Raw genomic sequence first — 72,089 nt, forward strand, 5'->3', positions numbered from 1 at the left:
TATACATACTTCTGTAGTAAACTAAATCTGAAAATGGTATATGACTCACGCTTTTTATAATCATTTCCTGTAATGCTATTAGGTTTTAAGAAAGGATGTGCGCTAATCTGAAACAGAAGCAACATGCTGGGTGGCTAAGAGAGACTGGAATATTAGAAGTTTAGGAACTGCACTAGGGACTGGAAAAGGACCATTAGGAAGCAAGCAAAGACGTAGTAAGAGGAGAGACAAAACAGGTGAATGCAAAAAAGGCCATAAAAACTGAGTGACAAAAAAAGAGCTGCAGGGCAGCAATGAAGTCAAAAGAAAATCGATAAAGGCCAAAAAATTCCTAACTCTAACTTAGGTCTGGCAAAACAACAACAAACATCCAGCAAGAACACCCAAAAAGATCAGTGATCACAGTAGAAAACATTAGTTTTCACAGCACCAATGATAACAAGCAATAAGAAGTACAACATACAGTAAATTCCAAAACTATGTCAAATAAATGGTGTTTTGAATGCTTCACTAATGGCAAGCAAACTTTTTTAATTGATTGTATTTGAAGCAAATAACATTCCATACAATCAAGTCAAACTTAAAAAAAACCAAAATTCAATCTCCAATGAAGAGAAAGAGAGGGGAGCCAACAACCAGAGCGAATCTTTAAAAGCAGCAAAGAAGGAAGAGTATCCTTTTTCCCAATATAAATACTTATTCTAGAATGTTATTGATTAGATCCTGTCATCTTTTTAAAAAAGTTTTGAACAGATCCTCTAAGTGAGAATTTGATTTTTCCAGTTTCTAATGGTATAGAACATCAGTTACCCACTGACTTCAAACAGGTGGGGTAGTATTCTGTCAGTTGAGGAAGATAAGACTATGTGCTAGTAGTGAACTAAAGGTAATTACAGTTTGTCTTTCTCCACAAGCACATTCTGTTGTTAAACAGGAGCAAATGCACTTTAAAACAATACTTACTGAGGACTTATTGCAGCATAATACATAAGATATGGTTCATTAGCTTTTGTGATCAGAAATGCTATTTGGGGAGTATGGCTAACAAGCCTTTCCAGTCTTGCATGGAATCAATGCTTAAAATATATATTTACAAAGAATGTTCGAAAGATTGCGTATCCAGCAAGGGGCACATTCAGCTCTTTAAAATGTACAGGGTGGTCCAGATATAATTATGCAATTATTGCATTGCATTGCATTACATTAAAAGTTGCATAGTTAGATCTGGACCACCCTATAGTGATAAAGTTACACTGAAATCTCCCCATTCAGAAATGAATGGAAAATACAATACAATTAAAATGTGGTTTTTGTTTGATTTAATACTAATGGTCAATACTGTACAACGGAGGGGACCCCATGAAGAAACTCTTCTCACTTGAGAGCTTTCTTTATTTTTTGATGTGTTGGCTTTTTCTGTAATTATTCTCTTCTAATTCTTCTTTGGTATTTCTTCATTTTACTGACTGTAGAGTCTTTCATCCCATAATTAACCTGTCAGGTAAAGACACATTCTTAAGGATACCCAGTTTCTCCTCTCCATATTACTAGAGATTTCTAACATTTCTTAGATTTGCTTCATTGTCTAAAGTATTGTAAACAATGCAAAGCTTTCAAATAGAAAACTTGTTTATTTTTATAATACATTTACTACTAAAAATAAATAAATTAACAAAATTATGCTTGCAGATCATAGCGACTTAAATTATTAACTGTGGGTTTCAAACTGTTTAATCAATAAAACACCTTTCCTGCAAAGTTCAGTGTCAGGTACTGTATGGTTCTAAAGTGCTAAATTAAATCTCAATAATGGATGCAGAGGTAAATGTGTGTGTGTGTGTTTTTTTTACCCCAACTGAGATAAGTTTCGCTAACAAACCTGGCTCGGTTGTAGCTCCTTCCAAACTGTCCTTCCATTATGGCCTCCTGTCGAGGTAAGAAATCACCCTCCATCTCAGTCGGGATGAAAGTAAATTCACCTTGGCACCTGAATAATATATAATTATAAAAAACATGCTCAGAGAGGCAAGGGTAAAGTCGGTCAGTCATTATCCAGCCTGCTCTGTCCTAAATATCCAGCATAGGGTGCAATTCAGAAACAAACCCTGAACATGGCGCCAGTTGATCACAAGGTGTTTACACACACCTCAAACACACACTAGGGCCAGTTTAGCATCACCAATCCACCTAACGTGCATGTCTTTGGACTATGGGAGGAAACTGGAGCACCTGGAGGAAACCCACACAGACATGAGGAGAACATGCAAACTCCATGCAAAGAGGACCCGACACAGAAACCCAGGTCTCCATATTACAAGGCAGCACCCCCATGGGTAAAGTTACACAAAATATATTATCTGTCTTCCTGAAAGATATGCATGACATATTCTGCATGCTGAGAAGAAACAGGAGATTTTATACTGTGTATAAGGGCAATGAGAGAACCGAACCAAAGATATGAGATAATTGAGACCAAATCTGGTATATTCTGTGCTTTTCTGGTCACCATGATACAAAAAAGACAGAAGCGATTAAGGCTGTGCAGTGGAGAACACCTATGTGCATCCAATGACTTAACAGCATGTTCTACTCTGACAAATTTAGAGAATTAAGCCTCTTTAATCTCAAATAGTTAATCCTGTGCAGAAACCTAATCCAGGTCTTCAAAATTCACAAATGCATTGACAAAAATAGGTCTTTAAACAAAATGGTGAATCATATATTCGAGGACTCCAGTGGAAATTAGGGGGATAGTGCATTTAAGGCTGAAGCCAATACACACCTCTTTCTGGAACAAAATATCAAGTCATGTGGCTAAAGCAAAAACCTTGACAAACCTTTAAGAGATGTCTGGATGTGATATTGGAGCATCATGGTTATTAGCTAAACAAGCAAGTTTACTGGACTGTAGAGTCTCCTCTATTCTGTCAAACTTCTTATTAGAACATTAGACACATTTTGGTGAGAAGGGGCCAGTTCATCCAAACAAAGCTTGCCAATTCTGTCTACCTTACTTCTCCTAAATAACATCTGAGTAACATGAAGTTGAGTTTAGAAGGCTCCTAAAGTCCAACGCTCCACTCCACTACTTTGTAATTTATTTCACGTGTCGATGTTTGCAAAGAAAAACTTTGTGCAAAATTTACCATTAGCAAGTTTTCAACGGTGTCTCCTTATTTTTATTGAATTTGTTTTAAAGTAACAGCCTGGATCCAGTGTACTAATTCATTTAATACTTTTAAAACTCTCAATCTTGTCGCCATGTTATGTTTTTAGGATTATAATAGATGTTGTACAGAAAAGCTGGGGGCTGAATGAGAGAGAGCTCGGCTGACATCACCAGGTAGGGCTCTGCTTGCAGTGCTCAGAAGCAGCCCCTGTGGGTGCAGTATACAGTAGGAGTTCTCCTTTAGTGCACATTGTAAGGAGCTGTTTCTGAGGGCCAGATGTTGCTGTTCACTGCTGGCCACTAGCAGATACCACAGTTCAAATGTGTGAACTGAGATGCTCAGGGTGTGATTCTATGGCAAAATAGATGCTCAAAGTGAGTGCCAAGTAAATGCAGTATAATACATTCACACATTCTTTTCTTCTTTGATTTTATCATTGGGCTTAGTTGTTTTGATTTATGACTATTTTGGCTTTAGAACTACTAACTGCTCATATTTATGTTTAACTCTCATCTTCTGGTCTTTTCTTTAATCAGTCCATTTTTACATTATTTGGAAACATGAGTAATTCATAAAGTATTCAGTCCCCTTAAAATTCATCATAATATTCTGCATGACAAAAGATTTGTACAGATTTTTAACTGAAGAAGAAGAAGAGCTCAAAAGTTTGTGTTTGCATAAGTATTTAAATCTCTGTGCTTTGGAAGCTCTAGGTTTACACAAATGACAAATGATTCACAAACGACACAAAGGTGACAGTCATTTGACCATAATTAAACAAAATTAGTTACTATTTGAGGGTCCTTTATAAGTCTCTGGATATAAAAAAGCCCTTTGTAAGGGCCATAGTCTTTGTTGGGCAATCACTGAAAAAATGAAGACAAAGGAGCATTCATCTGATGTGAGAAAGTCATTGAAACGCACCAAGCAGGAAATGGCTACACAAAATACTGAAGAGATTGAATGTCCTGTTAAGCACTGTTGGTTTCATCATCAGAAAGTGTAAGGTTCATCACAGCACCCAGACTCTTACTAGAACAGGCCGTCAAACTAGACATCAGAGCAAGATGTCATCTAGTGAGAGAGGTTACCAAAAATCCAACCATCACTCTCAGAAGTCTAGAATGTTCTTTGGCTGAAACTGGAGTGAAGATGCATGGATCCACAATTTCAAGAGCCCTCCATAAAACAAAAAAAGCCATTCCTTAAGAAGTATAGAGGGATATTTTTATCTTATTGTTGATTAATATGTATTCAAAACGAATCATGAGCATGTAAAAGAAATAAGTATTATATTTTATTAAGCATGAGCACTGTAAGAATTAAACAGGAAAGGCTCTGGCCTGTTATTTTTTATGTATCTGAATAAGCTATAGACCACCAATATATTATAGACTGAAGGTCAAGTGTGCATTGAAGGATGGGGAGAGTGAATTCCACTACTCCAGATAAGAGATATGAACTTAAGATTGTAAATGACAGTATTTGCTGACAATATTTTATCATCATTTAACTCGGTTGGAATCAGCATTAATTTTACTGAATCAGCCCGCAATCTCGGAGTTACATTTAACTCTAAAATGTCATTTAAAGCGCATATTACAAAGTTGTAAAAAATCATGTTTCTTCCATCTTAAAAATGTTGGGAAATTAAGGCACTTTCTAAATAAACAGGATTCTGAGAAATTAATTCATGCATTTATTACTAGTAGGATTGACTACTGCAATGCGGTGTTCACTGGATGTTCAAACTGTTCTTTATACAGCCTCCAGTTAATCCAAAATGCTGCTGCAAGAATTATTACAAGAACAAGAAAATACGAACACATAACTCCAGTTCTTAAATCCTTACACTGGCTCCCGGTTAAGTTTAGGGCATTTTTCAAAATCTTCCTTTTAACATATAAAGCATTAAATGGTGAAGGTCCGGCTTACTTGTCTGAACTTATCATGACTTACAAACCTGAGCACACATTAAGATCTAAAGTTGCCAGTCTGCTTATAATTAAAAGAATTAGTGAAATAACAGTGGGAGGTCAAGCTTTTAGTTACAGGGCCCCTAAACTGTGGAATGGTCTGCCTGCTACTATAAGAGATGCCCCTTCGGTCTCAGCTTTTAAATCCCGGCTGAAGACTCACTACTTCAGTTTAGCATATCCTGACTAGAGCTGCTGATTAACTGTACAGACTGCATCTCTGTTGTTAGTCATTAGCACTAAAACATAAGTAACGTGATACTTATAATTTGTTACTAACCCTCACCTATTCTGTTTCTCTTCTCGGTACTCAAATGTGGCACTTGGTGCCACTGCCCACCTGCCAAGTTGTTTTGCCTGCCTAAGGTAAAGTCATCCCTGATGGAGGATCGCATGAATTGTGGGGTAGTGGGGTCCTTTCATCAGATTGGCTGGCCCAGCACTGTTTCAGCTGTGGAATGGCCAAATGGGGGAGGCAGCTTGATGGCTGAGGTCTCCAGGACTCTAAACAAATCCAAATCATATTATGTGATATCATCTACTGTTAAATTCTGCTCTGAATTTGTAAAATTTTTATTTTTATACTGTATTAAGGATTTGTTCTGTTCTGTGTATTTTATTGTATTGACCCCCTTCTTTTTGACACCCACTGCACATCCAACCTACGTGGAAAGGGGTCTCTTTTTGAACTGTCTTTCCCAAGGTTTCTTCCATTTTTTCCCTACAAGGGTTTTTTTGGGAGTTTTTCCTTGTCTTCTTAGAGAGTCAAGCCTGGGGGGCTGTCAAGAGGCAGGGTCTGTTAAAGTCCATTGCAACACTTCTTGTGTGATTTTGGGCTATACAAAAAAAAAAAAAAAAATTAAATAAAAAAAAAAAGTTGGTGGTAGCAACTGGACCAGTACTAGGTGGGATTAGGCCTTGTCAAGCATATGTGATGTATGGGAACAATGCTGCACCCAGTGAATGCCATGACAGAAGGTCCATATAAAAGCATATATGGTATTTGCTACAAAGCATGAGAAAGACCCAGTTAAGATGTGGGAGAAGGTTTTACAGTCAGATGAGACTAGAATAGAACTTTTTGGCCAGACATCAAAGAGCTATGTGTGGCCTAACACTAACAGAGCCCATACTTCAAGAAACATCACACCTATGGTGAAATATGCTGGTGACAGTATCATGCTTTGGGGATGCTTGTCATGTAGTGGGATTGGGAACCTTGTCAGAGTTGAAGGAATAATTGATGAACACGATTACAGCACAATATTGCAGGAGAACTTGTTCCAGTGTGTTATGAACCTATGGCTCGTGAGAGGTTTCATCTTTCAACATGACAGTGGCCTTAAGCATAAGGCGAACGCGACACTAGAATGGCTCAAAAACAGAAAAATGAATGTTTTGGAATGGCCAAATAAAAGCTCTGGTCTTAAACCCATTGACAAACTGTGGCACTATCTGAAAGCGTCTGTCTGGAGGCACCATCCCACCAACCTATATATACTGTAGAGAGAGTCATATAGAGGATCTCTATAAATTCTGCCAAGATGAATGAGGAGGCATCACTCCTGATCAATGTGCAGAATTGGTACATCATTACCCAAAAAGAATGAAGTCTCTTATTGCAGCAAAATGGTTCTCGACAAAGTTTGAATGTGTAGGGCCTGAATACTTAGGCAAACACTAACTTTTGAGTTTTTCTTCTTTAATTAAACATCTGCAGAAAAATGTTTATTTGGACTTTGGAAATATGTTGTTACAGCATAAGATTTCACATTACAAATGCTGAATGGATAAATATGTGTACAAACCTTTTGTCATACAGAAAAGTATGATGACTTTGAAAGTTATTGAATACGTTTTTACGCCACTGTATTCTCTGCTTCCCAAATTAATGTTTTAGACTTTAGGCTTAAGGGAGAACCCTATGTTACTGAAATTTTGAGCATTTTAAAAATTGCTTTAGCTTTAAACTGGCAATGCAGTTTTGTTTTACTATTCTTGTTTTAATGTTGTGATAAAATTTTAGTTGTGAAAGAAGCTCTGCTATTGTTAATATTCAGTTGTGAGAAATGATGCTCAGCTTCCATGATGACAGTCGGAAAACAGGGCAGGGTTAACTCCTACAGGAAACCTACCAGGCCATTGAAAACAGAGAAAGAAAGGGACACAACCCAGTAGGAAAGGTTTTCCACATTCCAGTGTAGAAAGGTAGGTTATGCTCTGTGTGTGTATGATGTGTGTCTTGTAAGCACAATCAACAGGGACAGTAGCATGAGTGTAAGAGAGAGGTGGAAGATCACCCAGCAGTGGCCAGTTATACCTGACCTTGTCTCTGTAATGAGAAGGTTGACACTTAGGAATAAACAGAGGTGTCAGCATATCCTAGCTATTTAAGGTCACACAGTCCTATGAAAAGAGTGTGTGTGTGACTGTGCCGCCCTTCTAACACAGGAGACAGCTGTTAAGAATAAGATTACCAGAACAGTCACATAAAGGATCAACAGGAAATAAAGTACAGAAGGCTGAGGTAGTATCAAGGCCTGATAACAAGCTAGGGTCACAAGGCCAAAAGAAAAAAAAACTATAAAGTTTGTCAAATGGAAAACACAAAATTAAAGCCATAGTCATCAAAAAGAAATTAAAGCCAGAAAATGCTACCTCTGACTTGGGTTCCTTTCTCCCTATCTAATATTACAAAAAGACTTTGGGAAGATTTTGTTTCTAGATAGATAGATAGATAGATAGATAGATAGATAGATAGATAGATAGATAGATAGATAGATAGATAGATAGATAGATAGATAGATAGATACTTTATTAATCCCAAGGGGAAATTCACATACTCTAGCAGCAGCATACTGATACAAAAAATAATATTAAATTAAAGAGTAATAAAAATGCAGGTAAAAACAGACAATAACTTTGAACAATGTTAACGTTTACCCCCCCGGGTGGAATTGAAGTGTTGCATAGTCTGGGGGAGGAACGATCTCCTCAGTCTGTCAGTGGAGCAGGACAGTGACAGCAGTCTGTCGCTGAAGCTGCTCTTCTGTCTAGAGATGACACAGTTTAGTGGATGCAGTGGATTCTCCATAATTGATAGGAGCCTGCTCAGCGCCCGTTGCTCTGCCATGGATGTCAAACTGTCCAGCTCCATGCCTACAATAGAGCCTGCTTTTATCACCAGTTTGTTCAAGCGTGAGGCGTCCTTCTTCTTAATGCTGCCTCCCCAGCACACCACTGCGTAGAAGAGGGTGCTCACCACAACCGTCTGATAGAACATCTGCAGCATCTTATTGCTTAATACAATACCCAGATACCAAAAGCTGAGTGCAGCCATTTTATATTGCTACCACTCTCCACCTGTATGTTACATTAGAGTAACATCTGTACACAATCTGGCCATGACCACGCAGGAAAAGTCACAAAATGGTGATGACCATCAAAAAACAGAACTTAAGATGGTCTCAACAGTCAGAAACACATACTTCATGCATGATCTGTAATTCAGATTATGGTTCTTTAAGGCCAACAGAAGGTTTGGAACTGCTAAGTGTTTTGTCTTGGTGTGGGTTGCACATACCACAAATCATTCTAGACCAAATATTTATGTCTGTGCAAACTGCCAGTGGTCAGCCACAAACCCATAACATTTTGGCTACAAAGGCCCTCAGAAATTGCTCCTTTTACACTGTGAGCAATTGAAGAACTCCTACAGTGCTGTGTACAGCAACTACCTGTAAACACTGAAAGCGGATTAATTCCTCCTGACATCAGCTAAGCTCTCCCTTTCACTCAGCTGCCACCTGCATAACACTGATGGACCAATCCAGAAACCAGGTACTGTCAGACGAGGTTATACCCATGAAGGCCACCAATTGCCCAACAAGTGGGTCTTGGCTAGAAGGTACCCTAGAATTGCATTTAAAGCCATCTTGCCAGTGCAGGCTGTTGTGATCATATGAGAAGTGTCAGGTGTTCATGACAATTATTTTAAGTGGAGGAATAAAGGAAGATGGAAAATGTGAGGGAAATGACAGAAATACAGTATTCTGATTAAGTGCATACCAAATAGCAAAAATTATTATTGGCATTCAAAAGACCCACAAACCAGGCCAGCCTAAAAATAGGTCTCACCTATGGGTAGCCTAACTCCAAATGTCACAGTTAGGGTTCAGCCTGCACTGGCCCAAAATGGGAAGCTTGCTTTAAAAGTTCAACAAATATCTTAAATGTCCCAAAATACACCAAAAATGTCTCTCTAGGGAAAGCATCCAAGCAAATAACCTTTATAAATACAGGAATCTATTTAAATAACAAATAGAAGCACAAAAATAGCAAAAAAGTTAAAAAAGAGGGAAGGTAATCCATAGCAAGAAAGGTAATCCATAGCAAGAAAGTGATAATCTAAAATCCAAGAATCGAAAACCAAAAATAGAAAAAAAAAATCCAGAAACCAGAAAATCAGTACTCACAATAATATACATTTTTCATCTATACTAATAAAAGGCAAAGCCCTCACTGACTCACTCATCACTAATTCTTCAACTTCCCGTGTAGGTAGAAGGTTGAAATTTGGCAGGCTCATTCCTTACAGCTTACTTACAAAAGTTAAGCAGGTTTCATTTCGAAATTCTACGCGTAACAGTCATAACAGTCGACAACATCCGCCATGTTAAACTTTCTTATTTATGGCCCCATCTTCATGAAATTTGGTAGGCGGCTTCCCTGCGCTAACCAAAACTGATATACATACTTATTTCGGTGGTATGATGCCACTGTCGGCCGCCATATTGAACTTTCCAACGGTGTTTGTTAGTTATGGGCCCATCTTCAAGAAATTTGGTACGCGGGTTCCCAACGCTAACTGAATCCTACTTACGTACATATATACCCCATCCCCACGCCTCCCACATAGTTGGCTGCCTGCCTATATAAGGCCGTCCGTCGCTCCGGTCTCTTCATTCCCTTCCTTGCTTCGCCACGGTATTCACGTGTCCCTGCTGATAACTGCAGCCTTTTTATTTAATCCACGGCTTCTCCGCTGTTTTATTGTTCGTTTATTATGATTATAGTTATTGTGTAGGTATTTTAGACTTGGTTTACATTCTTCAGGTACCCATTTCCTTTATCGTTCCAACCGTACCCCCATTAACATGTCTATCGAGGTGATCACCATCGATCAAAGAACTGTCACTTACCGAGTGATTTCCATGTCCGGAGATGGCGACTGCCTTTTCCATTCTCTGTGTTACATATTGCACGGCCATATCAGGCTCACTCTTGACATCTGGAGGAACATTGTGTCTTATGTATTGAATGACTGGGACAGGTTCAGGGTGTGGACTGATGACAGTACAGGAGATAATTATACTACACAGGAGCACTATAAGAGTGAAATGCTTAAGCCCTTCACCTATGGTTCTGCATGTGAGTTGATGGCTGCCGCTGAATTGTTCGGTTGTCGCTTTCAAGTGTACCGAAATGGCCAAATATTTTACACATTTGGACAACCGCCAATGCCTCTTGAACATCTTAGATTCACAGGTGACGAATTGAGTAGTGGACACTTTGATGATTATGAATGTTTCAACTCTCAAAAGCTGGATGCGAAGTTATCGATGAAACCCATTTCAATTCAAATGCCTCCATTTTCCAGTAAGGCTCTGCTTCGCAATGACAATTAATAAGTCTCAGGGACAACCCTACAAAAGGTAAGCATTGATTTGAGGCTAGATTGCTTTTCACATGGCCAACTATACGTTGCATGCTCAAGAGTCAGCTCAGCGCACAGCTTGGTCATATTACAAGTGGAGGGCCGAACTGACAACGTGGTATACAAAGAGATCCTTAACAAATAATTATTGGTATATTTTACCTCAGTTTAAAAAGGTTTACTTTTCTTCTTAATAAAAATTTTAAAACAGTACCTTGCCGCTGCGAAGCGCGGATATTTTGCTAGTAGACAATAAAACACTGAAGGTCCTACTCCCAGTCTGAAATACAAAGGCTGAGGGCGGTCCTTTAGCGATTATGACAGGGTGGCCCTGCCTCTTTAGGTTCCAATCACATAACACAAGGAAAGTATTAAAATACAAAAACAGTAGAAACAATAAAAAATACAGTAAATATAACAGTGTTAACAGAAATAACATACATTAAAAACAAACATATAAAAAACTGTTCAAGAACAATTAAAATAATAGGTAAAAAGAAAATGTGCTTAAAACCTGGCTGAAGCATAACACATTGTCAAAAACATGGCCTAAGTCTGAAAACCAAGTAATCTTCAAACGTGTCAACTGTGGAAAACGCAGCAGTGTTTATCAAAAAATGGGTCTAGCTCAAAACAAATAGTATTAATGCAAACTGCCTGTAACATATTTTGCACAATGCAATAATACTTGTGACTGAAAAACTAGAAATTAATGTTAAAATTGAGCAAAAAGAAACAACACAGTTAAAGAATTTGTGGAAGCTGATCATTTCAATCTGTTATAGCATGTTGTGGCTAGTTGCTTTTCTCCTTTTTGCCATCTGTTGACAAAATACTTAAGTGCTAGGAAGTCCTAAAAACTTGTTTCCAAAGTCTAGATGAGGAGGAGTGTTCCAAGGTATGGGAAGGAAATGCCTGTGAATTATCAGAGATCTATTTATGTATTTCTCCACACTCTTAAATTGCTCTCAGGCACTATTGATGCAATAGAAACCAAGGAATTCAGCATAATTTCAGTACTTAATCTAATGACTGAAGTATAAAAACAAACCTGAGGGAAGAGCAAAGGAATGTTTTTTGGCTTTGCAGTAAACACCAACTTAGTCTGCTTACTCCAGACGTGTCTACAAAAATCTGAAGCAGGCTTCATTATTTTCTGTGAAACAGCAATAAAGTACATAAGCCACAGGTATGACTTCTTTGAAAACAGCTTTCATAACAAAGTGTTAAAACTGAGTTACTGTGATGCAATCAATGCTTGTAACCTTCCAAATACTGATATGGATGTATTATATGAAGACTATGGGATTGTGGAGTCAATTATCAATACTTCTGAGATGGTAGATAGCCCTAGTGAGGAGCATTATCTGAAGCTGTCCAGTAAATGCAAGGTTCCTTTGACAGATCTGAAGAAAGTGAGTCCCTATATCTTTATTCCATGCAGCAATGCTCACACAGAATGTATTTTGTTTCCTGTGATGTTTTCATTACGGGTTAAATGTAGGTTGACAGATCTGCATTTTCCCAAATTCCCTAAAGATTGTAGTAGTTAAACTGATGCTCAAGAAAAATAATCTAGACTTCTGTTTAAATTACAGCCTAAAGCATTCCTGACTCTATAGCACTGCATATATTAAACTCTCTAATGCAGTGAACATGTCCCTAATGTTGTCGTGCATGCTCACTTGGGAAAGTCATGAATAGCGATTTTCCATGTGCAAAACCCTTTAGGAATGTGCTGACTGTAAAAGGTGCTATATAATTACGACTCATTTGTGCTTCCTGCATGCATTTACAAGTAATTCGAAGCAGTCAAATTAATATGCCTCATGGTAAAACTCAAGAACATTGGTATTAGGCAATATGTAAGATTGTAGCTAGACCCTGATTTTGGTGAAGGCTCAATGACAAAGTAGCACATTATTCTGACATAGTTTGGATTTGCCTACTCTGTTGGAAAATGCCGTGATGCCATTAGATAAAGTTAGATTACTTTCCCAATGTTATGCCTATTCGGTTGCATTTTACACAGATCATTCTGGAAGTTATCTAAACATGTAACTTCACCCATTTAGCCATACAACTTGTTATATTTGTGGTTTTGTTTTTCATTCCTGTGGTAATGTGCCTCACTGGCATTACCAGTAATTAAATAAAATTAGTTTAGTGTCCTCTGCAGTGTTAAGAGAGAGGAATTTGTTTGGGGAAAAAAAGGACAAAAAAGTATGAAGAAAGGAAACTTGCATTTTTCTTTTCTTTTAGATAGTGCAGAGAGACGTATTTGCTGACAATATGAGCGCCTTTTGGGGAGTGTCGCGACGGGTCTCGTGTAGAGTGGAAAGGCAGCCCTGCCACTGACCAGCCAGGATGGCATTGTCTGTGTTCCACTCGTGCGCATGTCTCGCCGTGCATAGAATTCACACTAAAACATGGCATAAGGACAAAAGTGGAAATGTGTGTATGCACAAAAAAATCCAGATGCATAAATCTGTGCGTTCACCAACTTCCACATTCTTCCACTCCACAAATCCCGGTCAGCATGAAAAGTAATGCACGTACACGCGCCTGCCGTCACTCCCCAAACTCCACCCAGAAAAAAAAAATAGGCACACAGTGGAAAAAAAACACGAAATGTCAACTTTAATCTCGAAATTTCCACTTTATCCATCCATCCATCTTCCAACCCGCTGAATCCGAACACAGGGTCACGGGGGTCTGCTGGAGCCAATCCCAGCCAACACAGGGCACAAGGCAGGAACCAATCCCAGGCAGGGTGCCAACCCACCGCAGAATTTCCACTTTAATCACGTAGTTTATTTTGTCAATAAAGTAGAACATCATAAACTTCATCTTAAAATTGCTTAATTTACTAGTTTCTCAAATCCCATCGTAACTAAAGTAGCATGTTAAATGCTTTGTTTTATATTTGATATTCTGTGTGCTCTATGAGTGTGAATCACTACGTGCTTCTTAAACAGGCTTTCTCTTCCTCCGACAGGACACAGAATCGATTACATTTGTGATATTACAGATCTCTGAATAATTAAAATACTGAGATGTATACTTGATATCATTTTCATGATGATAGGAGTTAAAGCATGTTATTAAACATGGGAACACGGTGGCGTAGTGATTGTTCATGCCTCATGCAAGATTCCTGCTGCGCCGTGCGTGTCCTTCGATGAAATAATTTATTACAGCAGTACTGTCTCTTTCAAACGTACTAACCCTTCAAACGTACTAACCCCCAGTTCCTGTCCTTACTTTTCTTTCTCCAAATACCCAATCGCCACACAATCAGCTCTGTAATAAACGTTAAACCATCTGTAAGCTTAGAACGCCGATTCTTCAAAACTTTTAAGGAACATTGAAATATCTTCATAGTACATGTTTAATTATTCTACCCATCTATCTTTCCAGTGTTGCGCCAGCCCCAGCAAGAATACAGCGCGAGGCAGGATCAATCTGTGAACGGAGCGCCAGCTCCTTGCTAGCGCTGCGACACTGTGTCCTCACTTGTTTAATTATTAACAATATAGATTATTTAAATGAAGTTAAAGTTTTATCTGTATAACATAGTACTAGGGTGTTGTACCGTGTTAGCCATTATGAATGTAGGGAAAAGCCAAGCAAAATGACACCTTTTATTGGCTAACTAAAAAGATTATAATATGCAAGCTTTCGAGGCACCTCAGGCCCCTTCTTCAGGCAAGATGTAATTGTCTCACCGTGTCTCCCTGTCTTACACCATCATCCTGGTCACGCTCAGTCTACTAGGACCTAGAGTGTAGGCTGGAGACCCCAATTCCCACTACACAGGGTGTCACAATTCCATCTAAGCTGTTAATCAGAGGACAAGCTATGGTCTTATTTATACAGTAGGTCCTTTGGATTCTTGCTGTGTAAAGATATAATTCCAGTCTATCAATGGTGTATTTCATTTAACTGCTACGTATCTTATATTGTACAGTTCAACTGTTACATTTGTACAGTATTGTTGTGTCCATGTGGGTTTCTCTGGGTGCTCCAGTTTCTTTCCACAGTCCAAAGACAGGCAGGTTGGGTGGACTGGCATTGCTAAGTAGGCTGCTGATGTGTGTGTGTGTGTGTGTGTGTTCACCTTGAGACGGACTGAAGCCCTCTCCAGGGATTGATCCTGCCTTTTGCCCACTGAATGCTGGGATAGGCTCCAGCTTCCCCATGACTCTGTTCTGGATAAGTTGGTTTAAGAAAATAGATGAATGAATGGATGAAAACTAGTTAACCCTGAAAAGTGCCTTGTGATGGTACATGTTCTATAAAACAAAGGCAAATTGATTAATATTTTTAAGTCAGACTAAAAATACCAACCAGTCATAAAGGTTCAGATATTCAATGCAGAGATTTGGATTGTGATTTTTAAAAAAAAAAGAAATAGTGATTCTTTTTTATGTCCTTCATCATTGTGAGTGCAATGAAAACAGGCTAAAAGACGCTAGGCCATTTTTATACACTATGCTCTTTAGCAGTTAGTGGCCCCGCTCTGCACATTGACTTACACCTCGTGGCTATGCTGCTTTTGTTGCTCAGTGCTTCCTTTTTATAATAATAGAGCTTACAGTCGACTGGGACATATCTAGCAGACCAGAAATTTTATATTCTGACCTGCGCCATTGGTGGCATCCTATGACAGTGCCACATTGAAGGTATGACCCGCTCTACTGCCAGTGCTTGTCAATGAAGATTTAATGGCAATGTGCTTCATTTGATGTATCTGTTAACAATGGTAGTGGCTGAAATACTTGAACTCGATAATTTGGGGGCAGGGGGGTTGGGAGGGGTCGCGTCCATATACTTTTGGCAATAGGCTATGCTTTCTTGACTTGATGTTATTTTAGAGAATCTAGAGGTTATTATTTAAACGTGTGAAACAACCATTCTTGCTAGAACTGTAGACTCTTGTTTTCATTCCAAGCAATCTGTAAACCAGAAGGCAAATTACGCCTAATACAGCCATCTCTTTGTGCACTTATTTTTAAAAAGAATTAGAATTATCCATTGTGTTTTCTAAATTATTCATGTTTGTGATTTCCTCTTTTAATGTTCCACTTTATTTGAATGCCTAATTACAAATGATATATGTAAGATGGTGTTTTTCACACTTCAGTGTTACAGTTCCTCATTTTATAATTCTCCAAGCTTATTTTATAAAACTGGGCAGACTTGGAAAGAAAGTTTGAAGCACATTTTGGCTGGACTGAAACCACCCTTTAGGTGTTGGTCCCTTTAAAAAAATCCGGCAGTCGGGGTTTCCCAGTTGAACTTCCAAAGGAACTCTTTTATCTTTCCTTGTGCTGCACAGACTTTACAGTACGGTTATGAGTTAATGTGGGACAATCTGTGGGCGGAAATCCCCTCGTTAGGGTGGAGCTGAAAAGTGCTGCCTTTCAGGGCAGAGGGAGTCTGCGAAGGGCTCAGTGTCGTCTGCGCTTCTTGCTGCAATCACGATCTAGCCATGGACGTGCGCGTATTATTCACGCTGCTCCTTATGCTATTCTCTGCGGTCCCGCAGGTGAGTATTTCACAGATGACACTTTTCAAAGCGTATGATTGATCGTGAGAATTACGGTGGGTATATAAACGGTTTTTAAGTACATCACAGAAGACGTGCAGCGCTGATGACTAAAAGTGAAGGTGCGCGTAGCGATTGATTAGTCAGGGTTCGTGCATGAATGGTGTAAAAATAGGCTGCGGCTCCTTGCGACATTATATGCAGTAGGAGGCATCTTACGCAGGAAATGTAGCAGGTGAATTGGACGTGGGCAGTTTACGTATTTTACAAATTGGAAAAGCGTAAGCACTTCAACAGAGCAATGGACCGACGCCTGTCGATTGAACATCTATCTATCTATCTATCTATCTATCTATCTATCTATCTATCTATCTATCTATCTATCTATACGCATTTCTGTTTTTTTTCTGCAGTAAACATGGTATGTTTCTATTGGACTTAGTCACGTTAGTTTCGGTTTCGCTTTTAACGCCTTTTTTTCAAGAGTAATTCCGTCCTGCTCCAGCAATAATAAATGATTGCCTCACTACCAGCCTGGAGTTGAGCCCATTCAATCGGCTTCGCTCCCGATGCCACATATTCGTCTTCATTGTTCGACGTAGCCATTGAAATTGAAATCTTTCTGTAACTCTGCCTGGAGAAGACGGCCGGTGCCTGTCGACGCTCTTGTGAAAGTGGCAGGTGATGAGCTGTCTCGGCAGCAGCTGCTTGGAGAAGCGGAGTTTTCCAGCCATCGGCTATCGACAGGTCTATGATCAAATGGTCATTGGGCAGAAAACGGCCCTAATTCTTGCCACTTTAAGACGCGGTTAGTAGTTTTCGCATTGTTTTTAGGTTAAGGTCAAGTTAAGGCTCTAATTCCCTCCTGCCGTTTTAAATAAAATATTACTCAAACACCGGCCTGCCTAATAACCGCACATTAGGGCCGCCATTGCGACCTTCCAGCCTCTCCTGGGGCACTATTTGTTTAAAATAATAATAATTATCACCATTTCCTGTAAAACCCCAAGCACCAGCACACCCATTTAAAAGATGATCTCATTCCTATTATGTCTTTAGCACTGGGACTTTCCCCTGATGTTTATTGTCAGTATAGTTCACCAAATGTTTACCTTTCCTCACATTTCTGCCATTCTAGACACTGGCATTCCCATCCCCCCAACATAACACATAATTGAGATTTTTTGGCTTTGTCCCCTACACCCTGTCCAGTAGAATATATCCTTGGGTGCCATTGATGCTGACCTGGCATTTCCCTCTACCTAGAAAGTTACCAGTGCCCTAACATTTACAGTTTGGTTCTTGAGCTCTCCACCTTAAGGATCAGTCTGTCATCCGGCAATATTATAAATAAGTGAATGCACACCGTGAGCTGGTGAAGACTACTGAATGGGAATGTCTAACTTGCTGGCCTGCAATCTTGACACAGAAAACCAGAGACACATAGGATAAATTACCAAATACTGTTGGTAGAGAGTAGGAATTTAGGAACCTTCAAATCTCAACTTGATGTTATTTTGGAGAAATTTATTGGATAGGATTGTTGAGTTTTATTAGGCTGAATGGCTGGTCTTCTAATGTTCTAATATACAAACCAACTGGCATGGTCATGGACTCCTGCTGTTCTGTTTCCAGCTCTCTCCTATAATAATATTTGCAATTAGGGATGGAGTAGAAGGGGGGTCCTTCTTTCCTTTTTGTTTTCATATATAATATTCAAACTTAATAGCTAGTGTATTTCTACTCTGTTCTACATTTATTTTACTCAATACAAATTTGGCTGTAATAAAAGGTTTAGTTTATTGTGACAGTATAATTCTCAACTAAATGTGTGAGCAGCATGTAACACGTCATCACTCCCTTGTGCTCTGATTAGCGAGTATTACTATTTAAACATCGACATCACCTCCAAACTAGGGAATTGCTACTTTTCCAAATGAAATTAAAAGTCAAAAATTAACATGGCTCCACTGCAAAACTTATTCTCTGTTAATAAGATTATTCCCAGGATCATTTCTTGGAATAAGCAAGCTTCGTGACTGCTTTATGCGCATGGTAAGCAGTGGCCACAACGCACACAGACGCAAAGGAGAGCTGCCCCAAAAGGGTGAGAAATGGCCCTTTTTGCTTGATTTGACAAAATATTGTTATTTTTTTTTATTTGACTTTTGATTTGATATACGGTATTAATCCCCAGGGGAAATTGTCTGTTCACCTGACCTTTGGGGGTCAGTGCACAGGGTCTGCCATTGTACAGCACCCCTGGAACAATTTTCAGGTTAAGGGCCTTGCTCATGGGCCCAATGGAGTAGCATCTCTTCTGGTGGTAACCTTCCACAATACTTTTAACAACAGATAGGATGGTCACCAAGATCTCCAATATGTACTTGCATATCAAGTCTTATTTACTTCACATATACATATCAAGATGTACCTTTTACATGCAAAAGAAATCTTTACTTTTCCATTATAACCTTTATCTTTGTTACGTTGTCAGCTCCCAGTTTAAAAGCTGTAATTACTGTTAATGTGTCAGTATTGAATTCTGCATATATACACTGCACGTGTGCAATTTGCAAGAAATCTAGAAGTTATTTTATGTGCATTTTGCATCACAAAAGCATAAAGAAACACATATTTTAAAGCCATTGGACATGCTTGTAAAACTCCATTACATTCCAGTGAAGAATGCTTTACAAAATGGACTGAAATGAATTGAATTTCTTTGTAGGTTGGTACTTCGATAGGCAGAGTCTCCCAGGCTTCTGGCTGTCTCCTCACACCGCATAGAACTTAGACTATGTTCTGATCCATTTTTGTTTATTTAGAATCTATGCATTCTCCTTGTATCCAGGTATTTCTGCTCCCAAGTGGACATTATTTGAGATGATGTCAATTAATTGTCATCTATAAACTGATGTCACATTACATGACTTCTGGTCGGTGAGGATGTCAAACTTGGTGACCGATGTTGCTGATATCGTCACTTGAGTATGCCAATTTATACGACTAGAAATTGTGGGGCATGTCAAATTGCAGATAATGACTTTTAGCATGGTTTCACACCATCCAAGTGTGTGTTTGCCCCTTTTTATGACAGCTAATAATGTACTGTCTGATGGAGCAAGTGGCCATCAAAGGGTTAACAGATATGGTGAGGTCAGCTTCCTTTTTATTTTATTTTTTTAAATTTTTTTGTTCCATTCTGTCATGGCAGGTAAAACACAAGACATCAAGCAGACAAGCCTTCCTTCTGTTTTCAGGGTGCCATCCTTATTTCTTGTCACTCTAATACATGCATTGTACTTCTGTGTGGGCATTCATTGGTTGTCAGCTCTCGTAGACACCGTGGCCACCCATATGACTTAAGACAAAACCAAACCAGTTGGATTTTGTTGGGGCATGTTGTGGACTGGTCACGCTGGGTATGTGGCACAATTATATATCCAGCGATCACAGGAGTGCACCACGCCTGATCTCGATACACTAAGATTTTTTAAATTGCTTGGAAAGTCTTGTGATGCGACATGGCTTTAAGTTGTTCTGGCGTGGGAGAGCTGGTGACCCGTACATGTTTGGTTCCAGCCTTTTGCTTAATGCTATCACAGTTAGTTCCAGCTCTCCCAGAACCCTGTAATATTCTAAATAGCTGCAGAAAATGGATGGACAGATATTCACACCTGATCTTGCAACCTTAAATGGAAAACTGCCCATTTTAAAAGAAGTGAATTAAAGAATCATTTAATTTCTCAGAATTGCTTTCATAAGACCATTAATATTTTTGAAATGTTGCAATATATCTTCCTCCAAACCTTACATCATTGCTACTGCTTAAGTGAGATACAAGTGCCCATCCATGTGTTCTGTAATCCAGTTAATTTAATCAGCAGTATTAAGTGAAAAGCAGGAATCATTCTATCAACAGGTCACACGCATTCTGTAAATTGTTTAGAGGTCTGAAAAATACTCATGTAGTGGAGAAGAAAAATGAATATAAACACAGTAAGAAGATGCAGATTTCATACCAGCGGAGATCAAGCTGGGAGTTGAATCCATTCTTTGGGAGGCCTGAGGCAGTAGTGCTAACCAAGAGAGAATATTAACTACTATAAATGTAAGGGAGCTTAGTCCAACATAGGCAGTCCTGAAGCTGAGCATGAGTACAATGCCATTTAGTTATACACTTATTATGTTTACATTTACATAATAATTTATTTGACAAATTAAAATTGTCAATTAAACTGATACTTTTGGCTTTGGGATGTTCTAGGAAAAGCAGAGATCACTGGGAAATTGCGCAGACCACATAAACAGTGACTGGGCTGGGAGTTAAATTAATCAACTGAGCCACCCTTTTACGATTCGGGCCACTTTGTAAATTAGTTTTTACTTCAATCTAATTATTTTCTGTTGCTCCGTTGTAGTTTTTGGAAGCTTTACATATCAGGGAATATTAATACATTGGTGTTTTTTATTACTAATTTAACTACAAGTTAATAGAATTTTTTTTGAGTTTTAAGCCTCCTCATTTTGTAAACTTCGATTCATAATACCTGTGTTTTCAAGACATTCTTGCCTTGTTAGTAGTGGCGTTACTAACAATGACCTTGATGCGCCATTACTGATGCTACTCTTTATAAATTCACACCTCATTCAGTGGAGCGTCTGAGATTAAGGGTCCAGACCTTCAGCATGTGCTCTCAGTGGGGAACATCTTTAGAGTGTCAGTTTATAGCAGTTCCCCTTTCCACCCTGTTAACAATTTTGTTTTTGGTGAGAGCTTGTCTTTTGATTAATGACTCTTGGCAGATCACCTTTCAATATTATTGTTGGTTTTGTTGATTATGTGTCCTTTAGTAATGAAGTTCAGGCTATTCTCATTTTGACTTTGTCTATGGTTTAGCACTTCTGCTTTGACAATAGTGTCTCTGACTTTTGGTACTAACCCTTGCACAAGGTGGGAAAATGCACTGAATAGAGTGCCAGTCCATTACCGGACCCACACTTTGCCTTGCTCACACTGGGGCCAGAAGAGTTTACATGGGAAGTAGTTTTATGTCATCAAGGCTTATTCTTCAGGGTAATAATCCGACAGACAGACAGACAGATGTGAAAGGCACTATATCAGATAGATAGATAGATAGATAGATAGATAGATTTGATGAGAACAGGCCATTGGGTCAACAATCTTACCAATTAACATAATATTTTCAAAATAACAGATAATATATTTTCAAAAATAAAATAATTCCAAGTCAAGCTTTGAAGTCTCTAAAGCCTCACTTTCTACCATACTGCTTGGTCACTTACTGTATTCCATTTGTGTGTGGTTCCTCTAACCGTCCTGGGCAGTTGATAGAGAGGACTGCTCCTCTTACTCAATCTGACATATGGACTTTTGGCCTGTAAGTGCTCATCTTAACAGACTCACTTCATTTGAGTCCTCATGTCCCTTGCTTTAACTCTTTTAGGGCGGATGTTGACTTTTGTCAAAAGTAAGGGTTGACAGTAGTAATCAACTCTAAATGGTGACAAAACCCACTGTTATGTTTTAGTTGGTCTCTCTTTGCTGGAAGGAATGTTAGCTTCATTGGTTTGACTAAGATTCCCTTCACACTCATGAGTAGCAAGGAGCAAAAAACGGCAAAAATGGCATCAACATCAGGCGAGAGGTTGGAACAAGTGCGTAAGGCAAAATACTCTGTGGATGATGTTCTACCTAATATTGCTGAATTGGACTACAATTTTGAAACAAGTGGTTGAAAACGAATGTGCGGTACTAGCATCAGCTGATCATGGTGCTGAACAGGTTTGTGTAGCTGGTGCGCCTATGGCAACGTTCACCTAGGAGGACAGCCATTTACAGTGACAAGAAGTACAAACCAGATTGTGATGCACTGCGACTGCAACCACCGCTAACACCTGGCAGATGTTTTACGTTTATTTCTGTGTGAAACCATAGCTTTGTATGCTTTTCAGAAAACTTGGTTTTTTTGGAAAAATGTTCAGCCCTCAAAGAGTTAAACCAAAATGGCAGCACAGGTCACACAGTCTTGCGAATCAGGGTTTGGTTTATACAGATTACGCTTTTGTTTCCTCTCCTTGGACACAAACTTAGGGTTTGTCCTTTATGTGGGGGTGAAAATTAACAATCTTAGTCAGCAGAGGCAAAAGAACACCTGTTGACTATTCCGGCTTGTTTTCTGTAAGTGATAGGCTCACTTCCCTTAAATTGTGTTAAATGTGCTAACATTGAAATGATTGACTTAAGAAAAACCTTTAAAATTCAGGAAATGGCAGACTAAACAGAAATATATTTAAAAACCATTACGTTTCAGTACATTGTTTCACTAGAACTAAAACATGTACAAATTTCCTAAAATTCATAGAGAAGTAAAACCTGCGTTTTGACGTGTTAAAGAGAAGAAGGTTAGCAGCAATTCGGATGAAATATGAAAATGAACCAGTGACAAAGGAGTTAGTGCAGAAATCCCAAACCCAGGACAGCTTCTGCTTTAGTGATTAGTACTAAAGCTGCTTGTCTAGATTGCTGAATGTATAGGAGGACTCTGAAGTCCACTTCTGCATGTCTGTTATGGTGTGATTTCATGTGGCTGCTGGGTAGCTAAGTGTTGCAATGGATTCCATAAGGACATTAAAGCAAACAATCTTTGTAGAGAGCATTTCATTGTGAGTTAGCACCATTGTTAAATACCCAATTAGTTTAACTGAACACAGTGCATAATTATACCTTTTGACTGTTTGGCAGAGTGAGTGAACATGCAAACTCTGACCTAGTAATCTTTTGGCTTCCAGCCCAACTTAGTCGGTATTGACATGGATTTTTATAACGTATATAGGCATCAATGAATTATCTAGTATACAAGTCTAAAATCAACTGTACTATGATAGGCTTCATGAAACGTAAATGCATAGAATCATTCATCCGTCTGTTATGCCTTACAGGACTGGGACAAGCATGTATAGAATCAGATACCCACAAAAATTCATATTGCAAGCATTGCTTGCATCTTTAATTCTTTTTTTATTAACATTTACGTGTACTTGCTTAGCGGATGCTTTTATACAAAGTGGCGCATATGATTAACAATGGTTTATACAGTATTACTTGTGATGGAAGCCATTCCATTGCTTGGGTAGAAGGGCTTTCTGGTATTTATTATGAGTTGCCCTTTTCTACAGAGACTGAGCTTACAGAAGCATTGTATGAATCCTTAATAAAAGTAAACACACATGTCACAGCTTTGGAATAGAAAATGTTTATCAGATCCTGTACATAAATCAGAAAAGTTTTAGAGATATTGAACCTACCAATCCATTTTGTACTCCAGTTTTGTGATGTAAAAAGCTGGTGCCTACCTCAACAAGAGCAATCCTAATGAGGTCATTAATCCATCACAAGGTGTACTTAGAAGGATGTAATCAAACATGTCTGTGGGAGAACTGAAGTACCTTCAAAAATATCTAACCAGGACTGACAGTAAGCTAGCACCTGATTAAAATAAACTGTCTACAGCCAAAAAGTCTCCTAGAAAGAGCCCTTTTAAACATTGAAATGTGTGTAACGTGCAGAAAGTACCTTGCACGTGTTAAAAATAAACAGAACTCGTTGCAAGGGAAAAACCTTTCTGTAATATCAATTTACACATTGGCATTCAGAGGCACTAGTGGTAAAAGCGAACAATACGTAGCTGCAGGTGCTATGTGTGCTCTCTGTTGTTCAGTTCCGATAGTGTAGAAATCGATGTAAGCTTGAAAGAACTGGCAGCTATATTCATGAAAATATAAATTGGAAAATATGCATGTGAAGTGAATGATTGTGGTAACTCCCCATCAAAGGAAGATGTAAAGGACTGCTGCTAAGAGAGTTGATAGTGAAGAGCCACAGCAGATGGAAATTTTAGTTCTCAACACTCCTGATACAACAAATCTGTCTAACGACACCAGTAGAAGCATTCACCTTTTGACTGCATGTTTAAACAAATAACTAAACATGCAGAATATAACTGCAGCATTTTAACTCTGAATATGTCTGTAGACCATAATGCTTATCTAAACTTTATTTGCTGTTTTTATGTCATACAATGATGAAATACTCAAAATGAGAGAAATATATCATACAGGCACAAGCTGTTCTGAAAAGCGTGGAGCCAAGCAGCTCTAGTGGTGTGTGTGCGGGTGTGTGTGTGTGTGTGTGTGTGTGTGTGTGTGTGTGTACCTCTAGGTCTCTTCAGTTAATCATTAAGTTTCAGTTACCTTGTGCAGCAGTTTTAGGTTTTTATTTTCAGGCAGGTTATGCTCACTCACTACAAGCTGGCCCTTTCACATACAGGTGCATTTAGACTATAATCAATTGAAACACTAGACAGGTTGAAGTAATTCTTTGACTTTTAAAGTCAATTACCTGCACCAATGATTATTTAGGTGTGCCATTAGCTATTATGTTGCTATATTTGTAATTATTTTAAGTTTAGTCCACAGAAAAAGTGTCTTTCGGTTGATCAATTTCAGAAAAACTAAATTAAAATCCACTGTGATGTTGTATAACAATTAAACATGAAAATTTCTAAATTGTTGAATACTTTTTATAGGCATTATAAGTTCAGTGTGTAAAACTGAGCATTTTGAAAATCCATGATGTGCTGTTTGACTCAGAAATGTCACAAGGCTAGATGCACGCCTGCTGTCTTCTTAAGCTGTTCTAAGATCCTTCATTCAGTTTCTGGGGATTCCGCAACACATTTGTTGTCCTTGTGCAGCTGCTTGGTCACTGGGGAGGCTGTGCTGTCTGGTTTCACTTTCTGTTCTGTTAGGGGCTATTAGGGACTTTCCACTGCACCGATGTAAAGAATTATTTTTTTTAATTATTCTTTCAGTTGATACAACATTGCTTAACATGTCTATGGATTAAGAGCCTGTTGTAAATAGTATTTTGAATTACTCTGGATTAAAGCCAAACAAAACTCATCAGGCTAAAAAAAAAAGGATGTGCTGGTAGCTTGATACCCAAGAGAATTGTCAGGAAGGGCTGCACTACTGAGTTGTCAGCATATAAAACTTACAACTAACTAGAATAGGAACTACTTTATTTTAGAATAAATTCTGGTTAATGTTTCACAGTGTGTTGCCTTTAGCTCAAGCCTTTTTAAAAATAAACCTGGAAATACTCCACTATGTTTGTTTCAGTAATTTTTATATACAGTACATTACAGGAACTGATTGCTTTGTGCTAACCCGTATAGACAAGCGTCCCATCCCGGCCGTGCAGTTACTTCTGGGGTCAAGGTGTCCATGCCTATGTTCTAGAGACACCAGGCTAAAACTCACTCAAGCAGCTCTTAATTTCTTTTCACCACAGAGCCTTTAGCTGCTCTTAAAGAGCTTTTTGTCCAGGGCAGCTTCCATTTTACACTGGGACAACATGGTCCCATATGTTCACTTTTGAGATTATGTGTCCTTTACCTGGAAAGAAGTGTTACCAGCTTTGCTATTTCTTCCACAGTCTTGCTGTCTTGGTTTGGGTTAGACATTAATGCCAGCAGTTGGGATGCTTACCTCTTGTGTTTTTGGAAAGCATTACATGGTTCCATTCAGGCCACCTCTCTCTCTGCCCCTCCGGAGACACATATATAGAGCGTACCACTCTAAAACAGCTGATTACAGTACATTGTTCCTGCCATTGTTTGTCTCCTTTATGGATGGGGGTTTTCTGTGATACCTAGATTCTGCGGTACTTAGAGTAGCCCTCTGCCATCCTGATAATACCCTAATTTCTAGCAGCTTCTTAACATGCATCCCTTTACACTGCACAGTACTCTGAAATGTAATGCAATACAGGGACATTATGCAAACACTACATAATGCGCTAGTGAGGCCACATCTGGAATACTGTGCAGTTCTGGCCATCACCCTACAAAAAGACACTTGAAGCCGTGCAGACCCAACTGTCACTTACTGTATGTAAACTAGTATTGGCATTCATAAATATCAAAATACAATGCAAGACTTGAATTTTAATTAGTGGCAGAGATGGGGATCCCCACAGTGTAACAACAAATGGGGTATATAATCTCAGGGAGATTTCAGCATTTGGTTTATAAACAGTGACATGTCATGAAGTACCTTATTTATCTTAGCATGCGCACATTTTCAATTTATCCTCTGACATTTTCTGTCCAGTAACTAAAAACTACTGCTTAAAATCTATACTAAATATATAAAGCTGATATATTACTATATACAGTATGTTCTGTTGAATGAGTAAGTTTCAAGAAAATTCCAGATATTTATATTTAAATCAACTCTTTAAAGCTGTTTTTGTGACATCATGTTTTTAAAGACTGGTTTGTCAGTGAACCAATCAATTTGGTTTGTAATATTTGTTATTATAAGAATTATATTTGAATAATTAGGATGCTAAGGATAGAGCTGTCGGGCAAGGGGAAAAGAGGAAGGCCTAAGAGGAGGTTTATGGATGTGGTGAGAGAGGACATGAAGGTGATAGGTGTGACAGAGCAACATGTAGAGGACAGGACGATATGGAAGAAGATGATCCGCTGTGGCAACCCCTAATGGGAGCAGCCGAAAGAAGACAAAGAAGAAGATGGTTAAAAAAGTATTACTAAAGAGTAATATTTAGCGGATCAGTGAAATTATTTCAAATTTCACATGTCAGAAACTCATAGTGTTTTAATTTTCCAAATCTGTCACTCCTTTTTTTTTTTTTTTTTTACATTAGCCCCCATTTTAAAGCTTCCTATGTGAAATCAAGCCCATCGATTTTGCATTAATTCCTTGTTTCAGAACTCCTGTTAAACAGCCTTGCTGTTTGCAAAGTTTTTTGCAGGAGTGATCAGACGTTGGTATTTCTTATGCGTGTGTTCATGTCCATAATTTTAAGATTACTTGGGCTGTTGTTACCTGCACTCTAAAAATGTGTAACTGTGAGGCAGCATTACATTCTTCAGTGTATCATTCAAATATATGATGTATGCTTTCACTTACAAGTTATATTAATGAGTGGTAGTTTGCCTTCAAAAGCCAAGTGAATTCTATTTTGATTGTCCTACTGCTGTGTTTCAGCAATTACATGTCTCTGTTAGTACAGTACAGTTGTATTAATAAAGAGATGCTTTGTCCTTCAAAGCATTTAAACTCTAAATGAGTTTTCTTTTGGTATTAGCACATGGTGCTGCTCATGTCATTGCTGGTAAACACAAGCTAAATAGCCATTTCAGTTGAATCTTGCATCAGTGTTTACTTGCTACAGCTGTTGTTTGCGCTGTCAGTCCTCCCACATCCCACAGTGCAGTAGGTGTAACTGTGGGTACATGTACTGTAAGTTGCACCAGAATGTGATCCTGAACTGTGCACTCGGATTAGGAAAAGGCCAGATCCTTGGACTAATGCACATCTGTAGAAGAGCTCATTACAATCAGAGAATGAATGCAAACCACTGCTCTCTAGAACACTATTAAAAACACCTAATCTTGTTATCTTTTCATCTCTTCTTACAAATGCGTGACAATACAAGTTAAACAATTACACCTCATTTGATCTGTAATGTTATTTTGCTCGCAAAGCAGGCAAAAGTCTGTTTCTGAATTAATCTCATAATACTGTAGAATAAAATGGAAATACAGTAACTCAAGTTTATGGGTGTGTTTTGCTCGTTATTCTTCTTCTTTTTTTTTAATAACAAATACAATTTTCACGTGAAAACAAAAGCATTTCCAGACATGACCTCTACTGTTTTTCTTTTAGACTTATGATGATGTGGTGCTTTTTCATCAACACAATGAGCCATTTTATGGCAGAGTGGACCATAGTTTGACAATGTGTCTTCGCAGAATATGTGGAATCTCATGTACTTAAAAATGGTAATTCACAATTTGGGTCAGGCCAAGGACAACCTAGGATTGAAAATAGTTACATGGTTGACTCTTTAGCTGTAAACAAAAAATGCGGCATGAGGACCTAATGCAGGTTATCCAAATTCTCAAAAGACATCACTATGGTTGATCCAGCAGAAGTATTTTGATTAAATAAACAGTAAATTGCATGCTCAAAGCCCCAAATTATAAGGCGAAGTGCAATTAAGACTCAAGCCAGCAAGTGTTTATTTGTACAAAGAGGTGTGGGAATTGGTAATAAATGACAGTTATATTATTGACTTGGAAACAGACTACTTTTCAGAAGTACCTGGATGAAATATTGGGGAAACTCAGACTTTAGATAACCATACAAGCCTGATGGACTGGTTTTCTCTCATTTGTTATCTTATGTTCTTATGTCACCTATTTTACCAACAGGTGTTTGTGTCAGGATGAGGTATACTAAGTAAAAAGCAGGATGTTTCATTTAGAAGTGGAATTCCCCATACAACTGAGTAACTGTATCTGATCTTGTCATGCTCGCGTGACCTGGCACATCAGTTCTCCTTTAGACTTAAAGCTTGCTCAGATCTGAGGATGGCTCACACTGGAAGCTGGCTGAAACTTTTAGAAAGCAAGAGGGAGTAGATTTAAAGTATCAGTCACCTGTAGCTGTCTAACCTCATAATTGAGGGGGAACAGACGCAGGAAGAGGGTATAACTTTGGTTTTGCAAGTAGAAGCAGGAATACACGTTCAATGTGTGAGGATTAGGTGGGACTCAGGTTGTTTCTATCCGGGTTCTGCCCTGAGTGGTATGAAACCTTTAGAAAGCAGATGAGAGTCGTATTAAAATGTCAATGTCAACTTTATTTATATAGCACATTTAAAACAACATAGGAATGCTGTGGCCAAAGTGCTTTACAATAATAGAATTAAAGAAAAACATACAAGACAAACCTCATGCAAGCCATACGACATCTAGCTATAAACATAAATTGTTTTTCTTTTTGTACTTTGTTGGAAGAAAAACACATTCTTCTGAATTTCTAATGTTTGTTCCATTGGCTTCTTATATTTTTCAGATGTTTGATTTTTGTGAAAAGCCATGTTCAGTATTAAAGCCGATCTCTCTGTTTGTTGTAGCAGGTGATCAGCTGCTTTATTAAGTAATACTTTTTATCAACTCTTGTTAGAAATGGGAAATCCCTTGAGTGTTTACACAAGGAAATCCCAAATACTTCTTGCAGTTCTGTGATACAAATACAAATACAGATACAAAAATGCACATCTAATTATTTCTTGTGATGCCTTGGAATTCACACAGTTGTCTGTAATTTCCTTAATTTTTGGGTTAATTTTTAAACTAATTGTGTCTCTCAGCTGGCTTTTTACTATATAAAGTGTCACATGTGCTGTCGTTACTTGGTTTTTCCCCAGGTGTTTTTCACTGTCTTATGTATTTTGCTAAATACACCACTGTGTATTTTCTATTCATGTGGGTTTAGAATAAAAACAGTTCATCTTTGGCACATAACCACTCCTTAAACTCATTGTGTGGCCAGAATCAGCTGTGGCCTGCCTTGGCTATGGCCAAAAAGAAATAGTTAATAATAATGATAATAAACAAAAAGATGTTTTGTAGTGTTCATTATACAGTAAATGACAGGCAGTGGGGCATAGTGGTTAAGGCTTTGGACTTCAATCCCTGAGGTTGTGGGTTCAAATCCTGCCACTGACACAGTCTGACCATGAAGAAATGTAACAAATTGTATCATAAATGTTGTAAGTTGCCTTGGATAGAGGTGTCAGCCATATAAATAAATGTAAATGACACAACATTAATGTCACTATTTGCAAAAGCATATCACAATTATATATGTTCAAAATTAGTTTTTTGGAAATCACACAATAGAATAATGATAATTAATATGGAATTGGGTTGTCCTTTTTAGACTATACCAGCCTCCCCTCTTCTGGGAAGGTTTTTCACAGGATTTTGGAGGGGTGTCTGTGGGTGTTTGTGCACAATCAGCCAAAGGAGCATTTCTGAGGTCAGGTACTTATATTAGACAAGAAGATCTGGCTGGCAAATGGTGTTACAATTCATCCCAAATCTGTTCGACAGGGTTGAGATCAGGGCACAAGTTCCTGCATGACCTTATGGACTGGGCTTTGTGGAAAGAGGCACAGTCATGCTGGACCATTACAGGGTCATTGCCAAGCTATTGCTACAAACGCGGAATAGTGCAATTGTCTAAAATGTCTTTAAATAATGCAGCATTAACAGTACCTATCACTGGAACCAAAAGCATATCCCAAACCCTGAAAAACAGCCCCTGACTATTATTCCTTTTCCACCAAACTTTACCGTAGGCCATCTGCAGACTGAAAGGTAGTGTTCTCCTGGTATCCACCATACATGGATTCGTCCATCAGATAGCTGTGTAGGTTTCCATGGTCTATCACTTCGTGGCTGAGTTGAACCAAAAGTATATCCCAAACCCTGAATAAACAGCCCCTGACTATTATCCCTACTCCACCAAACTTTACCGTGGGCCATCTGCAGACTGAAAGGTAATGTTCTCCTGGTATCCACCATACCTGGATTCGTCCATCAGATAGGTCCGTAGGTTTCCATGGTCTAGGACTTCGTGGCTGAATTGTTGTTTCTCCTAGATGCTTTCACTTCACAATAAAAGCACTTACTGTACAGTTGATCGGGACACATCTAGCAGAGTAGAAATTTCATGTACTGACTTGTGGCAAAGGTAACATTTTATGATAGTGCCATGTTTAAAATAATTCAGTATACTGTAACTCATTCTACTGTCAGTATTTGTCAGTGGAGATTGCATGGCTATGTGCTTGACATTATGCACCTGTTGAAAATGGGATGTGACTGAAATGCATGAACTCTATAATTTGGAGGGGTTTCCACATAATTTTGGCCATATAGTGTACAATGGAGTTCCACTTATATACTGTATGACTTAGAAAAGAAATGCACCACCGTTCACTGTTACACAGAGAGGATAGGAATGTGTCCCGTACTGGATGGAAAGTAAATGCAAAAGCAAATATTTTTAACTGGGGGCAGGAAAAGGGTGTCCAAGAACAATGGCTCTTTTCTGTCGAAAACAAGAAATAAAGCATTTCAATGACATTTTACAAGCCTTTGAAGTACATTTTTTATTCAGTATGATCAAAAAAAGTATCCATCCAATTGCCCATTCACTTTTTGTCTTTAAGTGGAGTGTGTTCATGAAGCCTAATTTCATAGACTCAGAAACAGGGCAAGAAGTAACCTTAAATGGGATGCCAGTCTACCATTAAGCACACTCACTAGATCTGCAGTGTGACAGTTTAAAATCACCAAGAAAACTGATATACATGTCTTTTGAATGATACTGAAACGTATGGAAGAGTGTAAAATTGCACATAGATTTGAGGAAAACGTAAAAAAGCCACACAGCGACTGAGACAGTGATCAGACCATGTCCACAGAGCTATTCTTGAAGCTATGCTACTGGTTCATCTGAAATTTAAACATCTCCATGAAAACTGCCTGATCTATGAATATGTGGTTTTGCATAAAATAACACCATAAGAAAGTATATTTTTGTCCATGAACATTTTGTAAAATGTTTTCAACTTGCTCGGTCATTTCCTTGAGAGGTTGACATGTTCTCTTTCACATCTCCATAGACATGTCAGTGTGTGTGGGTGTGTGCATGTCTGTGTCCCCCCCCACCTCCCGCAGATGACTGGCACCCTGTCCAGAACTGTTTCCCACTGTGAAACCCAGTTTACCTTGTCACCCCAAAATGGATTATTGTATTTACTGTATCTATGGATGGGTTTAGCAAAAATTGACAATGAATGAGATCTGCACAGAAGGGAGGCATTGACAGTTGTTTTTATTATTATTATTATTTTTTTTAAATATAATTACTGATAGAAGGGGTTACCCTAGTGCTTCTGAGGTAGTGAGTACTAACTAAACTTCAGAACGAAACATAGCCTTCATTCTTCTCCTGTACAAAAGCGGAATCTGTCTAAAAAGATAGGTTTAACAGTTTGGAATTTTTATACTGGACAAACAAACACATAATCAGGTTTATATGTCACATACAGTGCCTTCAGAAAGTATTCAGATCTCTTCACATTTTTTTACATTTTATTATGTTACACCGTATTGTAAAATCATTTAAATGAATTTTTTCACTCATCAAGCAACACTCCATATACTAGAAAGACAAATCAAAAACAAGATTTTGGGATTTTTTTGTAAATATATGTACTCTCTCTATATAAAATCCTAAACCTAAAAGTGCAACGATTTTGAGCAACGATTTTATATGACGTTTTTATATCACGTTTTTTGTCACGCTTTAATTCTGGCTTATTTTACAACCTACATATATATGTTTGGTATCACTCTTTTGAGAATTTATCGAACTTTAATGTGATGTTGTTAGATTTTCAGATTCTTACTCCGTTTTTAAATTATAAACTAAAATATCAACAACTCATGTCCCACGAGACGAGACTTTGTGCCAAGACATTTAACCATGCCCAAGTCCGGAAGTAAAAGACAAAGAGTAGATGACAAAGACAGTTGCTATACAGGCTTTTAAATGTTTGAAGTGCCGCACAAGATGCAGATCACACGGCATAGCAGCAGCAGCTGATCAAGCAAAGAGCAGCTAAAAAAAAAACTATTTGTTTCCCATTGTATCATCATTTACAGTAAGAGGGGGTTTCGGAAGAGCGACCGCGTCTCCTTGGGGTGCGTTCAGCCTCCCTCTTCATAACGTGAGTGGCAGAGACGTGAAGTGACTGCCGCATAGCGCAGGCCATGGGGATTGGCAAGCGAAGTGAGCAGGGGGTAACCCCATAGTTATGAATTAAAAAACTGAAATACAACATTGACACAAGTATTCAGACCCTTTTCTATGACACTTAAAATCTGGCTCAGGTAAATCCCATACTCTTGATCATTATTGAGCCATTTCTACACCTTGTTTGGAGTCCACCTGTGGTCAATTTTTATTTTTAATACATTTGCAGAAATTTCTAAAATGAAGTTTTCACTTTGTCATTCTGGGATTGCTTGACTTCAGGAAGAACTATTTTAAATGATTTATGCAAAAAGAATTGCATTTTAAACTCTCAACACCAGAAGGGATATTTGGAACAAAGCTGTCAACAGGTAGCAGAATGACTTATGCCACACAATAAACATAACGTATATTAAATTGCGCTATACACATTAATATTATGAAGTGGAATTCCATGAGCTGGGCAAAATTGAAGGTTCTGATGAGTGGAGACATATGTTGCTTTCATATCATATGTATCACAGTGGCTTAGTGTACCTACACATTTTTACTGCCATAAAGCAGAAACAGAAAATCAACAAATCCTATTACAAATATAGTAATTTATTGGTTGTACAAATACGAAATATTTTTGTTTGTGCTGTTTAACACAATTCAAATTAAAAAATTAAAATTAAAGTTAATTTAAATCGTTGTTAGAATAAATTAAATAAAAGAGTAATGCAATATTAATTTTGTGTATTACAATTTCATAGTGTGTTTTTTTTTTCTTTGCACTTTTAGATGGCAACAAAATCTTCTGCACAAGTCTGTGACCCCGGGTTAATCTTTTCAGAGGAGGAGAAAATGTGCTGTGAAATGTGTTCACCAGGTCAGTTATAAAAGAAGGCCACATTAAGTTTCTTTCAATATTACTTGTTTTTTAAAGATGGTGGCATTTTGCTAATCTGAGTAAATATAGCAATTCAGAATCACCTAGGCATCTAAAGAGTCAATTAAATACTTATTTCAAAAATCAAGACAGCCAATTTGAAAGTTATATTTATGTAAGTGAATATGCACAGAAACCTGTCCATTTTCTGCCTAATTCCCAATCCAGGTTCTCTTCCCATGTGACCCTGAATTGCATTAAGTAGATTAGAGAAAAGGTATATAACACAAGATTATACAACTCCAAATCAGAAAAAGTTGGGACAGGCAGTCAAAGTAGATAAGTGGTTAAAAGACATTGAAGCTGCGTCCCTTGAAATCATGAACTGTAGAATGTGCATTCAAGCTAAATGGTGTGTCTTCACACCAAATTAAAAGGAGGTGAAAAGATCTCTTATTAAGATAGAGAGCCACAGGAAAATCAGCATAATTGGACTAAGTTAAAATTACTGTCTACTTACAGTATAAATGCCATACCTGCCAAACAAAAAACACAAAGATACAGTCACCACCACCTTGAACCAGACTATTATTGCAGCTCTGTCTCTCTTGCATGGAGGTCCTAAAATGAACAGTCATTTCTGTAGAGTGAACTGAACATACAGCACTCACCTCAGAAGATCATTTGGTTTAGATTAAGTCTTTCCCTTTAATATTTAAAAGTTTGGATATTAGGGTATAAGCACTGCCATCCATCATAGTGACAGTACAATGATGTTACCTACTACAAACCATTTGACTAGCAGGTTGGGGTACTACTATAAACAATGCAGAAGCAAAAACGCAAACCAACATGTAAAGTGGAAGACAAACAAAATGGCAGCATGATGATTCTTATTAAATATTTTTAAATACAAAAATCTAAACACATTTAGATTAAAACAAATTTGACAAAACAAATGATCTTTGTTGTGATTGGGAGCCACAAACGTGGCAAAAACAGTGTGAAGCCTCCAAAATGAAGCTATAAAGCAGACCAAGATGTTCCCTAGCTAGCCCAGACAAGCCTACTCTTCACTGCATTCTGTCGGTTTCAATCTAGCAGGCTCCAAATAAAGAGAGCTGGTAAAATAATGAGAAAAGTCTCAAAATATAGCAAAAAAATGCACGGTTGATCATAAACCCCCAGCTTGTAGACAAAAGGGTGAACAAATAGAAAAATAGATATCTTATATCTATATTTATAAAATATAAATAGATTTCTTCATGAAAATAGCAAATGACAACAAAATGCTCAAAAAAGCAAAACCCTAACCCTAAAAAAGTAGATCTAAAGTACGGAAGACCAAATCGCATCAAGAAAACAGAATCCTTAAGACAAAGCAAAAAAGTCACCAGAACCAGAAAAATCCAAAGAAAAACAACAAAACTTACAAAACTTCTAACAAACGCAGTGGTCTTCTGAACCAAACTTTCTTTGCTCTGAAATAAACAGAGGTGTCAGGGTGGCCTGCACCTTCTGGGGCTCTCCCTACAAAGTGCAAAGAGGTGCATTTAAAGTAACAACGTAATTACAAACAATACATAAAACACATAAAAATTTAAAAAATATTTAAAAAATATCAATAACATACATTAGTACATGTCAATCCATAACAAGCTTAAATAATTCTTAACAATAGTAAAAATCATGAATACTACTGTGACCTGGAATTGAAATAAGGGCACTGCCCCTGTTGTGTCAATGAAAAGGGTACTGCGGAGGTTGGCATTAGTAATCGTATTTGGCTATAACAATTTCTGTTCTATTACCCCTTTGCTTTGGGGCCAATGCACCTGGGAGAACCTAGTAAATAGTCATTAAACTGGAAGAGAGTAAAATGTAAGACCATTAAAGTATGAAGAGCTATGCTAATTGCCAGCAGGCAAAGTCATTTAATTTATTTTTTGAATTAAATAAAAGAGGTTTTGTTAAATTTTGCACAAATTAATAAGTTTGTCTCACCTTGACACATGAAAGGCCACTTCATAGAGTTAGTGGAGAATGTCAAGTTACTCAGCACACCTGTTATTGTAAAGAACGCTGGCCAGACAGTTAAAAAAGTTTAGAGTGTTACAGGAAGCAATTGCCATTTTGTATGGGTCCATTTTTAAAAAGCATTATTGATCTTTTATGTCACACTGTAATATGAAATCTATATGTTGAGGATAGGACACAGCTAAAGAATGTACCTTACAAATGTTGGTCACCTCCTTTGCACTGTAAAATCACTATATTGTTCTAGAAATTTAAAGCTATCGAGATCTTTACCAAAATGTCACTCTCTGATCACTTACTTCCCTTTTGTCTGTTAAGTGGCTTACGTCAATGAAGACGACAACTACCAGATTTCAAAGAAGTGCTTAGCCAAAAGTTTTAAGATTTGTGAACATAACAACATAACATCTTGGCCTTAACTGTCATTTGCAATAATTATGATGAGTACATCCAAATATGTTTGTGCAAATTAGTTGTTTGGGAATGATTATTACTGTTCTCCTTATACTGTTGGCTAATATTTATGTTAAATATTAAAGTCCCATTTCATGGATCTAACATTGCTGTTGCAATAAAAAAATTAAAGAACACTGTCTACGTGGGATTCCTATGTCATTTAAAGAGGTACAGCTTTCAGGTTTGAGAAATTAATTTAGGTCAAATGGTAGTTTTATTATTTTTTAGATATATGTATATGTGTTCCTTTGAAATGCTACATTATGGTAATTGTGTGATTTCTGCAGGAACAAGGTTAATTTCTGGGTGCAGAAGAGACGTCACATGTCACCCATGTGGAAATTCTGAGTATCAGAAAGAGTACAACAGGGAAAAAAGTTGTGTGCAGCGTAACTACTGTGATGGCAGTGAGTACAACATTTTTATATTGTTTTTAAATATTTGATGTGACACCAAGTCTCCTTACTGAGATAAATATTTTTAAGATACAAAGAGTTGTCAAAATCTTTTGGCTAAAAGTCCTGTCTTGCGGGACCTGAAGTTATCTCTCGCGGGAGTTGAAATTATCTCCAAGAAAGTCTCGTCCCAGGATTTCCTTTTATAACAGAGAGATATATTTACACGTTTTTCCTTCTTATTTGTTTCAGATGTTGGTTTTAAGACAGTATTTAGTGGGTCTGCTACAGAAAATTCCAAATGTGAGTGTATGGAAGGCCTGCACTGTGAACAAGCGAGCTGTGAATTGTGCAGGAAACACACAGAGTGTCCAGTAGGGTATGGAGTTAAAGAAAATGGTAAATATCTGATTGATTTATTTGAAATGTTTAAATTTATTGCGTGACTATATATCTGATTTTCATTCTGTAGTTTTTATATGTTTGTATGAAATATGCATTCAATAATAAAAGGAAGTTAAGCCTTAAATGAGCGAATATGGGGAGAGAAACAAATGAAAAAGAAAATCAAAATTTCACAGCCATTGAGTGCTTCTCTGTCCAGGAATCACTCTTTTTTTTAACACTCTGACTGTTTACAATGTGCATTTGAAATGTAATCACTCCTAGCTATAACTCATGTTAGTAAATTATGTGTTGTTATAAAAGTCAGATTTAGATGTTTGCTATATATAAAAATAAATTAAGAAGAATCCAGTTTAAATCTGCTTTGTATTCAATTCGTAGTAATTATTTGCCTTTCTATGATCAACAGGCACAAGTAAAACAGATACAGTGTGTGAACCTTGTCCAAAAGGGTACTTCTCAAATGTGTTATCTTCTACTGAACCATGCCTTAAGTGGACGGAGTAAGTACAAATGTCTGCTTCAGTCAGTTCTTAATGAGCTATAATTAAGAGAAAAATAAAATATAATGATGTTTTTATTTATTAATTTTATCAGATGTTCTAATGTGCAAGTCAATGGCAATGCATCATCCGATAACATCTGTGGTGAGTAAAATAAATTCTATAGATACTGCTTCGATACTGCATAGATGCTGTATTGCATAATAATGTATTTACCGCAGTAAATGACAGGAAGTAGTGAAGCACACAACTGTAAGAGCCCACCCTCTCATCTTTTTTTTTTTTTCATGACACATTTATTATTTTGCTAACATTTCACAGTTCTTTTACTTATTTGTGTTCTATCTATCTATCTATCTATCTATCTATCTATCTATCTATCTATCTATCTATCTATCTATCTATCTATCTATCTATCTATCTATCTATCTATCTATCTATCTATCTATCTATCTATCTATCCATTTTCCAACCCGCTGAATCCGAACACAGGGTCACGGGGGTCTGCTGGAGCCAATCCCAGCCAACACAGGGCACAAGGCAGGAACCAATCCCTGGCAGGGTGCCAACCCACCGCAGGACACACACAAACACAGCCACATACCTGCGCCACCGTGCCGCCCCTATCTATCTATCTATTGTAAATATTACTCCATACTTGAACTAGTGAAAGAAAAAAATAGAAAAAACTTACAAGTTAAAATAACAACTCTGAAGGTAAAACTGAAACGATAAACTAATTCGTACTTAAAGTTGCATGAAGGTGTCTTTGTTTTAAAATAGTTGAGTTTGCAAATGTGCAGATGCTTTTCTGTGATAGATATTGAAATTTTGAAAAGGTGTACAACACAATATATTTGAGACCTCTCCTTGAAAAATGACCTATCGTGATAAATTTCCTTGAAGAATAAATGTGCTAATTTTCAACAAAATATGCCAACTTAGAGCCAAGATCTTTCATACAGACGGATGCCTGTTGCTTTAGGAGCTTTTTGCATTATATACAAATGCACCTAAAAGCCATGCAGAATACACTGAGGCCTAAATAATTAAATAAATACATACAATAATCCAAAAACCCTCTTATCCAGAACAGGGTCATAGGGAACTTGGAACTAATCCCAGCAAGGATCAGGCCTAAGGCAGGAAGAATTCCTGGACAAGGCACCAATCCATCGCAGGGTGATCACACATATACACACACCTGCCTGGGCCTAATTTAGCATTGCCAATCCACCAAGCTTGCATATTTTTGGACTGTGGAAAGAAACCCACATAGACACATGGGAGAACATTCAAACATCATTAAGGATGCTCCCATGGCATGAGACTTAGTCTCCTTCTTGTGAGACAGCAGAACTAACACTGCAGCACAATGTCTCCTTAAATACAGTAAACTGTTTTAAAAGTAAATACACTTTGTAAGGTAGACATTTAGCTTCAGGTCTGCTTAATGTAAAATACTCACCCATAAAATCTAACACTCCAGAGATCTTATTTTTGGATGCAGAAGAACCCTTTGACAGAGTCAAATGGAACTACCTGTTTACCAGATTGCACAAATTTGGGTTTGACCACAATATATATGCATGGATAAAACTACTTTATACCAGTCCAAAAGCCTCTCTCTGTATTAACAACATGGTCTCAAACTACTTCAAGCTAGCATGTGGTACTCAATAAGGGTGCCCTCTATCATCATTGCTTTTTGCAATAGCAAATTGGGCCATTAGCCATTCACTTTTGAAATGCATTAGAGATAAAGGGAATTATGAGAGAAGGACTTAAGCAGAAAATATCACTATATGCAGATGATATGGTACTGTATATATCAGACCCACAAACATCTTTACCTGTAGTCCTTAATACACTCGCACAATGTCGAAAGATATCTGAATTCAAAGTCAATTTGAATAAAAGTGTGCTTTTCCCAGTAAACTCTCTAGCACATAGTAATAGACTGGACGTCTATCCATTCATTTTATGATAACAGTTTAAACATGTAGGCATAAACATCACAAGTAAATATAAAGATCTTTTTCAACACAATTTTGCTATCATTATGTGAAAAATTAAACAAGATGTGAACAGATTGTCTACCCCCTATCTCACATTACCAGAGAGAATCAATACTGTCAAAATTAATATTTTTCCCAAACTTCTTTTTCTATTTAAGAGCATCCCTATATAAATTAACAAATCATTCTTTAAGAAATTAGACATAATTACTGTATAACGTTACTTATTTGGAATTTGAGATGTCCACAAATTCAAAGGTGACTCTACAAAGATCTAAAGTATGGGACTACATAACTTTCAATTTTATTACTGGGTGACAAATACACAAGCGATAAAGACCTGGAAATTGACACAAAAAGATTAATATACATATGCCTAATTTACAATAGAAATAAAATCTTGCTGTACATCTTTATATACCCTGCTTTGAGCTTCAATAAATAATAATTATAGTAAATATACCAGTAATCCAATTGTCTATTAATCACTCAGAATATCGAACCAATTGAGGATGCACTTTAAGGAAGAGAAGTTTTTATCTCTTTCTCCTCTACACGATAATCACCTTTTTCAACCCTCTCGAACATGCACAGTATTTAATCTTTGGAAAATGGCTAGGATTAAAACACTTAGAGAACTGTATATAGATAATGTTTTTGCCATAGGAATAGTTACACTTGAAATGTAACATCCAAACAACACTTTTCCACTACTTTCAAATGAGAAATTTTGCTAAAAGAAACATACCCAATTTTCCATACCTCCCAGCTTTTCTATTCCAGAAGAAATACTGATAAGTCTTGAAGACTCAGGCAGCATCCCAACTATATGTATATAAAAACTTCTCAAAGTCTGCTTCCTTTTAAAGATTCTAGGGTTCAGTGGGTAAAAGGAGTGGAAGGCAACCATACATAGAATACACTCTTAATTACGGTATATATGTGCAAAGCATTCAATAATTCAACTTAAAATCTTTTATCAATCACATTTATCTCCTTTAAAAATGTCCAAAATGTATCCGGTGCAAGATCCAACCTGCAAACTTTGTTTTGGGATTGCACCAAATTAACACCATTTTGGACAAAAAACTTTGAATGCTTATCAGGTAACCTTGATGCCACAATCACTCCTAACCCATTAACAGCTATGTTTGGTGTAATGGAGAAGGAACAATCGATTGTAATTGCCATTACCACACTACTAGCATGTAGATTTTTCTTGCACAATTGGAAGAATCACAACCAAACTTTATAAGTCAGTGGGTAACTGGTGTTCTGTACTTTTTGAAATTGCAAAAAAATCAAATTCTCATTTAGAGGATTTGTTCATTTTTTTTTAAATGTGGTAAGATTTAATAATAAAATTCTAGAATAAGCATTTATACTGTATCAGTGGAAAATTACATTTTTCTTTCTTAGTTGTTTTTTTTTGTTGCTTTCCTTTTTAAACTTTCTGATATTTTTTTCAGCTTTGTTATGGTTTGACTATGAAGTCACTTGCTGTACAAGTAATACTTGATTGTGTGCAATGCTATTTTCTTCAAATAAAAAAGTAAACATATTTCAGTGTTAAAATTTAATATTAAATGCAAATCAGCTGTACTATACCTCTATAGCCTTTGGTGTCTGAACATTCTAAAAAGTCTTTTAGTAGGATACCTGCTTCTCATGCACTATGTGAATCTCAGAAGGAATGTCATAAATTGCAAATTGTTAATGATTTTTTGTATTTTAGGTGGAAACAATGCTGCGATTATAGCAGTAATCTGTATACTGTGTCTTCTTATCGTGAGTGTGGTTGTCTTGTATCACTTTAAAGGTAATGTTTTCATTTAAAAAAGTATCACTTTGAGCGTAACCAAGATTACTGGATAGGTCACCCACCTATTTCAGTGGTAGGGGAAACACTGACACTATTTTAAATATTAATGTGTTGATTAACTGATATGGAAATATTAGCTGCATCCAAAAACTAAATGATTTCAAAACAGCAGTGATCTTTACTTGCCTCAGGCTAATGAAGAGGAACAAGCAGAAACTGTCATGGTGGTGTTGCCCCTAAATGGCAGTGCTCATGTTTATATTTTGGCCGTTGAAAAAATCAAAATTTAGTGGTGTTTGGGCATCTTTGTGTCACAGTTTTGGGTTAAGGAAGGCAAAACTGATGCAGAATTAAAGAATGCATTTGTGAGATGGGTTTTGACAAGGCATTCCTTTACAATTATAGTTTAGTTTTGCTATTTCTTTTGGACTTTGATTATTACAAATCACTAGTTACAAATTTGGGCCTGATTTTTTTGTCTAGCATTTTAGATAAAATCCTATCCCCATCTTGAATTAGGAAAGTAATTAGTATTTTAAGATCTTTGTAATGTATCAAATAGCTTAAGGTAAGGGCTTAATGGAAATTATGACAATTTGGCAGCCAAACATCTCCAAAGAGGCCTAACTGTGTTTTTTGAAATTGAGGTGGCAATAGTGATTTCTAGTATGAAGCCATTTGGTTGCTGCTTGTCTAGTGGCCATCAGGAATGGACTGGTGGCTCGGGTCCTAGTCCTTCTTTTGACATGCTGCCTGATTCTGGTTTCTTTAATTACTGGTTGTGATTGGAACCAGGAGGCGAGAATTTGGCAAAGGCTTAGTTGATGGGAAGGAGGAAGGAAAATTGGGTCTGGAGAGTGTTTTCATGACATTGTAAAGTGAATAGGGCGCTGTTACTTGAAAATTTGTGGTTAACTAGACTATCTGGCCCATATGATAGTCAAGGATACCAGCTGTATGGGCACAACCAGTTTAATTTGAGATCTTTTTATTATTTTGCTTCATAGCACAATGTACAAAAGTTGAAAAACCTTGTATTTACACTTGATGGCTTATTTGAGTCTTCTTTGGCTCAAGTGTGTAATACTAACTCTTTTTTTTTCTTTTTTTGCAGGAAGAATCGCAAGCATATGCAAGCAGGTATGTTACAGCTTAAGTCAAAAGATACATATTGGCACCAAAGTACAGTGCATTATAATGATAGTTGTGTTTAACTACTACAAGTAATACTTTCTTTTTTAGCAGAATAAGCCACATCAGCCAAGATTAATACCAGTCACAGAACCTGAACCTAAAACTCCGATGGAGGAAACATTTTCTGAAGAGGGACAGATTGTAATGCAGGAGACAGGCAAAGAACACCACATGCCTGAGGAGGATTCTCACTGTGTATGAGAGGCTAGACTTAAGTGAGCACCATGGGAGTTTAAAACACAGTCCTGCATGAACACCACTTTCTCTCTTGCACTTACAATAAAAAAACTAAAAGTAATGGATCAAGAACAACCACCAAGAAGCACATTTTTAGTGTTATAAAGAGCCATTTTTTAAGTGACCTTTGTGCAAAGAATGGACTTTTAAAATGAAGAACCACCTATTTGATAGGATGACCACATAGCTACAAACTTCTTTTACAGAAGGATTAGCCAAACTAACAGTTCTGTTGATGTCATTGTGTTGATTATTTTGGAAAGAAAGTGTTGCTCTGTGCATGTGCTGTTCATCTTGTCTACTCCCTCTGTGCAGGTCTTGTTTACAGACGTGTCTCCAGCAATCAGGAGCCATGCAATTCTATTCTTCCAGCACTAAAACTGATTGTTACTCCTTTAACACTAGATGGAAAAAGGAATTGATACCATGTTTGCTTGATTGGTACTTCCTAAAGTGCACCTTTGATAGCAGTTGCTACTTTAAGTACAGGATACTTAATTCTTTAACATCATTGAAAACGTTCCTGTTACTCTTTACCAAAATCGGGCAGTAGCAATGGAGGCAGTCCACACAGCAGACCCATGAAGGTCTTACCACAGTTAACGAAACCTGATTCTCCATGGAGACCCTGACAAAGGCAGACTTCCTTCTTGTCTTTCAGAGAACTGATGGTCAAATCTTGCTGCTTTTGTTCAGTTGCAGGTGGAGCAGTGGAATCGAAGTCTGAGGACTGTCCATTGATCGAGGTGTATAGGGTTAGGGAGACTGCTGGAATGGCCGAGAAGCCATGGCAGTTAAATGAAATGTATCTCTTTTATGATTTCTGCCTGCGGTGGAATAAAATTTTTGATTGCTCAGTTGAGAGTTTTTTTGACAAGACTCCCACATTGGTCATAATATGTAATGTATGAACATTTTTATTCTGCTGTTACTGTAAAATTAAATGGATTTGTTTGTTTATGTGTTGCATAGCTTTGTACTTCTGTTGTTTTTTTATTTGTTAAATGGAGTAAAAATTATCTTTCTTTCCAAAAAGCCCTGTATATAAGAATAAATTGAACTAAATTTGATGTAACTGAATTGTGTATGTTATGTACATTTGTAAGATGCAATTGACCTTACTTGAGTGGGTGTGCCACTTGATAGATTGGCATTCTATCTGGGGTTTATTAGTGTCTCTCTTTAGCAGTTAACTAGATAAGCAAATAAATGGAATTGGATTAACCCATCTCAAAAATTATTATAACAATCTACTGTATAACATGTAAAGCATCTGGAGAGAAGAAGTGTATATTAATAGCCCGTGAAGATCAAGATCAGCCTTATAAATAGGAGGTACATGTTAGGTAACTCACAGTTGGTTTGGTATGACTGAATGAGAGTATGTTTGAGAGTAAATCAGAAAAACAAGCCAGATTATTTTATACAGTTCTGTTTTTCAATCGCACTACAGTTACTTATACCTCAGGTTGACTGACACATTATATGCATTAAGATGTCCCTGTCAGTGGTGATCTTTAGACCATGCTTTCTCTTTTATGTAAGTACGCTGGATAAGCATTCTTTATAAAGGATTTGTAAGAAAATGTCAGATTATTGTAAATCAAAGTCATTCATTTTTAAAATGACTTGACCATCTGGCCCTGAGGAAGAAAAAGTTTCTGAAATGAGTGCTCCTCCCATACCTTTGAGGTGTAAGTTTGTTGTATAACAATCAAAAGAAGGTGTCCCACCATCCCAGGAGACCCCATATCCAACGGGACACAAGTTCAGTTATCAATATACAGTAGATGACCAGATACTCTGTGCCGTACAACATCTGTTAAATGATGCCATTTGTCAGCACTGGTCCCAGGTCTGGTCAGATTGAGAAAAGATACCTTCCAAGTGTTAAGAGAAACAGAATTTAATGATTTCCAACACAAAGCCAGAGTTAATTTGGCAGCAGTTATTAAAATGGAAAACAGTTTTTGTTGCATATACAGTAATTGATAAAGATCAGGTCTAGTAACAAAAATATCAGAAGTAACAGAGGTAGAGTAAGGTCCATAAGTATTTGGACAGTAACACCAATTTTCATGATTTTGACTCTCTACGCCACCACAATGAATTTAAAATAAAGCAATCATTATGTGACTGAAGTGTAGATTTTCAGCTATAATTTAAGGGTTTTACCAAAAACATTGTATGAGCAGCTTAGCAGTGACAGCTACTGTATTTTTCTGCATAGTCCCCATTTCCAGGGGCTCAAAAGTATATGGACATGTCACTGAAAAGCTGTTCTATAGTCAAGTGGGAGCAGTTCCGTTATTATTTCATTAACTATTAAGCAGGTAAAAGGTCCGGAATTGATTCCAAGTGTGGGATTTGCATTTTGAAGCTGTCACTGTGAACTCTCATTATGAGGTCCAAAGAGTTGTCCATACAAGTAAAAAGAGTCCATCTTTAGGCTGAAAAAACAACAAAAAAAAAGACCTTTAGAGAGATAGCAGAAACACAAGGAGTGGTTGAATCAACAATTTGGTATATTCTTAAAAAGAAGGAATGCACTAGTGAGCTCAGTAACACCAGAAGGTCTGGAAAACCACAGAAGACAATTGAGTTGAATGATTGCAGAATTCTGTCCTTGATGAAGAAGAACACCTTCATAACATTTAGCCAAGCCAAGAACACTCTGCTATCATTGCCAAAGTCTGCAATCAAGTGAAGATTTCATGAAAGTAAAGACAGAGGGTTTACCACAAGGTGCGTACCACTGGTAAGCCTCAAGCATAGGACTGACAGATTAGACTTTGCCAAAAAATATTTTTAAACGCTTGTCCAGTTCTGGAACAAATTTCTTTGGACAAAGGAAACTAAGATCAATATATACCAGAATGTTGGAAAGGGAAGAGTATGAAGAAGAGAAGAAATGGCTAACGATCTGATGAATACCACATTATCTGTGACAAAAGGTGGAAGCAGTGTTATGGCATGGGCATACCTGACTGCCAGTAGAAGTCTGTCACTAGTGTTTCTTAGTGATGTGACTGCTAGCAGAAGTAGCAGGATGAATTCTGAAATGTATAGGGCTGTACTGACTACTCAGATTCAGCCAAATGTTGCAGACCTGATAAAATGATGTTGCACAGCAGAGATGGACAATGATCCAAAACATAGTGCGAAAGCAAATCAAGTGCCTTTAAAGGCAAAGAAGTAGAATATTCTTCAATGGCAAAGTCAATCACCTGACCTCAACCCAATTGGACATGCATTTCACTTGCTGAAGACAAAATATGATGGCTGAAAGTCCAACGAACAAACAGCAACTCGAGACAACTGCTGTAAAGGCCTGGCAAAGCATCACTAGAGTGGAAACCCAGCACTTGGAGATGGCCATGGGCTCCAAACTTCAGGCAGTGATTGACTGTAAAGGATTTTCAGCCAAATATTGAAAATGATCATTTTATTTATTATTGTTAGTTTGTCCAAATACTTTTGAGACCCTGAAAACAGGGGGACCATATACAAGTGGAACCTTGGTTCACAACCATAATTCGTTCCAAAACTCTGGTTGTAAACCGAGTTGGTCGTGAACCGAAGCAATTTCTCCCATAGGATTGTATGTAAATACAATTAATCTGTTCCAGACCGTACGAACTGTATGTATATATATATATATTTTAGTTTTTAAGCACAAATATAGTTAATTATACCTTTGAATGCACAGCGTAATAGTAAACTAAATGTAAAAACATTGGACAACACTGAGAAAACCTTGAACAACAGAGAAAACTAACACTGCAATAGTTCGCGCTATAGTGCTAGGAACCGCTTGCTAAAAATACTTTTTTAATGAGTTTTAAGCACAGGGGAAAAATGAACATTTGAAAAATCCGTAATTTAATAAACCACCAAGATAAGTAACATTGCAACAATGCAGGCTACGAACCGATCACTGTAAATAGAACTGAAAACAAAAGCAAGCCTTCTCTACCTTATACATCCCTCGCTCGCTCTCTCTCGGGCCTGTGTGTGTGTGCGTGCGTCTCTCTTTTGCGAGCCTGGAGCGCCTGTGTGTGTGTCTCTCTAGAGCGCTCCTGTGTGTGTGCGTGCCTCTCTCGCCCGTGCTCCTGTGTGTGTGTGTGCACGGCTCTCTCTGTCTCGCGCTGCCTGTGTGTGTGCCTCTGTCTCTCATGCTGCCTCTCTCTCGTGCTGCCTCTGTGTGTGTGTGTGTGTGTGTGTGTGTGTCGCGCGCTCTCTCGCTCTCTCTCTTGCTTGCTGCACAGGAAATGCACAGGGAGAGACTGAACATGTACAAACCGAAAGGGAACCTGGCTTGTTCGTACACCGAGTGTGTGGTCGTGAACTGAGGCAAAGTTTGGCGAACTTTTTGGTCGTAAACCGAGTTGTATGTGTACCAAGATGTTCGTGAACCGAGGTTCCACTGTATATAAAACATGTCTTTTCTGAACAGCTCATACAATATTTTTGTTAAACCCCTTGAATTAAAACTGAAAGTTTATACTTCAATCACATAATGACTGCTTAGTGTTGTCTAAGAATATGCAAGCTAATTTATTTTATCTTAAATAAATGCAGGTAAGACTACTTAGTATTACTAATAAATAAGCACTTTTAAATAAAACTGAATTTCCAGTGGCACTTTGTGGAGAGTTAAATGCCTGATGTTACAACTGCCACTTTATTGCCTCACAATACTGTATGTGGACCCAGCTGGAGTGTGCTACTCATGTGGGCTTTGCCTGCTTTCTATCCAAAGTGATGTGGGTGAGTGGTCTGTGGTGTATGGGTAATATTATGACATGTAAGTCCATCTGCCATTGATCCTGAGGACCAATTCCGTCCAATTTTGCCCTGTCCAGTTACTTCCAATATAATGGTTAAAGAGACTCTTCAAAAGTATCATCAATCCTGAGAATCTTAAATGGTTTTATCCGTAGCGCCAAGAGATTTCTTTTCCCTGATTTGTTTTGCGCTTTGCGGATGCATTTTATCACCTAACCTTTCCTGATATTTTGCAATTTACTTATTTGGGGGCTCAAAAGTCATTTTAGCATTTTGAATCCTGAAAATCTGTGCATCCTAATGTTCTGTTTAATGGCGAGGAGTGTTATGTAAAAATAAACTGAGTAAAACATATTCATTTTTATACAGTATTGTGTATTTGTATGCTGGACATCAGAGAGCATATACAACTTCATACAGGTTAAAGCACCAGCATGATAAAAATAGCTTGCTGCAGAAATCTTAGTAAGCAGGATGGATTTTGAATGTGCAACTATTAAACTCATATAGAGTAGGTTTTAATAAATTTTAATTATCTTTTTAAATCTTTTTTATTTATGAAGCAAGGCCTAATAACAAAGCACAAGCCAATTAAACGAAAATAACATAGCAAGTATAACAGTGTATTGCCATGAAACTCAACAGTCAACGTAAAGACTTACATGACTGCATAAATATATTATACAGGATACAAAAGTAAATGAGATGAAAAGCACAAACTCAACATGTTCACTTTAGGATAATGTTAAGGAATTCTTGTCAAGTTCTAAAAAAATTTGAACAGATTCTTATGAAGACAATTCAGTTTTTCAACTTTTAAATACTGTATTACCTCATTTCCCTAGTAAATTATAGAGTGTGGTTTGGGATTTTTTCAGATGAGAAAAAAAAGTCTATGGACAAGTAGTGTGGTATAGGATATTACTAGGGACTGACCAAAATTAAAATTACTGGCAAAAACAGAAACAGAATTTTAGAAAACACTGGGCCTAATACTGGATGCCGAAAACCTTTTTTGCACATTTGTTTTTGTGCGATTGCATAAGGCCTAAATGAAATTAAAGTCACTTTTGATTTATTTTCAATGAAATTAAATTGTAAAATTTCAAGTGGATGAAAAATCCATTTCATGACTGAAATCAGATATTTCAAAGAGAGCTGAAAGTAGATACAGGAATAAATACATCAATAAAACAAAAACAAAATATGATCAGAGTTGTCATGCTTGGTATATTCCTTGGCTGAAAAGTTGTGTCTCATGTATAAAACTTGCTTACACTAAGAAACGTGATTAAGCTATTTCTTAGGCAAAATTCTGGATTTATAAAATGCAAACTTGACATTATAGTTGGCAACGTTGCAACCATCCATAGGCAGGCCCTGTTCTAGAGGCGAAGCCGCCATCGTGCCATTTAATTTCAGCCTCCCCCTCACCCTATAATACCTTCACTCATTTTCTAAACCAGTGTATTTAAAATTAAAAATTTTCACAATTTCCTTAATGTCAAAAAAAAATGTAAAAAAATTTCTTCGTGGGTAGAAGAAAACTTGACTTATGCACAGTGGCGGCTCGTAGCTAAAATTAGTGGGGGTGCTGCTTCAGAAAATTTTTAGCCTTTGTTTTAAAATTGTGTAAAAGAAAACAAACATGTATAAAAAGAAAATTTATTCAGAAACCGAAAAAAAAATGAATCAAATAGAATAGCTGGAAGCAGGATAATAATCTAATTCTACATTTTATCACATTCAAGAATATGGTACACGTTTTTTAAGCACAACACACGCGGAGTAAAAAAAAAACACTACCTTCCACCAGCACGCCAGGGTCGGCACTGCGGGAGCGACAGTGCTCTCTCTCCCTCGCGTGCTGCTTCCTATGTGCGCATGCTCACAACAGCCAAACACCACGCCGCTGGAACTGTGAAGCGCACAGTTCCATACAAAGATTTTTTATCTTTTTCATAAACCGGGGGATGGCTGCTGACATTAAGCTTAAGGATTATATATTGTACAAGTATAAAGAAAGAATTAAAGGAAAAAGGACTCATTATATTAAATGTTATCGATAATATCAAGTGGAAATAGGGGGTGCTGCAGTTCCACAGTGCCTATACGCGAGCCGCCACTGCTTACGCATTAAACGAATCGGCGACAAGTTTAAGTAATTCATCAGTAAAATTTCGAATATAAAGCGAGTGCTGATTATAGACTTAATTTTCTTGAAAAAGACGTCGCCTCATATTCTCGCAAATACAAAATTTAGCAAAAGTCTGTTTCTTCACTAAAGTTAAGGCAAAAATATTACAAGTTAATTTACATTAATACAGTCCCTTCATGCCAAACCGTATGAACTAGATATGTAATACTTTAATATACTTTACCTCCCAATTGACAGGTAAAACGACTTCCAAAATTATATTTAAACTTGCGCTTTTAACAATAACAAGGATTGTAGAAACAATGAACACTACAAAAACTTTTGATTGATGTGATGCGTACTTTAGCTGCCACAATTCACGTGTTGTGACTTGCCCGTTTTTCTTTGAAGCAAGTTACCAACATTCAACGGGAAAAGACGAGCCCAGCGCAGAGCCTGCATTTTGTTGAGCCTCTATGTTCAGTCGCCTTCATGCATACACACTTTGCACGACCGGCAGAACTGGGCCTGTCCACAGGTCCTACGCAAACGTTTTGGTCACAGCAGGACAATGAAATTAACCTTAAATAATATTTTGTTGTGCATTTCAATGATATACCAGCCACACTCCTAAGTTCTTTAACTAATTATATCACAATTAACTGATATATTCTCTCAATACAGCTATCTTCAATGTTAGTAATAATGCCTAATACATATGCTTAGTGGTAAATGCTCACTATGTAACTGATCTGTTTTCCCATAAAAAGGGTGTGCAGTATTAGCTCTTTTGGAGGATACTGCCAATGGCAAGTTATGTAAGACACATACTTTTAGATTGTGACGAGTTTTTGGCTCATGACGATCCTTGGCTAATAAACCAGTTTAGACCTCCTAGAGCCATCCTCTTGGAGTTGTGTGCTGAATTGGAGGCTATACTACAGAGGTCATCATGCAGAAATCACACAATCCCTGTTCAGGTGCAGGTTTTAACAACCATGAGCTATTTGGCAATGGTTGCATTTCTGTGTGAACCAGCTAACCGTTCAGAAATCTTAGTCTTTACTGAGACGTGTCATGCCATTTGTGTGGGGTGGTATAATTGTGATGCTACCCAGATACATCCAGTTTCCTTAATGTGAGGGGGAGCAAGCTGAAAACAAAAGGCAACATGCACTGATTGCTAATTTTCCTAATGTCATTGGTGTAAATGACTGTTCACAAGTTGAGATAAAAGTGCCATCACAGATTGAATTTGTTTTCGAAAACGGCACTTTCATCTCTTAACATCCAGCTAATATTTGATGCTCAAAAGCGTCTCACATTGTTGCAGGGGAGCCTGGCTCAACCCACGATTCCTAATTGTTATCAAACAGTAGTGTGGGATGCAGAATTCAGGGTCATCGTGCTGTGTGAGATGGTTGGCTTTTTGGTAAGTAAGACTAATTGAATGGAGTGCAATTAAGTACATTGCAGACAATGTGTATTATCTTTCCTTCATGTGATAGTGGATACCCCCTCAGATTCTCACACCACTCACCAACCCGCAAACACCACAGGAGAGGAGGTATAATAAAAGATATTCCCGCACACGATCAGTGACAGAACTGACCATTGGTTCATTATAAGGTAGATGGCAGTGTTTGGACTCATCAGGTCCCACAAAGGTTTGCCACGTTGTGATGGCTTGTGCAGTACTGCGCAACCTAGAGGGAAACATGGACTGCCCCAGCCGCCATAGACGATCCAAGATGAGCAAATGCATGACCCAGGTCTGGTCCCACAGGACATCAATGCAATGGCAATTCAAAGACGTTTGCATATTGTATGTCACATGCAATGGGAAAAAACTACTGGATATATTGCAACATTGACATTTACTTGCCTAAAGTATTTTATTTTTTCACATGTTAATTGAGAATGTTCTTAATATATTGCAGCTCTTCTCAGACAATCTGCATCATTTCAAACTGTGTTTGACACAAGCCAATCTATTCATAGTATGTCCGTAGCACCTCACAAGTCAAATCATGTAGCGTGGGGCTCCTGACACTGGGAGAGGTCTGGGCACTGGATAATGGCACATTGCTCTTGGTGTCTCCACAATCCACAAAATGATAAAATAAACAAATATGTAAGAGCACGTTTTGGTCATGTGTGTCCATTGGCAACTTGTGCAATTGTGTTGTGCTCCATTAGGCCTGGGTTAGTGTAACAGATTACAGGACTGTGATAACTCCCAACTGTAGCATGCATACTATGCCGGTATTCTCCTTTTATTTCCAACCTTGGTATTAGACTACATTGTCCTCATTTCAGCATCAGAGTGATGCTCTAATGATGTGCCTTTACTGCTGCTGTCACTTTCTCCCACAACTGATTTTGTTCTTTTGTTGGTGACTCCCTCAGTAAAACCAGAAAACAGAATGTTTCTGGGATTGTCCATTTTGTTCTGTAATAGTTTAAGTTTACATTTGCTGAACTTTCTTTTCCTGCTTTTTTCTTTTGTTCTTCCATGTTTTTTTAGTACAGACGTCACTCAGGAACATGGGTAAATTTAAATGGTGATTAGGCTATACATATTCAAGACGGGCATTTTAAAGCCATACATGGTTCTTGACAGGTGGTGATAGGAAGTGGCTATACGTGCACACAATTTTAAGTTGATTTCAGATTTATGAAGGAACTTGGCGTGGAATTTGCATGCATGGAGTTTTAGGAATCTCATTTTTTTTGTGTGTACTCCATTTTTACCCTTTTTACCGAAGCAAAATTTAGTATGAAATCTAACCAACGTTTTATATATGAGGCCCCGGCTCTGCATTGTTTATTAAATTGCTCTGTGTCCTGATTCAATTGTCCCAGTGTGATTCCCTCTCCTCCTTCCACCGTTCCACCATTACAGCATATTAGGTCAGCTGTAAGAGTTAGAGCTTCTGTCTTGTGCCTGCTGTTGCTGCGTTGGCCCCCTTCATCTCCTTGCATAGAAAAAATAAATATAAAAGGTAAATGTAAGGAAACATTGGTTCATTACTCGGTGAGAGGGAAAATGAACACTTGTAAATTAAGAGTGAAATATGTGTTTAGTAATATCTGAAACAAGAAGGTCTTTGGTTAATAATTTTCCCACATTTCACAAATTTCACCTTGAAATCCCCTTTTCTCACCAATACTAAGCACTAAAAATGATAACCATAACGCAATCCTCATGAAACAGCCTGTTCATCTTTAGCTTGTTTTATAAAGGAAAACCACCTCTTTGTCTAGAAGAGCAGGCATTTCAGCAATCTTTATGCTCTCCAAAGTGCAATTCACTGATGTTCAGTCTTCAATTCAGTCTTAGAATAATTGCAGTTAGTGTATTCAGATTTAGCACCCAATCTTGTAGCAGTGTGTTTCTGAATTGACTTCAGTGCATATAAATAGTGACAGGTTGGCTCGGTGGTTATCCTATGACTTGCTGCCCTTGTGTTGCTTGCATGATCGCCCTATATTTGTATGAGTTTCCTGTTACTTCCCCAAATGCACGTGTGTTTAGTTGATGGGTGATTCCAAATTGGCCCCATGTGAATGTAGTGTGTAGTGTATACAGGGGTGGGCAAAAATAGGTTTACAAGTGTGAGTACGTAAAACATATATATTGTCACAAACATGCATATGGAAGACCATTTACAGGCTCAAATTGTGTTATTTCTCAGTCAGAATGGGGAGTTGGCGCTGTCACCTCATCCTTCCTCTTTTTGTCCCTCTGCAGACCAGCCAAAGACCCTGCCTTTCAATGACATCACCACTGGTCCAGCCCCTGTTGACGTCACTTTCGGCACACTCATATTCAAGTTCCCAGAACCCATTCTCCTGCCCCCTCAGTTCCTGTTCTGGCCTCCCTGATTCCACCTCTTCCTGTTCAGCCTTATTTATAGAACAGCTTTCAAGATGTTAGTCAGTTATGTTTTGGACTCCTCTCTGTAAAAACGTCCTTATTTTATTTGACAGCTTTTTCAAGTATATGGCGTGGCCATCCCCAAACCTTTTTGTGACTCCTTTCATCCTTATTACAGTATATTTTAGGTCATTTGAGCACTAACGAGATTGTATGTAAGTGCACTGTGCCATTGTGACATTCTTTTGAGTTAATAAAGTTAATAAAGCTATTGTAATAATTATAACCTGCATGTCTTTTTCCAAACAACATTAAACCTACTTTTGCCCACCCCTGTATATATGAGTGGACTCTTTAAAGACGGCCATGCATGCTGTCCAGGACTGCTGGGATAGGAAATGGTCCCTGTTACCCTTAATTGGATTTAGCAGATTGCAAAATGCTAAGTGTTATGCAATGGTGAACTTACATTTTTGGGGTGTTGAAACTTGCACTATTATAGGGACCCCATCCATCCATCCATTGTCCAACCCGCTGAATCCGAACACAGGGTCACGGGGGTCTGCTGGAGCCAATCCCAGCCAACACAGGGCACAAGGCAGGAACCAATCCTGGGCAGGGTGCCAACCCACCGCAGGACACACACAAACACACCCACACACCAAGCACACACTAGGGCCAACTTAGAATCGCCAATCCACCTAACCTGCATGTCTTTGGACTGTGGGAGGAAACCGGAGCCCCCGGAGGAAACCCACGCAGACACGGGGAGAACATGCAAACTCCACGCAGGGAGGACCCGGGAATCGAACCCAGGTCCCCAGATCTCCCTACTGCGAGGCAGCAGCGCTACCCACTGCGCCACCGTGCCGCCTATAGGGACCCCTTTGCCCCCATATATTTAAAATATGTTTAGAATGAAACATCTTCAATTTGAATGTTTTTTTCGTTTACAACTACTATCATTTAAATGATACTTTATTACCCTTTTCATTTTTATTTTAATTATTATTTCATTTTGAATTACACTATATTATTAATATATTTTTTAAAAACCCTTTTCATACAGTAGATACCCAAAATTTTTAAGCAATGTGGAATAGCACGTTGTGCTATGTGCATACCAATTCATGTTCAGTATTTTCTGTTTATGTTTCTTTTTTATGTACAGTACTTTCTGTTTAACTTAAAGTGCTTTGTATATGTTTACAATAATTTTTTTATTTTATGTTCATAATATTTATGTTTTGTGTAATAATGTTTCCATGTGGAAGTACGTGTTCAGTTATTTTCCTTGTGGTTTGTGAGTGGTTCCCAAAAGGTGGGGTCACCCGTCCACCACCATCTAGGAACTGCCCCAGCCCTATAAAGGCCGTGTAGACAGGCAGTTCAACAGGAATCATTTGGGAGCTGGAGGTTGGAGCCAGTGCCAGAGCCAGAGCAGTTCTGCTTATTGTTGGATTTTTGATTATATTTGCTGTATCTAAGGATTCTGATTATTGACCTGCAAGAACACCTTGATGTGAGTATAAAATATATACAGTAGAGGTAAAACAGTATAATAATGGTGATTTAAAAAAAACAAAAAAAACCTTTTTACATAATATTATAAGGTAACAAATTTAAATACTGCTACAGGTGAAATTATGTTAGCATTCTCCCAACCAACATTACTCATTTGCAGGCAAAAATTGCTGGCAAATTAAAATCTATGTGGGAAAACAAAAAGTCATTTTGAAGACAAGGAGTGATTTCATGAAATCTTTTCCTTTTCTGTCTGCCATGGTGAAGTCCACACCAGGAGACAAAACTAACAGATGTGATTGCCTTTTTTTGATGTGCTTCTGCCTGAAGTTAATGTTAACTTTGTTTACTTACTGGACATGTTAATGAGACATGCAAGTCAGAATATCATCATATCTATACAAGCAATAAATGTAAACATACTTTTTAGCATCATCTCTAGTGTTTAAGTCACGCAGAATCTTCTAAATAACTGTACATTGTATCTGTACAGCATGGCCCACATTACATTGATGTGTGAGTGCCAAGGTTATAAGTGATTAACTTGTTTAAATCACTCTTAATGCTTCAGGAAAAAATTCACAGCAATGTAGGGGTCCACTCCTTGTCACTTGAAGAAGCAATTGACTTGTAGCTGTGTAGTCCACAATATGACTGGAGGTAATCATGATGCTAAAAATTGAAATTTTCAGATATATTGTAATTCTGCACATTTATGTAATACTATGTTCTCTTGACAATGAAAAAGAGCTATTTGACCTGCAGACTTCCAGAAACATGAAGAATGAGGCCAAGGACAGTTTGACATCTTCAACGCCGCCTTAATATACAATTCACTTCACAAAAAAATTCTCAACAACCAATAAATTGTATTAATGTTTATTCCGTACTGTACAGTGTGCAAAACAATTTTGTGTAAATACAACTATTTCTTTCTAGTCCGATGTGTCTGAGTGGGCGGCATGGTGGTGCAGTGGTAGCGCTGCTGCCTCGCAGTTAGGAGACCCAGGTTCGCTTCCCAGGTCCTCCCTGCGTGGAGTTTGCATGTTCTCCCCGTGTCTGCGTGGGTTTCCTCTGGGCGCTCTGGTTTCCTCCCACGGTCCAAAGACATGCAGGTTAGGTGGATTGGCGATTCTAAACTGGCTGTGTTTGTGTGTGTCATGTGGTGGATTGGCACCCTGCCCAGGATTGGTTCCTGCCCTGTGTTGGCTGGGATTGGCTCCAGCAGACCCCCGTGACCCTGTGTTTGGATTCAGCGGGTTGGAAAATGGATGGGTGTCTGAGTGATTTTGTATTATCACAAAGCCATAATAAGATATTCAGTTGATGCAGACAGATCTGAAATGTTGACATAAACTAATTACTGTGAAAACCACAGATATGATTGAGTGGGGGTTATTTAAATTAGTTGGAGGTTGCAGATAAAGTGGAAGATCTATGCCAAAATGGCTCTAATATAAGAGCGGATGAAGGTAAATGATTTCACTAAACAACGATGCTTTACTTGATGACAAGGGAAAGATAATGGTGATTTTATACTATAATTAAGAAATAAGTAGTATCTTTATGATTAATGAGCATGAGATATAATTGAACATATTAAATAATTAAGTAAAATACACACAGACCCCCAAAGGTAATGTGAAAGAATAAATTTCCCCTCAGGGATCAATTATGTATCAATTATTATTATTATTATTAAAGAGGGTCAACCAATTGAAGCATTTCAGGCAATGTGCTGTGGTTTAGTGGTAAATTAGTCAACTCAAGATCATAAAGCACAATCAGTCCACATAGTCACAACAAAACACATACTTTTTCAACCTATGGCCACAGCCACATTAATACAAAATAATGTGGAAACATTCTTAAAAGCAGTAATTTGGAAATTTGTCTTAAGAACAGTTAATGCATTACAATGTAAATCTTCACATTCTAAAAACTGTGCATCACAGCACCATAACTTCCATGAAATAAACTACATTTACTTAGGTGTTACCCTGGTTCAAAGCCCATGAACTGTAATGATGTAACAACACGTTAACAGTTCATTTAAACAGAAGACAGCAGAAAGAAACACATTCTAAAATGTATAATAAATTAACATTCTGGAGCTTATGCAGCAATTTATGAATGTATCATTTCAGGAGGAAAATGAAGAAGTGCTTTGGCGGATCAAGGAAAGTTCCCCGCAACAGTAAACAGGATGGGCTGAGGCGACAAACTCTGAGCTGCCCCCATCTAACTATACAAACACAGAAAATGTTACACGGGCAGGTCTGAAAGCCTAAGAGCTTGTTTATACTTCACGCTCAGAACGCATACGCACCCGCATCATAGCTGCCACACGTTCCCAGCGTTCATTTGATGTGTCCTCTGAGCAGGTCCTCAGAAATTAATGTGATGCGTGCGCGAGTTGCACTACCAGCAAAAAGTTAGGGGGCGCAGTGTGCTAAAAGTCAGAACGTGACGTCAGAGTCTCTGTTTACTATCTACAAGTGACAGAAAACCTCTTTGTGGATCCTATGGGATTGATGTGCGCGCTTCGATGTTTGATGAATGGTTTGATGTGGTGAAGCAAAATGCCGACATACATGCATTTGTGGTGCTTTTATATTCAAGAGTCGCATATTCCCGATCGTAATGACATGAGAGATTTTAAAAGTCTCACATACCATATTTTGTGCAACTTCACAACAGCAACGTAATGTACAGTGCTGTATTTGAGCCACTAAGAAAAAAATTAAGGACATGGTGAAAATGTGTATTTTGTGATTAAAGTGGAAATTTCGGCTTTAATCTTGAAATGTCCACTTTAACCTCGTAGTTTACTTTATCATTAAAGCAGACCATCGTAAACGTCATCCCAGTTTTTAATCGCTACGGCAAGCAGCAATAGATCACCACACAGAACACATTAAATGTATGATATTCCAACTCAATGCAAATATAGAATCTTTAGATTTATATTTTATATCACTTTCATGATGAAATGCATTAAAGTATGCATGTTACATTTTACAGATAAATCGTTAAATTTGTTTAAATAATCCATCCATCCATCCATCCATCCATTCTCTTCTGCTTATCCGAAGTCGGGTCGCGGGGGCAGCAGCTTGAGCAAAGATGCCCAGACTTCCCTCTCCCTGGCCACTACTTCTAGCTCTTCTAGGGGAATCCTGAGGTGTTCCCAGGCCAGCCGAGAGACATAGTCCCTCCAGCGTGTCCTGGGTCTTCTCCTGGGCCTCCTCCTGGTTAGACGTGCCCGGAACACCTCACCAGGGAGGCATCCAGGAGGCATCCTGATCAGATGCCCGAGCCACCTCATCTGACTCCTCTCGATGCGGAAGAGCAGCGGCTCTACTCTGAGCCCCACCCGGATGACTGAGCTTCTCACCCTATCTTTAAGGGAAAGCCCAGACACCCTACGGAGAAAACTCATTTCAGCCACTTGTATTCACGATCTCGTTCTTTCGGACACTACCCATAGCTCATGACCATAGGTGAGGGTATGAACATACATCGACTGGTAAATTGAGAGCTTCGCCTTGCGGCTCAGTTCCTTTTTGACCACGACAGACCGATGCAGAGCCCACATTACTGCGGATGCCGCACCGATCCGCCTGTCAATCTCACGCTCCATTCCTCCCTCACTCATGAACAAGATCCCAAGATACTTGAACTCCTCCACTTGGGGCAGGATCTCACTACCAACCCTGAGAGGGAACTCCACCCTTTTCCGGCTGAGGACCATGGTCTCGGATTTGGAGGTGCTGATTCCCATTCCAGCCGCTTCACACTCAGCTGCGAACCGATCCAGAGAGAGCTGAAGATCACGGCTTGATGAAGCAAACAGGACAACATCATCTGCAAAAAGCAGTGACCCAATCCTGAGTCCACCAAACCCGACCCCCTCAACACCCTGGCTGCGCCTAGAAATTCTGTCCATAAAAGTTATGAACAGAATTGGTGACAAAGGGCAGCCCTGGCGAAGTCCAACTCTCACTGGAAACGGGTTCGACTTACTGCCGGCAATGCGGACCAAGCTCTGGCACCGATCGTACAGGGACTGAACAGCCCTTATCAGGGAGTCCGGTGCCCCATACTCTCGGAGTACCCCCCACAGGATTCCCCAACGGACACGGTCGAATGCCATTTCCAAGTCCACAAAACACATGTAGACTGGTTGGGCAAACTCCCATGCACCCTCCAGGACCCTGTTAAGGGTGTAGAGCTGGTCCACTGTTCCGCGACCAGGATGAAAACCACACTGTTCTTCCTGAATCCGAGGCTCAACTATCCAACGGACCCTCCTCTCCAGAACCCACGAATAGACTTTTCCAGGGAGGCTGAGGAGTGTGATCCCTCTGTAGTTGGAACACACCCTCCGGTCCCCCTTCTTAAAGAGGGGGACCACCACCCCGGTCTGCCAATCCAGAGGCACTGTCCCTGCGATGTTGCAGAGACGTGTCAACCAAGACAGCCCTACAACATCCAGAGCCTTGAGGAACTCCGGGCGTATCTCATCCACCCCCGTGGCCCTGCCACCAAGGAGTTTTTTGACCACCTCAGTGACCTCAGTCCCAGAGATGATGGAGCCCATCTCCGAGTCCCTAGGCTCTGCTTCTTCATTGGAAGGCATGTTAGTGGGATTGAGGAGGTCTTCGAAGTACTCCCCCCACCGACCCACACCGTCCCGAGTCGATGTCAGCAGTGCACCATCCCCACCATATACAGTGTTGACACTGTACTGCTTCCCCGTCCTGAGACGCTGGACGGTTGACCAGAATCTCCTGAAAGCTGTCTGAAAGTCGTTCTCCATGGCCTCCCCAAACTCCTCCCACGTCCGAGTTTTTGCCTCAGCAACCACCAAAGCTGCATTCCGCTTGCCCTGCCGGTACCTATCAGCTGCCTCCAGTGTCCCACAGGACAAAAGGGTCCTGTAGGACTCCTTCTTCAGCTTGACGGCATCCCTCACCGCCGGTGTCCTCCAACGGGTTCAGGGATTGCCGAACCGACAGGCACCAACCACCTTACGGCCACAGCTCCAGTCAGCCGCCTCAACAATAGAGGCACGGAATATGGCCCATTCGGACTCAATGTCCTCCACCTCCCTCTGGATGTGGTCGAGGTTCTGCCAGAGGTGGGAGTTGAAGCTACTTCTGACAGGGGGCTCGCCAGACGTTCCCAGCAGACCCTCACAACACGTTTGGGCCTACCAGGCCTGACCGGCATCCTCCCCCACCATCGAAGCCAACTCACCACCAGGTGGTGATCAGTTGACAGCTCCGCCCCTCTCTTCATCCGAGTGTCCAAGACATGTGGTTGCAAGTCCGACAACACGACCACAAAGTTGATCATTGAACTGAGGCCTAGGGTGTCCTGGTGCCAAGTGCACATATGAACACACCTATGCTTGAACATGGTGTTCATTATGGACAATCCGTGACAAGCACAGAAGTCCAATAACAAAACACCACTCGGGTTCAGATCGGGGGGGCCATTCCTACCAATCACGCCCTTCCAGGTCTCACTGTCATTGCCCACGTGAGCATTGAAGTCTCCCAGCAGTACGAGGGAGTCCCCAGAAGGTATGCCCTCTAGCACCCCCTCCAGGAACTCCAAAAAGGGTGGGTACTCCGAACTGCTGTTCAGTGCATACGCACAAACAACAGTTAGGACCCGTCCCCCCACCCGAAGGCAGAAGGATGCTACCCTCTCGTCCACCGGGGTAAATCCCAAAGAACAGGCTTCAAGTCGGAGGGCAATAAGTATACCCACACCCGCTCGGCGCCTCTCACCGGGGGCAACTCCAGAGTGGAACAGAGTCCAGCCCCTCTCAAGGAGATTGGTTCCAGAGTCCAAGCTGTGCGTCGCGGTGATTCCGACTATATCTAGCCGGAACCTCTCGACCTTGCGCACTGGCTCAGGCTCCTTTCCCTTCAGAAAGGTGACATTCCACGTCTCAAGAGCCAGCTTCTGTAGCTGAGGATCGGACCGCCAAGGTCCCCGCCTTCAGCCACCATCCAACTCACACTGCACCTGACCTCCTTGGCCCCTCCCATAGGTGGTGAGCCCATGGGAAGTGTTTAAATAATGAATACTGTTAATACGTAATTACACATATGGAGGTGACACGGTGGCAGAGCAGTAGCACTGCTGTCTCGCAGGGAGTCACGTCGCTGGTATTCCCTGTTTGGATTCCACACTGTGCTCCGGTTTCCTTCCAAAGATATGCAGATTTGGTGCCGCTAAAATGACTCCAGTGTATAGAGTTGCCCCCGGTGAGAGGCGCCGAGCGGGTGTGGGTATACTTATTGCCCCCCGACTTGGAGTGTGCTTGTATTCACCTTGCGATGAGCTGAGGCACTGTCCAGGGATTGTTTCTGCCTCGTGCCCAATGCTTGCTGGAATGGACACATCCCTGGATTGATGGATTTAATCATTAAACATCCTTTTCAGAGGTATTGTGGCAAGGTGTCATCGGAATTTAATGGGTGTTCCACACAATTCACAACACAGAGAAGCTGAACCTATTCTCACTGTGATAATATCTCACACCGCCACCTGCTGGATTCCTCCAGATTTGCGTAAAGTACGCGCTCAAGTATAAACAATAAAACGCTTGCATAGCAGGAGCGTCCGCTGCAGCATTTGTTGCGTCGCACGCGTTGCATGAAGTATAAACCCGGCCTTAGTCAACCCATGTATGTACACACCCCTCTGATATCTGCACCCCGCCCTACTCAGTTCTGTCTCCGCTCCATCCCATGTCCCACAGCGAGAGCTACTTGAATGAGGCACATTATGTCGAGGTCCTTTTGTTTTCCGAGTAGGTGAAAGGGAAAGGGGACGGGTATGCACTTTTAGGCTCAGCATGGAAGTCTCCTTTCTGTTGCTCTTCTTAAATGCTTAGAACATAATTTGAACGCTGCCTTTTTTTCTATGCCCTCAACATCTAATGTTACTGCCGTAAAAACCTGGACACAAATAAATGCACATACACAGGCTTGGTCCGCAATAGAAGTAAAATCCTGTAGTACTTCTTTATATTCCCTGCTCTGCTCTCCAATAAATGAAAGTTATCGCAAATATACTAATAACCCAATTGTGCTTTACTCACTCAGAATATGGAACCAAATTAGGAAGCATTTTAAGATGGAAAATCTTTTATCAGTGGCACCTCTGCATGAGAACCACCTCTTTCAACCTTCGCAAGTATATCCAGTTTTTAATACCTGGAAAAGTTTTGGGATTAAAATGCTCAGAGATCTTTATATAGACAACATATTTACATCTTTTGAACAATTATGTTCAAAATTTAACCTCCCAGCTACACATTTCTTTTACTATCTTCAAATTAGAAATTTTGTTAAACAGAAATTGCCCGATTTCCCCCACCTTGCACCCTCCACAATGCTGGAAAAAATACTGCTCAATTCCGAGGAAACAAACACTATTTCCGCAATATATAAAATCTTATTAGAGTCCCTACCTTTCAAAGATCCAAGAGGACATTGGGAAGAAGATCTCTTAATCAATATATCAGAAAAGGAGTGGAAGGTAGCAAAGCAGAGAATTTACTCGAGTTCTATATGCGCAAAGCATAGAATTATTCAACTAAAAATTATATATCGAGCTCATCTGTCTCGCTTAAAACTGTCCAAAATGTTTCCAGGCCAGGATCCAACCTGCGAGCGCTGCAACCAAGCTCCTGCCTCACTGGGTCACATGTTCTGGGCCTGCACCAAACTAACATCATTTTGGACAAAAATTTTTAAGTGCCTCTCAGACAGCCTTAGTATCACAATCCCTCCTAACCCACTAACAGCTGTGTTTGGTGTCCTTCCAGATGGACTTGAATTGGAGAAGGACAAGCAAACGGTGATTGCATTCACTACACTCTTGGCACGCAGACTTATTTTGTTAAATTGGAAGAATCCTAATTCTCCTCTTATAAGTCAGTGGGAAACCGATGTTTTATATTATTTGAAATTGGAAAAAATCAAATTTTCAGTTAGAGGATCTGTACAAAATTTTTTCAAAACATGGCAGGATTTAATCAATATTATTTTAGAATAAGAGAAATAACTATTATTGCATTTAACTCCCTTCTCCATCTCTTATTTATATAGATATTTACTTCTCCCCTTCTTTTGTCTAATGTTGCCTTATTAAAAAGCTTAAAGAAATTTTCCTTTAGCTAAGCTCTCCTTCTCAGGGGTGGGGTTTGATTTGTTTTCAAATTTGTTGGGTTATAAATTGATCTGTTTGTATGGAATGATTACAATGAAAATTAATAAAATAAAAATATTATAATGTTACTGCCGTTAACTGTTCTCAGAAAGTCAGCGAGGTAAACGCCGTTGATTCTCCCTTATTATAGTTTGTTGTCATTGCCGTAACCCCTATCATTATGGCCTCCCAAGTTGGACATGTATATTTTATTACCAACAAAACAGCACACTGAGTGCGTAGATGAGAGAGAGAGAGAGAAACAAAGGGAGCAAAACTGAATGTATTTGTTAAATCAACAATGGTTTCTTATTATGACTTTAGGAAAGAGTTATGGAAGGGAATGTGGAAACGATTGACAAACACAGTGTACTTTCTTCTATTATGATACGGCCAAGAAAAGCAAATATTTTAAATGACAAGAAAAGATGCTTTAAAAACGTTTTTACTTTCTCATTCCTGCATGCTTCATAACAAATGTGACAGAAACAAATCTCAATAAGGGGAAGAACATTCATTCATTTTCCAAACTGACTTAAGCAGTGCAGTGTTGTGGTGCAGCTGGAGCCTTTCCCGGGAGTCATAAGATACAAGGCAGGAACAACACCTGAACGGGGTACCAGTCCATTACTGGGTAAACACACAAACTCACTACAGCACCAGTCCATGTAAAATAATAATAATAATAATAATAATAATAATAAATTTTATTTATATTGCACTTTATATTTTAGCAATCCCAAAATGCATGTCTTTGGACTTGGAGGAAACCAACACCCTTCCACCCCAGGGGAAAACAACTGAATGCTTCTTGTTGTGGTGGACACAGAGGTTAGTGCTTGCTAACTTATCATTCCTGGCTCGTGGGTGGGTTCAAAAGCCAGCCAGGAGGGCACTGTCTGAATGTATTTTTGTGTTTATCTCCAGGCACACAGGTTTTTTGGTTTTTTGTCTGCCCATCAAAAAGTCTTGCGTGTTAGGTGCAGCAACAACTCCATAACGGATGAACTCACATCCGTCCAGAAATCATTCCTTCTGACATATGCTAACAGGTTGGTTTCTAGACACTGTGACACTAAACTGAGTTCATCAATGGAAAGATTAACAGTGGCAATTGCTTTAGTTATGGACAAAATGTACTGTCATGTGAAGTGTCTTTCACCTCTCAGTTGTAAACCTGGAACCAGGCTTAGTGTTAAACAGTGCATGCATCAAACTAGTGTTTATGTGGCACCAAATCTTAATTCTTGGTAAGGAGGATGAAGCAGACCACAATTAATGTACAGTAGAATGACTCAATTAACTGCTAAACGTTGCAAAGGAAGGATTTGTTGCAATGGCTTTGTAAAGTGAAATATTTATTTGCAGATAAATGTGTGTGAGGTTTCTGAAACAGAACAAATACAATAACATTAAACAACTGTCACAAAAATAAAAGCCCACAGAATGCCAAAAACAGGTAATACCCAAAAAGGTCAGTAGATAGCGGCAGAGATTAACAGAGTGCTATGACGTGCCAAAGACTCTGAACAGAAGTTACCAAATCTGTTAGCGCTGTGCAGACATGAACAAGTCACTACTTAAACAGCGATCACCAAGTCTGTTTTCTAGAAGCTCTTATATATTAATAAAGAAACAACATTTCTGAACATAGTTTATACAGTTTTAAACATTAAACTGAACACACTTTGACATAAAGGGTTGCCTGAATATGTTAGTAAATTATTGTTAAGAGCTTTATCATTACTTGCAGAAAAATTGCTATATCTCTCTATTATAAAAAAAAATATAAATGAAAAGTGTGTGTTTTCAGAACATTGTGTCAGTGTCTGTCTGTGCCGATATATATATTATATATATTATAGACATGACAGGGCACACAGCTCCCCAAACACCTGAACACAACAGACACCAGGCACCAGTTCAGTATAACGCATATTTATGCAGGTGTCCCGGTAGGGTAGAAGCCCTGTCTGTCCATTACAATATATACTGTATATATATATATATACAGTATATCAGATATACATATAGTGCTGAGTGGTCAAAATTAATCTCAAACATAAAAAACAAAGTAACTGATCGCCTTAATGTCTATTCCCTCAAATCAGTATTTATGAACATGCATATTCTTAAAACATTTGCAGAATCAAGTACTTCCACATCTCATGGATCCATCAATGATTAATTTTGAATGGGTTTGTCTTTTGTGTAATTTACGTTTCTTTATTTGCAGGATGTGGGAGTAACGCCGAAGGATTTACCAAAAACGAGGCATCAAACTTAGAAAGAGACATCCACTGAACAAACAAAAAAATAAATAATGAATGAGTGAATGCATGAATATAATCAAAATTGTAAAGGTCACAAAGAAATAAAATGGTGACACACAACAGTAATCATTTCATTAAACAAGAAGACGGTGCTGGCTTAAAACCAATTAATGTGGCTGTGGTTGAACAATGAAATGTTGGCACTTTTTTTACAGTAGGTAGTAGCAGAGTGCTGTTTGCTCTATGTTCATATGTAAGTTGGTGGAGTAGTTGTGGGACCCATAAGTTTCCTGAAAGCTAAAGAAAAGCCAAGCAAAATGCCACCTTTTATTGTAACCATTATTCAAATCATTACATGTTGCCTGAAGAAGAGGCCTGAGTTGCCTCGAAAGCTTGCATATTGTAATCTTTTTAGTTAGCCAATAAAAGGTGGCATTTTGCTTGGCTTTTCTCTACATTCATAACACCCTAGTACTACTGAAAGCTAAATGTAGCTTTATTATACTTGTAACGTGTTTTTTTCTCAATTTATTAGTGTTATTTCAAATTTCCTTTCTTTGTGTTGCTGTTGTTAATAAGACATACACCTCTCAGGCACCAGTCTTGTCAGCTACACAAGCTACCATGTCATTCCTTTTCACATTTGAGTCCCATAGTGCACACCTCCCAGAATGTATCCACTCCACAAAGAAGAAATATCAGCCTCAAGAGCGCTCTTGCCAGAAGCAGTGGCATGTCTGTAATCCCGGCTGCTCAGAAGTCCAAGCTTGGAGGATAGCTTGAGCTCAGGGGACATCAATGGTAGTGGCCCTGTGTCGACCAGGTGTCCATGCTAAGTTTGGAGTCAGCATTGTGCTCCTGGGTGACCCTAGAGCTACCAGGTTGATTAAGGAGAAGATAACCTGCTTAGGTCAGAAACAGAGCAGGTCAAAGTCCCTGTGTCGGTCAGTAATGGGATCATGCCTGTAAGCTGGTACTTTGACCCAAACAGGGTGATAAAGTGAGACACATCCTAGATTTATTTTACAACCTTCAGTTGTGATTTTGACCACATTTTCTAACAATCACCTGTGTTGTCATCTGGTCATTGTCTGGGAGGTGGAATTGAGTCATCAGGGGGATGGACTTAGGTGCTGCTTTGCGTGGAGCAAAGTACTGTGGGTAGCAGGAAGAAGGAAGGAGGAAGCGTGGTTGTTCCCACTGTATGTTTAAACTATTAGTTTGCCCTTCAAATAGTTAGAGAGTTCCTTAGAAATAGTGTGTGTCAAACAAAGCAACGTTAAGTTCTGTTCATTTGTTGTTGTTCGTATTAAATTGTTTGTGTATATATGTTTATCTAAGAACCAGTTAAATGAGTAATGAACCAGAAAGTAATTTTGTTTTATTTTTGAGAACTTTAATTGTCACTGCAGTTCTTATAAGGCACTGTTAACACAGAATATTTAATTTATTAATAACGTTATAATTGTTATGCTTTTAATTTCATTAACTCTGTAAAATGCTTCTCAATATTGCCTGTAGTAACAATGGTGCCATCTAGTGACCAATTTCAGTATTGTAACTTTGTGATTAATATTTGTTTAATATTACTGTATGTTTAATGAAAGAATAGTTCCACTTTTTATTGTAGACCACACACCCTTATATGTATGTCAATATCTGCATATTAACATTTGGATCTGAAATCTACTTTCGAAGTGTTTTAATCGACACTCTGCTGCGAATGCCAACTATTCCTGCAAACCAGAAGTTCTTTAGTTGTATCCCTCCTACATTGTGGTCCTTCGAGCCAGATTGTGGTGTTTACAGTAGCCCCAATTCCAAACAAGCAGTGATTCAAGTCGCCCACAGATGGTCACCCGATGGCCTGCCTACTTAGAAAACTATTAAGTGTATTATCCTAGCCAAGAATTATGTGCAGCACAGAACATACAACATCAAGCAGAGATCAGGCCAATTGGCATGGAGGGAACTGCCAAAATGACACCCCTGAGTCAAAATTGAGCTAGCTCATCCTATCATGGACATCTTAATAACCGTCAAACGCCTGTTGTGTCAATACCCTATGATTCACCAATATAACAAGAACAGCCCTGGTATACAATAGTTGATAGGAGGAGTAGATCTGAACAAGGAGACATCCTTAGCCAATTAAGGGACGCTAATTGCCTGTGAAGGAGTTACTGACAGGCAGTATAGGAACTTTAGAAGGAGAACCAGCAATTGCGGCAGACACAGCAACCAATGTGTAAGCAAATAGAAATACTGAGAGATAGCCACTAGACAGATATCTCCTGAAATTCCAAGTCATCAAACTTTAGGCAATACACCAGTGCCATGTCCATGCATCACCTACAGACAACCAACAGATGCAGCATCTGAATCACGGACTACACCAGTCCCGATACCATGGCATCTTCTTATCCATCCTCAAGATGAACAAACTGATGCCATGAACAAAGAAGACTATTTAGATCAAAAGCATGATAGCGATCCCTCACCTTCAATCCAAAACTATTTTAATCCTACACCACTTCAGCCTTTCTACCAGGAAACACAAGACCTTAGAGACACATGAAGTTCAGCCACTTCCAACTGGCAGGATGAAGAGCAACTAATAATCCCTAGTTATTCAGCTCAAGTACATTCACAGAATTGCAATTTGAGAACTAAGAATAGTTCTACTTTAACTTTTTACTGTAGACCACACACACTTATTGTACATTTATTTCTGCATATTAAAGTTTGGATCTGAAATCTACTTTTCAAATGTTTTAATCGACACTCTCCTGCGAATGCCAACTATTCCTGCACAACCAGAAGAAGTCCTTTTATTTGTTTCTCTCCTACAGCCATTCTTCAGTAAGAATGGATTTTGAGTTTTCACAGTTGTACCGCTCATGAAGGTGAATTTTCTCCGGCACACTGCTTGTTTGCTGTTTGTGTGATTACCCTTATGTACATGATAAAAGGTTTTGCAATTTACCCTTGATAACGTTTGGCTGTACATTTGAGTGTGCACTATGATTCTGTACTTAGTCATTAGTGCTAAAGAGAGATGTAATGGAAAGAAATAAATGTGTATACAGTACTGTATATGCATGTAGTTACACAGATGTTATCAAATCAACGAAACGGGCACACTGTAAGCTTTCCTTGGAGCTTTAGTTTTCAGCCTGAAGCATTTATTCATAAGGGTTTGAGGGCAATGCCTAGGACTCGGTGCCAGCGAAGTAGCAACAGATGCAAATCAGCAGTCTGCTTGTTCAGCACGTCACGCTCAAATGAAGCTTTTATAAAAGTCGCTACCCCGGCCTCCTGGAGCATTTTATTACAGAGAGCTGTTGTGTGCTTCTCAACATGTCCGGAAGAGGAAAGACTTGTGGTAAGGCATGCGCCAAGGCTAAGACTCGCTCCTCTCGAACTGGTTTGCTGTTCCCCGTCGGTCGTGTTCACAGGCTTCTGAGGAAAGGAAACTATGCTGACTTGGGAGGGTGCTGATGCTCCGGTGAACCTGGCTGTTGTGCTTGAGTACTTGACCGCTGAAATTCTCGAGTTAGCCGGGAATGCTGTCCGTGACAAGAAGAACAATTATCCCTCGCCACATGCAGCTGGCTGTCCATAATGACGATGAGTTCAATAAGTTGCTGGATCGCTCAGGGTGGTGTGCTGCCGAACATTCAGGCTGTGCTTCTGCCCAAGAAGACGGAAAAAACAGTTAAGAGCAAGTAAACTAGGGCGGTGCGTTTATCCAAATCAACAGCTCTTTTCAGAGCCACCCATCCATTCTAAATAGAGCTTTTTCCATTAAAGTATTGCATCTTGATCGTACAGCACCTTTCAGTAGGCTTTATACAGTATGCTAATCCCTGGTATTTTATCATGCATGTGAGTGCCCATTACTATTTCCACCATGTTACGTGATCTTTAAAGATTTATCCATCCATCCATCCATTATCCAACCCGCTACGTCCTTACTACAGGGTCACGGGGGTCTGCTGGAGCCAATTCCAGCCAACAAAGGGCGCAAGGCAGGAAACAAACCCCCGGGCAGGGTGCCAGCCCACCACAGGGCAGACACACACCAAAGCACACATTAGGGACAATTTAGAATCTCAAATGCGCCTAACCTGCATGTCTTTGGACTGTGGGAGGAAATCAGAGAACCTGGAGGATACCCACTGCAGACAAAGGGAGAACAAGCAAACTCCACTCAGGGAGGACCCGGAAAGTGAACCCAGGTCTCCTTACTGCGAGGCAGCAGCGCTGCTCACTGTACCACCATGCTGCCCTTAAATATATATATTTATACATTTTTTTTTCTTGAAATCCCTGTAAGGGCTTAATCTGAATATTCCCCTTGATCTGTATTTAGACATTATCTGAGCAGTATGACATCAGTTTGGCTAGAACTAGAGGTTGTCAAACCATTGGACAAGTATGTCAGCAACTGCCTTAATTTTCTAATGCAGATGGCATACATGTGGGATTCTGCATAGTGGGGGAAATAATTGAAAAGGAACAAATAGAAACCTGCTCATTTTACTGCTCAGTTCCTATTTACAGCTCTCAGGGATAAAGACACAACATAGTTTAAGATCACACATGCAATTAATTTTTAAAATGAAGTATGTGTAGTCTATATTCAATGTGAATAAACTGAAATCTTTCCTGAAAACATTGATACATGTGAAGATACAGCAGCATCACGTAGTTGATAAATGATGATTGTCTAATGTATGATGGCACCGCACAACATTGAATTGGTCAGCTTGATTGAAAGACCGCTATTAAATATAGCTTTGGTCATTAAGGAGGAAATATTTTTTTATTCTCTGCAGTGAAGGGCAGGCACTGGGGGTAAATGACCAGATCAAAATTTACTGGAGCAGGAGAAATGGACATCTTTTCTTGTTTTGGTGTGGCAATGACTTTCACATCATTTTACCTTTGTACAAAAGATGACATGCCAAGAAAAAGTCCTGTGTTGTCCTCAATCATCTATTGCATGCATGCTTCTCATAAGCCTTGGTTTCTTTGCAGCTCTTTGGGTAAGTGGAACAGGAATGTACAGATCAGGCCTTTTAGACTTAGAATCAAATTTGTTGTAAATGTTTTCATTGTCTACAAAAGCCAAGTTTATCTGATATATATGTGTTATACTTCAAGCATTTCAAATGTGGTGGGTGCATAGATAGATAGAAACCCCTCTCAAATTCACTTAAGGTCAGGTCAGGTCAGGTCAGGTCAGGTTGGGGACCATGCACTGGTACAACCTGTTGCCGCACCCACCACATGACAAAACAGCTTGAGATCCTGGTTGGCAACCCCCCAGGCAGACACACGGAAATGACCCTCTATTTGCCACAGCCAGGAGTTACATGGGCATCCCCTTGGCCTGGTCCTGCCACTTGGGTCCTCAACAATGAGGATCCTGTGAGCTAGATCACCCTCTGGGAATCATGCCACATGGCCGTACTGCTGTAACTGACGCTCCTTAACAATGCAGGTAATGTGCCTCATTCGGGACTCAATGAATAACCACTCATTCGACACAAAGTCAATCCAGCAGTATCCAAGGATTCTCTGAAGAGACACAGTACCACTGGATAGCATCTATGTCCAGGAAACACCAGGAGTCTAAAGATTTAAACCTTCGTCATTTTGTATTTTCCAGCAACCTCATGATCACCCCCCTCCATGCTCTCCTAGTCTGTCTGATGACTTCATAGGAAGATATGAATTTCACTGCCAAGGTAAGTAAACCTCTCAACAAGGTCGACACTCTCTCAGCAGACAGACACACTGCATGATGGCTGTGCCTAAGATGTCATTAAAGGCCTGGATCTTGGTTTTAATCCAGAACATTTGCAAGCCCAGACACTCAGACTCCTCGCTCAGTCTCTTGAGAGCCCTGATCAGAGCCTCCACTGACTCTGTGAAGATCACAGCATCATTAGTAAAGTCAAAATCAGTGAATCTTTCTTCGGCAACAGATGCCCCACAGCCGCTGGACTCCAAAACCTTGCCCAAGACCCAGTCCATGGAAGCATTGAACAGAGTAGGAACAAGAACACACCCCTGACAAACCCCAGAATCAAATGGGAAAACCACAGAGGTTCTACCTTCACTCTGCACAGCACTCACAGTACCAGTGTACAGGC

At 38.9% G+C, this 72,089-nt stretch overlaps 1 protein-coding gene and 1 pseudogene across 4 annotated transcripts; both read left to right on the plus strand.

The window, feature by feature from the left end:
- The first annotated feature begins 16,245 nt into the window (after positions 1 to 16,245).
- Positions 16,246 to 44,163, plus strand: LOC114659265 (tumor necrosis factor receptor superfamily member 5-like). 4 transcript variants are annotated; one of them, XM_028811656.2, is made up of 9 exons: positions 16,246 to 16,413; positions 33,934 to 34,021; positions 36,802 to 36,921; positions 37,162 to 37,308; positions 37,724 to 37,817; positions 37,912 to 37,961; positions 41,571 to 41,654; positions 42,772 to 42,797; positions 42,900 to 44,163. In XM_028811656.2, the coding sequence occupies exons 1-9, from the start codon at positions 16,357 to 16,359 to the stop codon at positions 43,050 to 43,052; spliced, it is 819 nt and encodes a 272-aa protein (XP_028667489.1). In that variant the 5' UTR covers positions 16,246 to 16,356; the 3' UTR covers positions 43,053 to 44,163. The 4 variants fall into 4 exon arrangements, with proteins under 4 accessions (XP_028667489.1, XP_028667490.1, XP_051788886.1 ...); XM_028811657.2 differs by having other exon boundaries at positions 42,903 to 44,163; XM_051932926.1 differs by lacking the exon at positions 41,571 to 41,654.
- A 24,990-nt stretch (positions 44,164 to 69,153) lies between these two features.
- LOC114658547 (histone H2A-like) lies at positions 69,154 to 69,673 on the plus strand (annotated as a pseudogene).
- Positions 69,674 to 72,089: the final 2,416 nt, after the last annotated feature.

Source organism: Erpetoichthys calabaricus, chromosome 10 (genome assembly GCF_900747795.2).
Source record: "Erpetoichthys calabaricus chromosome 10, fErpCal1.3, whole genome shotgun sequence".
In the NCBI taxonomy this organism is placed as follows: domain Eukaryota; kingdom Metazoa; phylum Chordata; class Cladistia; order Polypteriformes; family Polypteridae; genus Erpetoichthys; species Erpetoichthys calabaricus.

Bases quoted from the DNA above. Each gene is read 5' to 3' on its own strand.
- LOC114659265 (XM_028811656.2), top strand. From the start codon at position 16,357: ATGGACGTGCGCGTATTATTCACGCTGCTCCTTATGCTATTCTCTGCG. The intron at 37,309-37,723 runs GTAAATATCTGA...TATGATCAACAG, and splicing joins GTATGGAGTTAAAGAAAATG to GCACAAGTAAAACAGATACA. The intron at 37,818-37,911 runs GTAAGTACAAAT...TAATTTTATCAG, and splicing joins CCATGCCTTAAGTGGACGGA to ATGTTCTAATGTGCAAGTCA.